At 31.9% G+C, this 72,089-nt stretch overlaps 5 protein-coding genes, 1 long non-coding RNA gene and 1 other non-coding gene across 14 annotated transcripts; 6 read left to right on the forward strand and 1 right to left on the reverse strand.

The window, feature by feature from the left end:
* Window positions 1-2,887: 2,887 nt before the first annotated feature.
* On the forward strand, window positions 2,888-6,401 carry LOC123264617 (nucleoporin GLE1). 2 transcript variants are annotated; one of them, XM_044727994.1, is made up of 5 exons: window positions 2,888-3,159; window positions 3,264-4,595; window positions 4,673-5,048; window positions 5,124-5,379; window positions 6,268-6,401. In XM_044727994.1, exons 1-5 carry the CDS (start codon window positions 2,923-2,925, stop codon window positions 6,323-6,325), a joined length of 2,259 nt encoding a protein of 752 aa, XP_044583929.1. In that variant the 5' UTR covers window positions 2,888-2,922; the 3' UTR covers window positions 6,326-6,401. The 2 variants fall into 2 exon arrangements, with proteins under 2 accessions (XP_044583929.1, XP_044583930.1); XM_044727995.1 differs by lacking the exon at window positions 6,268-6,401 and having other exon boundaries at window positions 2,889-3,159; window positions 5,124-5,488.
* Window positions 6,402-11,945: 5,544 nt separating this feature from the next.
* On the forward strand, window positions 11,946-13,510 carry LOC123265569. The gene is made up of 3 exons (XR_006509604.1): window positions 11,946-12,110; window positions 12,258-12,772; window positions 12,841-13,510. It is a non-coding gene; the product is annotated as an uncharacterized LOC123265569 (long non-coding RNA).
* Window positions 13,511-21,207: 7,697 nt separating this feature from the next.
* LOC123264669 (zinc finger HIT domain-containing protein 3) lies at window positions 21,208-23,643 on the forward strand. Of its 3 annotated transcripts, XM_044728088.1 has the most exons (5): window positions 21,208-21,282; window positions 21,357-21,443; window positions 21,699-22,008; window positions 22,186-22,315; window positions 22,410-23,643. In XM_044728088.1, the coding sequence occupies exons 2-4, from the start codon at window positions 21,376-21,378 to the stop codon at window positions 22,219-22,221; spliced, it is 414 nt and encodes a 137-aa protein (XP_044584023.1). In that variant the 5' UTR covers window positions 21,208-21,282; window positions 21,357-21,375; the 3' UTR covers window positions 22,222-22,315; window positions 22,410-23,643. The 3 variants fall into 3 exon arrangements, with proteins under 3 accessions (XP_044584023.1, XP_044584022.1, XP_044584024.1); XM_044728087.1 differs by lacking the exon at window positions 21,208-21,282 and having other exon boundaries at window positions 21,293-21,443; window positions 22,405-23,643; XM_044728089.1 differs by lacking the exons at window positions 21,208-21,282; window positions 22,410-23,643 and having other exon boundaries at window positions 21,293-21,443; window positions 21,699-22,025; window positions 22,186-22,275.
* LOC123264621 (beta-glucuronidase-like) lies at window positions 22,170-34,195 on the reverse strand. 5 transcript variants are annotated; one of them, XM_044728005.1, is made up of 9 exons: window positions 34,036-34,195; window positions 33,835-33,928; window positions 26,628-26,805; window positions 26,450-26,545; window positions 26,193-26,369; window positions 25,431-25,663; window positions 24,342-25,347; window positions 22,427-22,565; window positions 22,170-22,355 (listed from the first exon to the last, which is right to left on the reverse strand). In XM_044728005.1, coding segments are annotated over exons 2-9 (2,016 nt in total). In that variant the 5' UTR covers window positions 33,837-33,928; window positions 34,036-34,195; the 3' UTR covers window position 22,170. The 5 variants fall into 5 exon arrangements, with proteins under 5 accessions (XP_044583940.1, XP_044583942.1, XP_044583938.1 ...); XM_044728007.1 differs by lacking the exons at window positions 33,835-33,928; window positions 34,036-34,195 and adding an exon at window positions 28,368-28,505; XM_044728003.1 differs by lacking the exons at window positions 33,835-33,928; window positions 34,036-34,195 and adding an exon at window positions 28,209-28,267.
* Window positions 29,562-29,635, forward strand: Trnai-aau. The gene has a single exon. It is a non-coding gene; the product is annotated as a tRNA-Ile (tRNA).
* On the forward strand, window positions 30,348-31,700 carry LOC123264661. The gene is made up of 2 exons (XM_044728078.1): window positions 30,348-31,248; window positions 31,604-31,700. The coding sequence occupies exons 1-2, from the start codon at window positions 30,656-30,658 to the stop codon at window positions 31,605-31,607; spliced, it is 597 nt and encodes a 198-aa protein (XP_044584013.1). The 5' UTR covers window positions 30,348-30,655; the 3' UTR covers window positions 31,608-31,700.
* Window positions 34,196-46,390: 12,195 nt separating the features above from the next.
* Window positions 46,391-50,020, forward strand: LOC123265409. Its single transcript, XM_044729132.1, has 2 exons — window positions 46,391-46,775; window positions 47,661-50,020. The coding sequence occupies exons 1-2, from the start codon at window positions 46,391-46,393 to the stop codon at window positions 50,018-50,020; spliced, it is 2,745 nt and encodes a 914-aa protein (XP_044585067.1).
* Window positions 50,021-72,089: the final 22,069 nt, after the last annotated feature.

The raw sequence follows: 72,089 nt of genomic DNA on the forward strand, positions 1-72,089 counted from the left end.
AATCAGTCCTTCCCTACCGTCTCGAAGAATCGCTCGTCGAATAATAGTTTCTTTATCACCTGAAAATAAGATATGTGTAATTTTGCACGCCTCATAGCGCGAAGCGCGTGAGGTTGTGCTTTATACTCGACTCGTCAAGATCAAGCAATTTTGTGATCTTTAAATGCCTCTATCGCAACCATATTACACTTATTCAATAATATAAGTAGATGTACACCGAAAAACACTTAAATTAAACCATCTTTTACGTTCTAAAATCATTTCATGTTGCTATTTTGAAAAAAAAAAAACGTTTTGAAAAAAATTTTACGTGGACGTCCGGATGTCACCCCATTTTGGATGTACCAACGATTACTCCCGAACAAATTGATATTTCAAGACCGGACCTTTTTTATTAGTTTAAGAATTCGATGAACTGGGTCCGTATTTCATATCAGTGGCCTAGCTTATGTATTTTTTTTTTAATTGAATTTTTATTAAAATTCACGGATACAAACGTACAAAGCCAAACGAACTTTTCTTATTTGTCACGTGAAAACTATGGCGCCACTTGATCAAGCTAGATTTTTTTAGACTGCGTGCGTATATGACAAGAAAAAAGGGCGCCGATATTTAAAAAAAAAAATAAAAAATACTCTGTAAGAAATTACTTAATTATAATTTTTTTTTTTAATCAATTACACAATTAATTTTTTTCTTAAAAAATGATTGAGCGTTATGAGGCGTGCACTTTTGGATTCTCCAAACTTTTTAATAATTATTTTACTTTTTTGTTACACTATTATTTGCAGCAACAAACCTAAGAGAGGATAGAAATAATAATTTTCGTCTCAGTGGACATCGTCGTAATCATTTAGGCATGGATGGTGTTGGTAATCATCACATATCATTTCACATATACCACATGTAAAAACAACACGTACTTCCTACATTACAATAAAAACCGTTTAGATTCTTTTACTACGTTTATATATCATATTTGTTAATAATAATGGATATTTACCTCAAAACTCATTGTGAATAGTTTTAATATTCACACCGCACTTAATATAATAACTGGCAACTTTGAATAAAATTGTATGTGCTATTTTTAAGTATTTGTTTTTATTTATTTTTACACTCGCTATTTTTTTTTTATATCATCACAAAGTAACAGCTGATTGTTGTTGTTTTATAAAGATCGATTACTATTGATTATCGATATCACTGTTCGAGTTACGCTGACGCTTATTTATTATTTATCACCCGTTAAAAAAGCTAAACTATGTTTAGTTTTTTCGCTACAATTTTTCTTAGATGGCGCAGTGTTAAATTCTCATCACGTGACCAAATTTTACGCTAGAAACTAGCGTCAAGCGTCAGCATGAAAAAGCACCTTAAGTCGGAGCTCGAATACTATTCTGATTCTTCACTAGAATTTACTAAGTCCGACTCACAGCAGTAGAAGTGGCGGGGGCGGCTCTCCCTACCTCTCCATACTCTCCATACTCTCCATACCATCCGAGTATTCCGCTGTACTGGCCTTTTGGCAACGTTGATTGGTCCTTCTCCTTCCTTCTGGGTCCTAGCTGTACTCCTACTCAGGTACTCGTCCTTTCCAGCCGTTGTTGAACTACCTGGGCTCGCCAGCAGAGTTTGTCCGAAGTTTCATCATCCCTGGGAATTTACCGGACTGAGTGGTTGAGCTGGAGTCGTCATAAATGAGGGTCACTAATCGGCTCAGACTATCTTCTCTTATTTTTTTTATACAATATTTTATATTCCTTAAGGGATGAAAATATATTTTCTAATATTTCTATAATTACTTATGTCGAGAGCAATTAGGTAGTAAATTTATATATTTATGGCTTAATCCTCTTTTCTATTTTTTATTATTACTAGTTTATTGTGCTGAATTTTCGGGGAGTAAAAATACATTTTAACAATAACCTTTTTCACTAATAACTAAAGGTCTAGACCTAGGTTGTGGGGTTTTCCCAAAAGTTTTATTATAATTGTAAAAATAAATTTAATGTTGTTTCGCGCTATCAAAGGGGTATCATCAGTGCTCGCGTGGCAGCGCCAGTCGCGATTCAACTAAACCGTGATGACATCACACCGAGGCTAAATTTAAACATTTTGCCATCTTTGGATAAAAGAGATAAAAGATAGAGTTTTGCCATGCGGGATTAATTTAAATATTATTAATAACTTAAATTAGTTGGATTAAAAAATGTATTTTAGCATTAAATAAAATTTTATACCGCATTTAAAAATTGGCCTTTAACCCTTCAGCACTCTCGCAAAATGATTTACTATCATTACTCGCGCGATGAGAAAAACTCTCACGCCTTTTGTGGGAGCGCACGCATGCTTATAGCCCCTTTAATTTAAAAAATCTCAAACAAGATAAATTTTTTAAAACAAAAAAAATTGACTTATTTAAAAATAATAATTAATAATAATACATCCAAACATAAATGCACTCTTACGGAAACCTCCGCTGTACCTATCAGACCCGATTTTTTAAATTCTGACCCCCCTACTTTACTATTGCGATGAGAAAATATCTCACAGAGTTAATAAAATTTATTTTATTTTTTTATAGTATAGAACAATTAAAATAATAATATTGCAGTCTGAAATAATATTAATTTTTTGGCAGATAGAAAAAAAATCATATAGTCATTCCATTTGAAATTTGAAAGAAAATTTGAGTTATTGATGAGCGTGAGAGAAAATCTCATAGCGAGAGTACTGAAGGGTTAATGATTATTAAATTTAATTCGATTATAATCTTTTCACTAATGTTGAATATAATCAGACAATTTTCTTTCTGATTAATATTTAAAATTTGCATTGTTATTTAATTAGCTACGTTCAGGATTATTAAAATTATTAAGTGCCAGTTTTTCTAAGGATATATTTTTTTATATTTCGTCTATGAATCTAAACACTGCCTTAAGATCACGCTTAAGGTGGACTTACATCTACGTCCGGATTATAGTTCACAAAATCTATTGTTGCATTGATAAACATTTACACTACCTACTAATTATACACGTTTTAAGACAAGTTTATAGACGTTTACACTGTATATTTTTAGTTAATTGTGATAAATATTATTTATTTTATAAAATAATTTCAACGATGAGCATTAATAATTCATTTAACAGACATGTAAGTGTTTTATTTTCATTATCAAAATTTCTCAAGGTTATGTTATCACGTTTAATTTTTCTAATGAGATTTATATTTTTTCTCTAACTAAATTTTTTTTTCAGGGTAATAGTATGACAGAAATTTCTAATGCTTTTGAAGCTGTAAAAATATCAGCATTAAAAAAGGCTGTTAAAATCTCCGAATCAGTAAACAATGTGACAATTGGTCCTAATGCTGTTACAGAATCAATACGCAAAGAAAATTTAGAAAACATTTCGAATAACTTTAATAATATTATAAATGATTCAAAATCAACAGAAAAATCGCCTGCTTCAAAATCTTCCCGAAGTGCTATTACGTTTTCCATAAAAAAGATTCTTGTTGAAAATGAATTACAACGGAAAGAGGAAGTACGAAAGGCAGTCGAAAAACGTCAGGAGCAAATGGCAAAAGCTTCCAAGGAGTTTCGGGAGGAAATGGTATTATTACGAGAGCTTCATATGGCCAAAAAAGAACGAGAAAGAGCTGCTAGCTTAGCGAAACTTGAAGCAGACGAAGAGCGGTTGGCACAGCAGGATGAGATAAAAAGAAGACATGCCCAGCAGTTGAATGCTCAAAGATTTAAGGAACGAAAAGAAAGATTTGAACGTGAAGCGCAACACCAAGCTTCTGAAAGAAAAGCGTTGATAAAATCTCTGGATGCCATGCTTAACGAAAAAATACAATCTTTTTGTTTGCTTTTGAATGGGTCCAAAGATCACAATGCCGTTGTTCAAGCTCTCAGTCCTTTCGATCTTAAATTTAAAGAATTGTACAAGCAGATGGAAATGATTAGTGAGAAAGCAAGATCAGCTGAATTGACTACATTCGATGTAACTTGTGCTGAAAGTATTGTACAGTTGGCGGATGAAATTGTTAATTTGTCTAAAATTGAGATTGATAGAATCAATGCCGATTTTGATGAAAAATTAGCAAGACGAAAGGAAGAGATGAGACAAGCTGAAGCCCAAGTTCTTGCGGAAGCTGAAGCAGCTAAAATTCAAGAAATTACTCAAGCCCAAATAAATGAGCAACAAGAACAAACTGGACAAATTCATCATGAAGCTGAACAAACGATACCTGAGACTCCACCGAATGAAATAACGACAAGTGCACCTAATCACTATGAAGATCATGAATCACGTCGACTATTAGATAATTCCATAGCATTTTTACATCAGTATGCTGGAAGTTATCATGAGTTTTTACAATCTCCTGAAACCAAAAGATTCAGATTTGAATGTCAAAAGGCAATAAACATTCCTGTTAACACGATATCTGCTGCTAGTGGATCCGACTTGATGGATAAATATGATAAACTTCGATTACTATTGCAAGGAAACACCACACTTAACATCAATCAGTATCCAGGAAGTAGTAATTTCTGTAAAAATTTGCTTGCTAAGAATATTGTTGTACGTATTATGTTGTATAATTATTTATTTAATGTATTTTCTACTAGTTAAATAATTTAATGAAATTTAATTTTTAGAATCAAGGAGAAACTCTAGTTTCAAGTAAACCAGAAATGGCGTTTGGAATAGCAGCAGTTACAGTGGCGCTGTGCTGTGATTTTCCTGATCTAATGGAACTGTTGCTAGCGCATTTTCGTACTATATGTCCTTATATTTGTCCAGTATACTTATCTCAACGGCCAGGAGAAAATAGAGAAGATTATTATAAATCTATAGGATATAAATATATTGATGACGTTGTTGAAAGACAAGATAAATTTCTCTGTCGGATTTCTGGTATCATGAGGTTGTACGCAGCTATAATTATCACTAAACTAAGACGTGGTGTTAAGTGTCCACATCCTCATAATCTTGAGAACGCATGGAGATGGTTGGCAGCAACTTTAAATTTAGGTAATTTTATTTTTATTTTACAAAATTTTAGCGATATTTTTTTGTATATTTATTAACTCTTATTATACCATTTAGTTCCAAAACCAGAACATGTGGACGCGATAGCTACTTTACTTTATGATATACTTCAAGTGTGTGGAAATTCGATGTTCAGTGCATATCCTACGCAGTTTCCAAAGCTTCTGAGAGCTCTGAATGACCAGTACTATCCACTGTTAGAGGAAAAAGGTGTTATTGGTGGCCCCATTAGTCGACTGGAAGCTTTTCTTAAAAATTCTTTGGCATCAAATAGTATACCGCCACCCGGGGGACAACTTCCTTTGAATATGTGGTAGAATATTCAATTAAAGTATTATTTATCTGATGAAAATGTAAATATGTTTATCATTATTTAACTATTTAAAATAGTATCATGTCCATACGAAAAACGAAAATCTTTTCTTGAATAATTAAAAAATTTTTAAAAATCAAATATTAAATTTTATTATTTTTAGTTTCACTGCAAGATCTAGTTTTAATAAAATACTATTTTTTGCATGTATGTTGTTATAAAAGATGAATAAAATCAAATTTTCTATTACGTTTTGTCGTTCGGGGACGTTTTTTCGTGGTCCAGAGGATCAAGAGAGTCTTCTGTAGGAAACACTGGCTTTTTGTCTTGATAGTATACAAGTTTTTCGTTTTTAACCTTAAGTATTGTTTTATATCGTTTTTATTGTTGTTATTATTATTATTATTTAATTCAATGCACAACAGTTGCTATTTATTACCAGTTGCATTACAAATATTTATATTGACGTTAATGAAAACCTCTTGTCAATATCCAGATTACGAGTTGTTTCTTTACCTAATTCCTGAATATTATAAAGCAACGAGTAATTTCCATTCAAATTCCAATTGTAAATATTTATTAGAAAAACTAAATTTGCTATAAATAATTTATTACATTTTTAACTGAAAAAATGACATAAATTGACTATAAGCTGATGGTAAAGTTAGCAACTTTTACTTTTTGCTCTCCCAAAAAACGCATTGTAGAAATTTCAGTTGTGTTGGTTCATCTTATCGTATTCAAGCAAGCCAGTCGTCATGTAAAAGTGAGAATTAAAATTTATTTTTCTCTATTTTTTTTATTACTATTCATTTTTTTTTTTTTTTTAATTTACAAATGGTTACTATAAAAATAAATTTCATAGTTATATTTACTTTATTGTTACAGTCATCTATCATCAACATCATCAAAGTTTGGCATAGAGTGTCATTCAACAAACCAGTAATTGACAACAGTATCACTGCTGATAAAAATGAAGATATAGCTCATCCAAATCAAAAAATGTTTTTAGTTTGTGATGACAATGACCAACCATTATTATTTTATTAAAAATTATTTTAATAATATAAATCTTCATTGATTACTAGAATTTAACATGCGCGCACCTGAATATAGAATTTGCATATATTTTCATGCTTATGATTTATGATACATTTGACCAATCACATTACGAATAAATTGGCTTTATATACATTTCATCTCAATTTTATGTTGGGACAATCAATTATGTTGTAATTTATCATCATTTATTTCAGTTTCTCTGGTAATGCGTTACTGCACACAAAATATAAATAATTAGTACGGATATTTCTTTGAACTGTAAATGCAAGGGAAGACTATTAGAAAACTTAAGTTTGATATTTGTCTTAATGCGCGACTCTCATGCGACTTACTAACTGCTGCTGTTTTGTACTTATATAAATACAACTATTATTAATTAATTTTGAGACTTACTAATTTTTTATAGCTAGAGAATTAAAAATAAATTTTCAACTTTCATTAATTGAAAATTGATGTAACTATACAATCGGCTGACGCAGTGTATGAAACTTCACACTTGAGAATTATATATAAATATATATATATATATATATATATATATATATATATATATATATATATATATATATTTTTTTTTTTTTTTTTTTTTTTTTTTTTTACTAGTTAGTTAATGTACATACTGTAAAATATCACATTTTTTTTGTCGATTTAACAGTTTAGAATATAATAGAAAAATTGTTTCTAGTCACCTAAAGATTATGAACTTCGTATACGAAGTCTCAAAATTTGGTTAATATAAATTTTCAACAGTTAACAAGAAATAAAAAAAATACTTGTGAAATTAAAATGTAAAAGTTAGAACACAATGCAATAGATGAATCAGGTGTGCAGAGAGTTGCCGTGAAAAAAACCGACACAACATTTTGTATCATTTACATTTTGTATCTGTTATATGCGCTCCACACACTTTTAATTTTTTTTTTTTTTTTACTTCAATATTTATTTTCTGCATTTCAGAATTACGTGTAGAAAATTTTCAATCGAATTTAACTTTATCGAGAATTTTGAGCTCGAAAATAACGGTAAGTTTCAGAGATTGCCTGTACGGTTTATAATTTTTCAAATTTCTTTTTATTAAACCTACATTTTTCATAAAAAAAAAACTTTACTTAAAAGAACCCTCTAATTTGGTCAAGTTTAATTATAATTAATAAGAACAACATCTGACTTATAATTCTTGTAATTTTTATTGAATTGTTAATGTAGTAATATAAGATATCTCTCTGTATACTGACACGAAGGAAAAAAATGATTGAATGTGTGAATCAAAGAGAAATTTAGTCATGATTATGAAGTTTGAGATTCTGAGATATGCAGTTACTATAATAAAGTTTCATTTATTTCCTTGAACTTACCTATATGACTCACATTGATACCCGGATCAAGAATGTGGATCTTTTTAGTTACTACGGAAGTATTGGAATGCTGGAATTTAGTGAGTCACCAATCTCGATTATTTCACTTTTCATTGCGTTGTTTCGCATGCCTTAAGCGCGAAACACGGAGGTAGTGCTCTACTCTCGCCTTAAAACCAGGTTTTCGATTTCGTCATCTTAAATTGTGCTTGAAATTTATAATACTTCTATGGATCATATACAAATATATCATCAATAGAAAGAAAACTGATCAATGAACAATACATTTATATAAAATATCTGTTTGTAATGTAATGATATTTGATGCCAAGTTATTCAGAATTTCTGTGCTTGATTTGAATATAACTTTTCAATAATGTAATTTTCTAACTTTATTCTTTAGTATGATCGATACTTTGATAAGTTACAATTAATACATACTACTCTCAAGAATTAAGATTTAAAATAAAGAATCAAGAATTAAGAATTAAATTTCGAAATTTTTCTGATTTTTGATGGGCTGTGTTCTGGTGAAAAATAGTCGTATTAAAATTGAATGGTTTCAAAAAGTCTGATTTTTTTTTTACTTTAATTTAGTATCTTTGCCAAGTTCGGTTTTCTAACGATTGTTTTTAAATTTTGACTTATAACTAATGAACTCTTTTCAAGATGTTTTTAAAAAAATAGACTAATATTAATCAACAAATAATAAATTTTTTTAAAATAGTTTCATTCATCATTACAACATAGTTTCTAAGATATGATTGATAAATTAAACGTGATTATTCACGCGATTCACCCGTAAAAAAATCCTGATAAATCCACGTCGCCTAAATATAAAGTCCTTTACATTCACGCAGCGTAGATATGAGGATTTTACATCAATAAATATTAAAATTACCGAAGAAAAATGGAAAAAGATTTTATTTTTGAATTCTCAAAACTTTTTTATTTTGCTTACCTAGACATCAAATTATTTAGTGAATTTTTTTAGTAACGTTTCATATTTTCAAACGGTGTTTCAATTAATAGAAGTAACTGCAGTAATCGGAGGTTGACTTAATAGTTAAGAGACTATTAAGAGTCTTGACTTTAGTTCTCCTGGCGCTGTGACTGATAAAATTAAAATATGAGATGCATTTAATTAGTTTTTAATTGAATACAGCAAAATTAGCGGTAATAAAAAAGTAGATATAACTATTAGTAAAACCTGAACTCATTTGATTGTGTTTACAAATAAGTATCAGTCTTGAACTTGGTAAAACATTTTAAGTTATACTTACCGCTTTTGTAGAGCTTGGATTTTACTTGAAATTTCCATCTCAGAACTTTTATAATTTCGGTGAAACATAAAATTATTACTGATATGGTAAGATCATAGTTTTTTTTGAGAAATTTTATCGACTTTAGATGGATCTGTTTCTTCATACGCACCGATGCATTTAATGATATTATTATTATTCTAGAAGCTTTTTTATTTTGATTCCTGTAATTTATCCTTAAAGTCGTTGAATATATTGAGCTTTGCAAACGGACGAAAGTCCCACCGACCACTTTATTACAAGGGGACGGCCGATGAAGACATCGCCCGGGCGCGTAGCTCATTCATTTTATTTCATCAACATTATTTCACTAATTACTTAAAATGTTATCACACTGAAAGAAAAAAATTTATTCAAGAAAATTGTTTTTTTTTTTTTTTTTTAAATATTCATCTCTCTCAATTAAAGACACTAATTATGATTCTTGAGGGAATAGCAAAATTTTTCTCTACTCAAGAATTTAAATTTCAAACTTCATCATTTTTAAACAAAATATATCTATATTTTCGAATTGTTTCAAATTTGCCAATAGAAAAGTCGTGAATTTTTCGGAATAAATTGAAAAATTAATATTGACGTTGTAATTAGCTAATTATCTAACTCTATCATTTCAGGGGTCGGTTCGTTGATATTTTTAAGTAGCAATAGTCCGAATCCATATTATATGGGTAATCTGAACAGAAATATTAAGCATATAGATCATTCCACGTCAAATTGAACGGTTTGAAGAATTTTTTTTTTTATTTTCTCAATTTTGTTAAAATTTTTTCAGTACTTTCTTAAAAATTTGGCACTTGAGTTAAAATCTTTAATAATAAATATCCACGAAATTCTTGAAATTTTTAAATTGTTGCAGAGTATCATCAAAATATTTATTCAAGTCGTGCGATTCTAATTAAATTAAAAAAAGTATAACAGAAATTGAAAATATAATTTAGAAAAATTCTTAACAAAGTACATTGATAAATAAAAGATTCTGATCATGTTGTATATTAACAGACTAAATAATAAATATTGATTTCAAGTCCTTATTAACGGTTGACAAATGTAAGAATAAATTAAAAAAAAAAAAAACTTAAGATTATATATATATATATATATATATATATATATATATATATATATATATATATATATATATATATATATATATATATATAGTGATCAAAACTGGTGTTCATAATGATTTATAAAGAAAATTTTGTAATTAAAAAAGCTGTAATTATGAAAATAATTAATATTCATTTTTAAAGAAAAACATAAATTAAATTGGTCTAATATATCCTGATTTTGGTTATTAAAAAATATTAGAAAATAATTAATTTCGTTTTCTTACATACAAATTTTATATATTAGGTTTTTAAACTGATAATGTTTTGAACATATAAAATACTACTTTAAGTAAAAAATTTTGCGAAAAAATTAAAATATCATATTTATTCTTTGTTGAGGAATTTGTTTATTTTGATTGAAGGTAATGTACTTTTAAATTAAGTCGAAATGTGTATTTATCGGAGATATAACGATTTCAATTCAAGAATTTAGAAACCACAAGAGAATGAATTCTTGATGCAAAACAACCGGTTTTCTTCAAAATAATTTTATTATATCTTTTATATCTTTAGATTGTGCATGAAAATTTCAGAATGAATAAATTTATATGTATATCTACACAAAAAAAAAATGCGAAGTCTCAAGACAAAGTTTATTAAAATTTTATAGTTTAAAATAAACGAGTTATGAAATCAACAATAGCAATAAATTGTCAGTATATTATACATTTGAGTCGAGGATAGGTTCTTCGAAGGAAGTCGAGACACCTTTACCTCGAACTTAAACAAATTGTAATTTTTCATACGCAAGTGATAAAGTGAATTGTTGGAGGTCTCGAGTCTACAATGAAATATCATTCAATTGTTAAACCTACGAATTGTATTTATATAAGTAATACAGTTCAGTAAAATTGAAAGTCGTAATGTTAACAAGTACACTACGAATTTTTTAAAATTTACAAAATTTGTAAGCAATGAGTTTTTAACAATCATGAGACGGCAGTAATGTATCTTATCTAAATATAAACGGATACATTACCGAGAATAGAAGCTTTGAAGCTGTTTGGTTCTCGGGTGGCCGGTTTTGCCAGTTTCCGCGTTCCTGACGAACGCGCGCCAGTTTCTCGATGCGCGCATGACCGAGGAAAACGTCCGCTCTCAGGATATAACGGATGGGGATTCCCCATTAACTTGTCGATATGCACAAATTTCAGAGAGATCGTATTATGTATTATTTCTTTTTAAATTCTAGGCGTCGAGAAAAAATTTACAAAAAAATTTTTAGGCTTTATTAAGATATTCACAATTTTTTTCAACATGTTTTACATTTCATCGGATTAAAGAAAAAAACTGGTTACATTTCCAAAAAAATTAAATTTCATGAAGATTTATGAATTTAAAAAGTCTTCAAATGAAATTTTGACTTTAGATCAACAATTTAAAAGCGATGCATTAACTTTGAAACATAAATATATATTTTTTTCATTTGAAAATAGTTTGACTCCTATTTCTATATAATTATCGAAAATTTGTACAAATTCAAGATTTATCTCAACGTAATTAATTATACTCAAAAATAAAATAAGCTTGTACATAAATTTGTACATTATTCACTTACTCTTATCATTTATTCCCCGTATAGTGTTGATAAATGTATATAAATATGCTTAATAGCTCACAATATTAGGTAACATATTTAAATAATAATAATTATTATTATTAATTACAATAATTATTAGACACTGGCTTTTATATGGTATAGTAAAATTAAAATCACTTGTGAGTGATAATTCGATGTTACAGGTCATTTGAGTATGCGGTCGGGCGTAAGAGAACCGAAACCGGCAAGTAGGTCACTGTCAAGCGGCATTCTTTAGTATTATCACGTCGCGATTACGTCTGCGGTGTCCCGATTATCATCTGGCTCGTTAATCACAATGGTAAAAAATTATCTTCGTTACGTTACATTGTTACATAAAACAAATCAGAATCATCTATCAAGCAAAAATATCAAATTTAATTTATTAATTATCCAGTCAATTTATTATATTTATAATTATAACTATAAAATAAATATATGTATTTAGACAAATAAAGTTATTGGACTTAATCGCGACAACAGACCTGTAAGAACTGATGGGCCACTACTACTTGGCGGGGCCTGACGTGCCACCGCTGAGATTCCACAGCACAGCTCTTTCCTCCTACTCGACCGTTTACGGCAGCCGGCTGCGTGGTTCGATGAGCTTCGTGTCCGCAAGTTATAGAGTGAAAGAAGGCAACAACTCCTTCTACATCGGGACTCGTCGCCTTGTCGAGCCATCATCAACACGTTCATACACCTCGCCATCAGCAGCAGCAGCAGCAGCAGCAGCAGCAGCAGCAGCAGCAGCAGCAGCATCATCATCATCATCATAATCAGCAGCAGCAGCAAGAGCAGGAGTATGACAAAAGCATCAATATCAACGTCAGGATCATTATCATTATCAGCGAAGATAAAAAGCAAACAGCGTTGACATCCGATGATGTCATCAGTCGAATAATTTTTATGAGTTAAGAATCTCGATAGTCTAAAAATTAAATATTGGTATCCTACCAAACCGTAATGCAGTTTTATCATGATTATTTTAAATTTTATGAAATAAAAAGTAACTGCTAAATATTTTTTAGCGCTTCATCATCCTGGGTATGTTTGTCAGTGGTTGACGTCATCATTTTACGCTTATACCATACCACCAACAAATAACACCACCAACACACCATTCTAGGAGTGTCATAAAGATAGATTGTGGATTGCTGTACAAAACTAATATATATTATTTGGTAAGAATAAAACTTATTTGAAATTCAGAGAAGAATATATTTTTCATATTATAATCATAAATGTTTAAGAAACATACTGCTAAAGTAGAGTTCTCAATTTGTTTATATAATTACGAAAGTTTAATAGTTTATGTAAATTGATCAAGATGACTTTACTTAAATTAAGGCAATCTCTCTATCAGCTGTATTCTTCTTATCGGCAGATAAAATTTAGTGTTGTTTAATTAGTGTAAGAATTTGAATTTATAAACAATTATTAATTTAAAAACCAATGTACAATTTTTGGAATTAATTGTTTTCTATTGCACACTGAAAATCAAGCAACTGAAAACCGGTAGGATAAAAGTGCATTTTAATAGACAGCTCATTACTGATGACTGCAAAATGATAAACATCAAAGTTTTAATTATTTAGATTTGTTGATGTATATTTATTATATCTTATATCAAATTACTCTCTACTATATAATGTGCTCATAAATAAATTGATCAATTTTTTTTACTTCATAGGAAAAATTTGACACAAAAAATATAAGATATCACTGTTGAAGTTAAAATTAAACTAATATATTACTAAAAAAAACGGATCACAATCAATTTTCAAATTATCTATATATATATATAAGAGATTTCCACCTATATATTGACTCATCACGATATCTCTGGAAACATAAGGCGTAGAGATTTGAAATTTTGTAGGAATATTCCTTTCGCCGAGTAGAGGTCACAGCTAAGAACGGATTTTACGAAATTCCACCCACAAGGGGGGTTGCGGGGGCGTTGACAATGGGAAATTCCCATTTTTAAACTATAGCTCCTATCGACTCCAAATTTAGTAGGAATCTCCTATATGTGATGTAGAAATGATCTACGAGCGGATTTTATGACAATCTACTCCCAATATGGATTGCGGGGGTGGGCGTTAACAATGAAAATTAAAAGTTTCCAAACTATAGCTCCTACAGACTCAAAATTTTGTAGGAATTTTCTGTAAGTGATGTAAAAATAATTTATAAACGAATTTTAGGATATCTCAACCCACAGGGGGTTGCGGGGGTGGGTATTAACAACGAAAATTTTTAATTTTCAATCTATAGCTCCTACAGACTCCAATTGGGTAGGAATTTTCGCTAAGAGATGTAGAAATAATATACGAACGAATTTTAAGATACCTCACAGGAGTTTGCGGGGGTGGGTGTTAACAATTAAAATTTTTAATTTCCAAGCTATAGCTCCTATAAACTCAAAATTTAGTAGAGGTCTTCTATATGTGATATAAAAATGATCTAATAATGGATTTTACAACGAATCGACTCCAATAATGATCGTGGGGGTGAGTGTTAACCATAAAAAATCTTAATTTCCAAAATATAGCTTCTAAAAACTCTAAATTTGGTAGAAATTTTTTATCTCTTATGTAGAGATCACCTTAAAATGGATTTCAATAAAGTTTACTTCCGATAGGAATTGCGAAGGTGGGTGTTAAAATCTAAAATTTTCATTTCCAAACTGTAACTTCTACAGACTTCAAATTCGGTGAGAATCTTCGTGTATGATGTCTATTTCAGTTAAGGGATTGCGGGGGCATTGATAATGAAAATTTCCCGTTTGTAAAATATAGTTCTTATAGACTCCAAATTTGGTAAAAATCTTCTACATGTGGTGTAGAAATAATCTAAGAGCGGATTTAACGACGAATCACCCCCAATAAGGATTGCGAGGGTGGGTGTTGACAAAAAAAAATCTTAATTTCCAAAATATAGCTTCTAAAAGCTGTAAATTTGGTAAGAATCTTTTATTTGTCATGTAGAGATCATCTCAAAACGGATTTCAATAAATTCTATTTCCAACAGGATTGCGGGGCTGGGTGTTAGAATTTCAAATTTCCATTTTCAAACTGTAACTTTTACAAACTCGAAATTAGGTCGGAATCTTTCATTTGTCATGAGGAGAATCTTTTATTTATAATGTAAAAATCATCTCGAATAGGATCTTACGAAGTTCCTCCCCCACATAGGAGTGCGGGAATGATAATTGTCAAAAAATTCATATTCTTTAAATACAGTTCCTACAAATATAAAATTTGATAGAATCTCAAGAGAAACAGACAAATACCGGGATGGCCTCCAAGGTCAACGGATTTAAATATTTTTCTTACTTAATAGTGATATTTTCTTACAACAATCGTCTCTTTGGCAGCGGCAAAAAAGTCATTGTAACGTTTCCAAAATTTAACATTACATATAGCTATTCAGTCAACGGACTAAGAATTTTACATACATTTTATTTTTGCTGATCACATAATCGATGAATTGTTCTCATTACGGGATTGCGAAAATGTAACAGATTAAAAGCATTGCATTTTCTAAACACATGAGATATAGAAAAGAAATTTGAGATATAGAAAATATGAAAAAAAATAAATAAAAATAAAACATAAAATTTAATTTATTTCCTTTTCAATTCGCCCAGCGAAGCGGGCGGGAAACCGCTAGTGTCCTATAAATAAAATGTATTTACTAATGTTCAAAAAGTCATAAAAAGTGTTTAAATCATGGGGTATCATAACTTTTCTTTTTTTTTTTTTTAATTTGCTTAGTTTTTTTTTGCTTTTTGAGAAAAAAACAGTATGGTGCTAGAAAAGTTCATGTTTAAAAATGTATAAATATACATAGTAGTTCATGTATAAATCCAGCGCGATGAAAAACATAATAAGAAAAAAATTGACTCAGTTAATTTTTTGATTTTTCATGGAAAAAAAAAATTGGACCCCCATTTTATTAGCATTGTTACCGTATTTTTAGATTATAACTGAAACAATATGTTGTTTAATAATTAATTTTTTTGATTTAGTTTCTTTAATTTTTTCAAAGATTTAGTTTCTTAGATAAATTTTTTATAGATAATTTTGAATAATTTTTTTTTGTTTTGAAGCTTCATATGTAAATTGTATAAATAATTTTTACATTTATTTAAATTCTTTAGTGTTTAAATTATTCAATATTAATTCGAAACAAAAAACAATATGCGTTAAATCGTGATATAGAGGGGTCGGGTCATCTACCTTCATCTACCTTCATTTAAGTGTGAGAATATGAGTAAATATTTTTTTCCATGTGAGTTATTAGCGAAAAAAAAAAGGTTGACTTAGGTAGATCGTCGTAATTAGCCTGTATAGAAATAATAAAACTGTGTATTACTTTATTTCTCTTTTAACTTGTAATTTATAATTCTCGCGCAATATCCCGCTAATATGTATATGTGATTTTGAGAACCTTTACATACTTACGTATGAGGCTGAGACTTAAAATATCCTCTCATTGATTCACGTTTTACAAAAGACATGTAGATATTAGTAAAGAATACCCATACATACTTGCTACCTTGCTTATACCGTACTGGGATTATATTAAGGATGTATACGTAGTCTTATTGTAAAAAGAATGGAGTTGAGTTAAGGTGATGGAATGGAATGTAGTTTAAGTTGGTGTGTGTGTGTGTGTGGGTATAAAGTCGATAATTATTTATATTATGATTGTGTCTGCAAATCTCCAGATAACAATAACTGATTTTTACCTTCAATTCCGTTACTAATTATATTTATATTTCTATAAATTCATAAATTTTCCCAAAATTCTTAAAATAATGGATGTTTGCACAAGTTAACCAGTTATTTGATTTGTCGGGCAAATTTATTAAAAAGGTATGTGTTGAGAAATAAATTATCGCTAAATGATGAGGATAGTAAATTATGTTTTTGAATTAATAAAGTTAAGGTAATTATAGGATACGCATGAGAAAGAAAAACAGAATAGAAAGGAAGAATGAATGAATGAAAAAAAATTAGATCATACGCAAACGCACAGAAGAAGAATCAAGTGAATTGAAGACAGTTATAAATTAAATAAATAAATTATGTAATTTATGAAAAATTTTGATTTTCCAATACATTATAAATTTTGATGTAATTAATAAATTTTTGAAATTTTCTTTATAATTAAGAATCATATAATTTCTATTTATACTCGTAATTTAACTACGCTTATATTAACTGTTTACTTTACAAGTTTATTTGTACTAATACTTGCAGTCAAAATAAATTTGTAGCTGAATTGAAATCTGAACATTTTTTTCTATTTTTCCTAAACTTAAGAAGAAATGTACCTCAAGATGATTAGACATTCACGTTTTTTATAAAATATAATATTCTAATGATTTATTATGGTAGATTATCGCGAGCATATCTTTTTTCAATATCTTTAACATTTGTCTATTTGATACATTTTTAAATTCACCAAGCGGCAGTAGAATTTTATAAATATTATTATTCTGATTTAGTTAATAAGATTTCCAATTATTGAAGCTTTATATATTTTTAAATTAAACATATGAGTGTGACGCAGCCTTGACCGACACTGGATCCGGAAGATGTATTACAGATATCGTATCCTGTAGAGTATGTGCATGTGTCATAAACTACACACATTAAAAGCAAGTACATGAATATATGTAGTCGTACATAACTGCGTTCTTTCACTTGTACGTGAGCTTAACGCCTTCGTGGTTCATCTTACTATCTCTTATCTATAAAGTTGTCCCAATACGAGAATGAACTTGAATGGCCTTAAATTCTTAAAGCGGGGGTAAAGAAATTACATGTTAAATGAGTATATGAAGTAGAGGGATTCATTCTCTTACTAAGACAGGTATACTTCAATTATATTTTCAATTACAAACTGCAAATCAGGATTATTGATACATCATTGATTATTTTATTATCTTCTTGTGAGGAAGAAAAGATGATTATTTTTAAATACTTTTTTATTTAATTTATGAATATACATTTGAAACAAATAATTTTAAAAAATCAATAATGAATAATTTTACTGTAAAAAGTTTGTTCAATATTTTAATGGAGATACTCTGAATGAAGAGAAGAGAAAAAATATAGTAAAATAAGAATTCCAGTGTATTTACCAGGTGGTACGTCGGCTCGTCGCCTCGGGACGATTAACCTGACCCAGAAAGCCAGCCGGAACTGTTGAAGGAATCAATGACCTTGGCACGAGTGGATACCCGCTACCTGGTGAACATCGGGGGGACTGCGTTCACGTTCATGTTCACGTTTAGTTAAGTTTCTTACTCCTTTAGTTAATTTTATTCTATTTTGTCCTATTGTCTTACTATTTACGTACCTTTTTTATTTTTTTTAATTTTAATTTTTTTTTCTTGGCTTTAGTTTTACCAGGGAAATTCCGAGTACCGGGTGTCGCCGATTTAAACTTGCCATGCGCACACCCGCCGCGAGGTCGTTTGCCCGTTCTATTAAAATTACGATACCTAATATTATAACTTATAAATCAATTGTGTATGCAACTAACACTATAAATTTTTGTAATTAAATAAATACAGAAAGTTATTATTAACGAAGCCAATAAAACATATTTTCGCTAAAGGAAAATGATTTTGGTTATTTGGCATTTTAATGAAAAATAATTTTTTATGGTCTTATAAAATCAATAATAACATTTATTATTTATTTATTTGTATACATATAATTGAAAAAAGAAGCATCAGAAATTGTGGTAATTGTTTGAAAATAGTAATTATTTTTAATCCAACGTTCATTTATTTTTCTTACTTAAAATTAATATAAAATAGTACTGAATTACTAGACTTCTTTGGACGAATAATATTAATGATTTTCGGTATGCATACTCATTGAATATTGTCTTGATTTGAGAGAAAAAAACATTTTAATCGAGATCATTTCATAGAATGTCAATATCTTGAATCAAGCAGAAAGTTTATTGAATAAAGAAATTTTCCTCGGTTTAAGTAAATATTACTTGATTCAAAAACTTTTCTGTTTCATTAAATACAATGAAATCCTTCAAAATGATTTTCTTAATTCAAAATTTTTTTTCTTAAATCAAGTCAATTTTTTTATGAGTCCAGTTCATGTTTTTTAACATTGAAAGTTTCAAAATTAAGTGAAAAATTTGTTTGACTATTTTCATAATTATCTTTTTAACTGCGTCGCGAAAACGAAAAATTAAAAATAAAATAAATATCGCCAAAAATAGGGTGTTCTCCACTTCCAAACAATTACGGAAATTAAGTTGTAGAGTTTTCTTCACCGATGGTGGCGTAATGTTATCGCAGTATAAAGTTATAAATTGAAATTTTGGTCTAAAATTACAGAAAAAAAAATGAAAATTGCCATTCACAGTTTAGCGATAAAGATTATTTCAAACATAACTTTTTAAGATTTTTTTTTCAGTATATTTACTTGCGAATAGGGTATTCAAAGTACTGCCATACAAAAAAAATGTATAAATTTGAATGTTTTTTTCAAATAAATTATAGAACTAAATCTAATCAATTGATCTATATATGATAAAATATCTTAAATTACTCGAAGAAAAACAAATACATCAGAGTAATTAATTAAACTGTATTGATTAACATGGATCAGAATTGAAGATAAATACTTGAGAGGGAGATTTGAAATTGTGCAAAAATATAATATAACGGCGTTGGAATGTTGAATTTAGGATTTATGTAAATCATATACATACTACATACATAGTTTTAAAGATGAGACACATATATGCGACTCTCGTTCAAGCTGCTTTGTGTCGATTTCACTAGTGTGGCCGGATACGGGCGATCTTATTGGAACGCGTCGAACTTATAAGCGCCCGTATAGAATTTTAAAATGACATCGGCATTCTTTTACCAGACTTTTACCTTTAACAGTTAATGACGCACCTTCGATGCTATAAGTAAGTATTTCAGAGCATTCTTTACATTTTTATACAAAAATAACACATGCGTAAATTCTCTACAAAAATTACAGTCCACTATTTTTTTTATCATTTATGTTTCGTAAATTTATTGTACTGTCGTAATAAGTCGCTTTAAATAAATATTTCGCTCTGACCACGAATCAGACATTAAATATCAATGTGGAAAATATAATTATATTGTAAATACGAAAAATTTGTTTCAAATAAAATATTGAAAATTTTCTCTGACTATTTTTCATGCTTCAAGTATTGTCTTTAACATCTTCAAACATACAAAGTTTGAAAATCCACAGATTCGGTAGAATCTGGCGCCAAGTTCCGTTCAAATCCGTTGTAAACGGAGCGCCAGACTACCGACTGTGTTTACTGTAAGCAGAACGGTATTTCGAGGTTGCAAAATTTTATTTAATTATATGGTTCTCCTTTTTCCAAAATAATATATTATAAAAGTAATTTATACTTTATTTTACTGATATTAATTAATTATAATCAATTATAACACTTAATTCACTTAAAATTATTAAATTTTATCAGCACAAACTATAGTAAGCCCAGAAATTTCGATCCTGACTTTTTTTCGATGGGGAATATCAGCGCCACAGACTAGATAAAATAAAAATGTGTAGTAATCCTTCCTATAGACACGCAACTACAGTAAAAAGTGATTCATAGCTTGCATCTATGGCCGCCAGGGTGCACTGGAATTACATCTACATAAACTGTAGCTTTAAGGGGATAGTTTGCAGTAAAAATGCAGTCAACACGAGATTTAAGTTGTTATCAATTGTAAATTTTCATTATAATTACAAAAATACTAAAATCCGAACAAAAACAGTTTCACTGTAAAAGTCGCACCAAGTCCACGTTCATAAGACTATTAGGAAAAAAATTTTTTCTTTACAAAAGATACAAAATAAAAATTAAAAATCCGAGTAACCGATATGATTGTTTATGATTTTCGGAAATTAAAAAAAATTTTTTTGTAAATTTAAAAATTAAAAATAAATTTTAGAACGTACTTGGTGTGCGTCATTGTGTATTTCAATTTTTTTAAAGTCCTAGTAAATAGATTTTACGAATTTCATTAAAAGTAAAATATTTTGCAACCGCGCACACTAAATACGTTCTAAAATTTTTTTTTTAATTTTTAAATTTACAAAAAAATTTTTTTTAATTTCCGAAAATCATAAACAATCATATCGGTTACTCGGATTTTTTAATTTTTTTATTTTGTATCTTTTTGTAAAGAAAAAAAAAATTTTTTTTCCTAATAGTCTTATGAACGTGGACTTGGTGCGACTTTTTTACAGTGAAACTGTTTTTGTTCGGTTAAATATTCAGCCCTCAATATTTGAAAAATTACCATCAGAGTAAAACTAGTTTCAAAGCAAACCGTTTTGGCGCAACTGTACATTTTCTATTATTTCTCGAGTTTTCGATAGCACTCCCTGTAACCTGAAAATAAAAATTAATCATTGGTGAGTTTTTTTAACGTTACAATAAAATAATAATTGATAAATCATCATAAAAACACTTTTTTTAATTTTAGCAGGACTAAATACATATCAGATATGAAGGATTGTTGTGTTTGCCAAGAAAACAACTCAATTTATAAATGTCCAATCTGTGTTCAATTTTAGTAAGTTTGTTTATTTTTAACAGATTTTTTATTCATGAGTGTGTGTAGCAGACGCCTGACAGTTTAATTTTTTAAAAAAACTTATTTAATGCCAAACTAATAAAAAAAAAAATGCGTTAGAAAATTAGAAAAAAATGCAATTTTTCGGATTTTTTTTACCATTATTCAATTTAAAGCTGTATTAAATTTTAATTATCTGCTAATTTCGCACTCGTTTTTATTAACATGTTTATTAAATTTTTAAATCCATTTTAGTTGTTCAGTGACTTGTTATAAGTCTCACAAGGAAGCTGGCTGCGAAGTTCCACCAGCCAAAGTATCAGCAGAGCTTCATGAATCGGTTAAATATAATTTTCCCACCGAAGACACAGTGCCGCGGGAAAAACTAGAATTGCTTGGTCACAGTAAAGAAGTAAAAAAATGTTTGGAGAATCCTCATGTTCGTGATATTGCTCAAGCTATACTAAACAATCCGAATCCAACAAAAGCAATTGCTTTAGCTATGACTGAGCCCATTTTTGTTGAACTCGCAGACGCTTGTTTGAGAGTCGTTGAACCAATTGATGTAAAAAATACATAAATGTATTTATTATCTGTTTTTTTTTTTTTGTAACTTGTATGTAACTAATGATTATCTTAAATTCTATTTATTAATTTTGATAAATTTATTATGTATCTATATTATTTTTCTATATAAAAACAATTAGTAATTTTAATAATACAATAGTCAATTGGGTTCCAGACAATGAACAGGATTATTAGCAACATAATACTCTAAATCTGCTGGTGGATTTTCGCCATCAACTTCTAAGCCCAGAGCATGGTATCGTTTTCTAACGTGATAAGCTGCCATTTTTGGTTCTCTATTTCTTGTAAATATTCCTTTTTTATTACCACCCACTCTTGTATACGCTGCAAAAATTTCATGTTATTTAATGTTTTACTAATTATTTTTTTTAAGTATAGTAATAATGTGTACGAACTTTGAGCTGTTCGGAAGTCGGCAAAGTTCCAGATGAATTCGCCAATGAACCAGTTCTGTTGCCGTAAATAGTCAAAGGCCAAAAAGTGTCGAGAGAGAAGTGCAGTTTGATATTCTTCACTCCAAACGTATTCAGGAAACTGTAAATTAGTAAATGAAAACAAGTCACTTATGTGTAAATCAGTGGAATCTCAAATAATTTAATGACCGGCCGGAGAGTGATGAATCTATAATTTCTTTTCATTATACTCGAATTTTTGAATAAGTTGCAATCTATTGTTATAAGTTGCAATCAATTTATTCTTTTATCTATCCACAAAAATCATCTTTAAGTGTAACACTGTCTAAAGTATAAATATTTGAATCAAATCGCTAATTATTGATACTAATAACTTCAAGTAGGCTTCGTGTTTCTAATTTTATTATTTTGTATTATTTTTATATTGAAAAGTGTTTGATAAGTTAAGAATTCTAAACAACGATGAAAAACAATGTTACAAGGTACTCTATAAGATCATCAAAGTCCAAATGTAATTATGATCACCTGACGAAGCAAAAATCAAATTTGCAAAACGTTGCGTAAAATAATGAATAATGATATTTATTAATAAAAAAAAAAAAAAAAAAACTAACAAATGAGATAAATATTGATAGAGATAATTGTCAAAAATATTTGGAATTTAAGTTAGGTTGATATCATAACAAATAATATTAATTACTATATAAAAACACAACTTAGTGATGGCTCGTGAAGCGATCAAAAGTGGAAGTTATTATTTATTTATATAGATTAATTTTTCTTAGGAATCATGAATCATGAAGTATGAACATGAATAATTATGCTCGAATTCATGTCTATGAATTTAATTTTTTTGTAGATTGTATTGTAAAATGAGAAATTTTCATTAAGGAAGTCCTTTCGCTCCAATTGAGTCAAAACAATTGTAGTAGTTAATATACGATAAATTAAAATAAAAAACCCATAAAAATTCCTAAAATTAAATAATAAATAGTATATGAGGCATTAATCGTTGAAATTTTGAAAATAAAAAAAAAAATAGTTAAATACAAAAATTAATTTGACTCTTTCAAATCAGCTGCTAGTAACCTGTCCGTAATTTGGCAACGCTGTACTTCGGTTGTTTACATTTTCATTTGCACAATATAACTTTAACCACGTTTAAGTTTTTGCAGTCAGTGTTAATAAATAAATTAGTTTGAATATATTGAATGGTCTGAAGCTCGCGCGCTACGCAATATTGCCAAATGTTTTGACTCCATTTTATTTTAGGTTACTTGAGAATTTTTTGTGATTTTTAAATATTAATTTCTCAATAAATATCTTGGTAACTGATATATTTTATTGCAAAAAAATAAACCTGAATATTTCGAAAATCTAATTTTTAGTTTTTTTTTTTTACTTCATCTAATCCATGACTGATAGTATAATTTGAAAAATACTGCAAACGTGTGACTTTCTCGTAAGACTGAACAAATACTAACATTTAAAAATTTTATTTTTTCAAAAATTTGTCCAGTAAAGTATAATTTAAACCTCACTATTAGATAAATAAGGACGTTAACTATTAGAAAAAAATTAAATTTACTCATAATCTAATATTTTTTATTTTACATTGGCGGCGAAAGGACCTCCTTAATATATTGACTTGCTTCGCTCACTTAATAATTACATCCTATAATTACATTAAGGAAAGGTCTCAGGGCAAATTTCACTCACAAATATGGAGATATTGCATCGAATAATTTAATAAAAAATGAAATTTGGTTTCTTCACAAACTGTATTACTGTTTTTTCCAAAATTATATTAATGTAGCACTAATATAATTTTTATTTGTTATTTTCAAAATAAAATTTATTCATAAAGAGACGATTATAAATAAAAAAATTTTCTTACTTCATGTAGGCCTGGCATAGTGTCAGCACCATATTCAGACATAAGCACAGGTTTATTGTATTTTTTATGCCACGCTTCAGCTTCACTAATAACATTGTCAGTAATCATGTCCAATCTTCCAGTGTTATGATACCAAGAGTTATATCGATTAAAACTAATAATGTCTAAATATTGTCCTACTTTATCCTCACCAACCCCACGTGCTAAAGCCGATGTAATTGGTCGGGTTGGATCTATAGCCTTGGTATGTCTTACTATTTCTCGGAAATACTCATCAGCATCTGGAAGCTGGGTTCTTGGTTCATTAGCAACAGACCAAGCAATTACAGAAGGCCTATTCTTATCTCTACGAATAAGCTCGGAGATAGAGGTTTTGTGTAACGTTAACAAAGCGGGTGAAAAATTTTCTGTGTCTACCGACGGGCACTCGTCAATAATAAGAAACCCTTGTCTATCTGCCATGTCCATAACTTCGTCGCTGTAAGGATAATGGCTTGTTCTATAGGCATTAGCTCCTACCCACTTCAGCAATTCATAATCTCTGGTCATGGTAACAAGATCTAATCCGCGACCTCGTAATACAGAGTCTTCGTGGCGACCAAATCCTCTCAAATAAACTGGCTTATCGTTCAGCAATAAACTTTCATTAGTCCACTTCAAAGTTCTTATTCCTACTGGAAGTCTATAGATATCAGATGTTGTTGAATTTTCGACAGATACTGTCACTTCAAGAGTGTACATATAACCAGTGAGTGAACTCATGCCTCGAGGCCACCACAGTTTTGCATTTTTAATTTTAATCGTTCCTGAAAAACCCTCAATTATTCGATCATTCATTAATGTTCCGTCTTGTTCACGTATCGCTACACTACACTTTAATAGTTTTTGTTCCGTGGCACCTCTAGCTTGAATAATGTAATATATTATCCCTGTATCTCCAGAAGTATCTGTGTTGATAGTAATATCTTCAATGTACACCCGAGGTGTAGTATAAAGTAAAACTGGTCTGTTTTTAAAATTAACGTAGTATTTATAAGTAATTAAACTACTTTATTTAATGAATTATGATGAAGTTATGTTTCAAGTTACCTGTGGATTCCAGCGTAATTGAAAAAGTCAAAAGAATATGATTGTATCCAAGCAGTTCCATTATCAACATGAGTCTCAGTAAGTTTACCTTGCGGTACACTCGTCTGCAGAAGTGTATTATCAACAGCAACAGTGATTCGATTTTTACCACCAAAAATGAGATAAGATGATATTTCAGCTTCAAATGGTAGGTGTCCCATTTCATGGTTCGTTACCAGTTCATCGTTCAGCCACTGGAAATTTATTTTAATATGGATTTATCATAAAAAGCAGAGTAATGTGAAAAACTCAAATTTTCTTGAATATGCGATGAAAATATGTTAGTTTATCTTAATTTGAGAGTCTTTTGATTTCTATAAGTTGCTCATAATTTAAAAAATTTTCCAAGTAGTAATTTTTAGAAGTTTTCGAGTGATTTAAATTAAGGAAATCAAAATATTAACTTAAAACTTTCAATAAATATGTAATTTTTAACATAAACAAAGATACAATAACAATAAAAAGTATTAAGAAGATAAAGATTCAAATTCTGATCATTTTGGAAGTATAAAACGACCCTTGAAATTTTTTTAATCGAGCTGATTTTTGGAAATACATCTCAAAATAGAATAAATTAACGTATTTTTATGGATGACAAAAAAAAATATTCGGTTCTTTGAGCCACTATAATGGATCGTTACATTCATTACATCGTTACAACAATGAATTAATTGAGGACATTAACTTTAAAGGAAAAGCATTAATAAATAATAATATAATTACCATTTGAGCGAGATAATTAACCGAGCCAAATCTAATAAAAACTCGTTGGTTTCTCCATGAGAGTGGGACGAAAAAAGTTCTTTGATACCAGACTGCACCAACATGATCTCGTAATTTTTGGGATGTTGTTATGTCGTTGTAGGATGATGGTACGGGCATTTGCATGGTTTCCATTGTCTATCGAACATTTTATTTATCATATAATATTATTCTTATTACTAACATATTATATTTATAATCTATTAATTCTATTTTACTTGAGATAAGTCTCCTCTGAACCAGTCATCCTTACGTTTTACTAGCTTCTCATTAGATAACACTCCAAAGTCCCATAATCCGTCTAGTGATCTCACCTTAATAAGATAATAATAATGTTTAAAATAAATAATTTTTAATTCAATTGAATCTTTTATGGATATTATTAAGTTTCAATACTTCTCGAGATTCACTTTCACGTGGATATAAAAGCCCAGGTAATACTTCAGGTACTTCAACTGTTGGTGGTTCCATCTTGAATACACCTTCGATGTTAGCTATTTCGATATCAGCGAGTGTTTGATATATGATCAATGCCGTTACGAACGCCGATAATAACTGCATTGTTACTATCGTCCTAGTTAAATTGTTTATTAGTTTATGACATTGTTATGACTGATTAATACAAGTAACATTTATTTGTCACGTTTGATTTTTGAAAAGTGAAATGGTAAATTGCATATATACTTAATTTTAGTAAATTTGATAAGATTATAAAACAAGTAAAATCAAAATAACAGTAGAAAGTGGCAATCCATGATAGAGAGGTAAATCCGATAAGAGCAGAAACTAAAATTTGGACAGTAATTATGTTTTAAAATTAATGCTAAGATAGTCAAAAATGGATTTAACATCAGTGAGAGATTTTTTTTTCCAGAACTTTTTTTTAGAATGATTGATTTTACTATCATTTTCTCGTATTATTTTTAATAATAGAAAAATTATTTTTGCGTTTGTAACTATACTTTAAAAATAGTTTATTTTACCTGAATTGTAGTTTAAAAAATTTTTCTTCGATCAACTTATTTTCACTTTCAGAAAAATTTCATTTGAAATAACTAAAATAAAATCCAAGATTATACCATTTTTTGATTTAGTAATCAGACTTTTTTTTAATTGTAAAATCAAAAAAGCGGATACTTTGAATAAAAAAAATTGACTAAAAAAAATTGAAATTATTTCAATACCTTTGAATATTTAAAATGAAATTAAAAAGAATTGATGAAGATTGAAATTTCAACAATTTCAATTCATTTTAATTTTTGAAACTGGATTAAAGTATTGGAAAAAATTTAACCTTTTAGAATTTGAATTCTTCTCAATTCTAAAAGTAGAATTGAAAAATATTGAAAGGAATTCTTCAAACTTTTATTATTGAATTTAATCAGCAGAATTAAAAAGTATTGAAAAAAATTCAAAACTTAAAAATTTATATCTCTTTACTCCTCAAAATAAATAAAAAAAGAATTTGCGATACTGAATGTCTTAAATAATTATTGACACAAAACAAGTTCTACGGCTTTTTGGTTTTAGGTAAAAAAGTTAAAAAAATTTTCAAATCCATTCATTTAGAAAAAAAAACAATAAAAAAATACTACACAACACCACCACCAACTTATATTTCTGATGTAATTATTTTTAGGAATAAGAGGCTCATAAAATAGACAATAAAAAGTACTTTTATTTTTCGAACTCACAGCACAAGATTATTAGACATTTCTCTTGTTGAAACGATTACTTAAAATGAAATGTATGTTTATGTTAATTATAAATTGGTTTAATTATCATATTATGAAATTTTGAATAAAATGATAATGATAATTAAAGATATGATAATTATCAAATTTTGAATAAAATTTCTTAACTTGCTTCGTTCTTTTGTGGTAAATTTTTTGTCAATAAAAGTAATTATTCATAACATTTTATGAATACATTTAGTTATTATGAAGTTGTGACTAACTTGAAAGATATTTTCTTTACTTTTTATAAATAAATTCGTGCAATATACTTGAATATCTTTTCATGTAAATATACTTTTGCTTTTTGTAATTTTAAAGAATCAATTCATCATTCACATTATCAATCATTTAAAGTAGCAGTAAAAACTATTTAATTAATTTCGAAATATTAAATGCTCACAACAAAACAACAAACTTATTTAAGAACTTTAGTTAACCATTAAAAAACTGAATAAAACTAACAGAACAAAGTCTTTTGGAAACATAAAAAATATATAGCAGATGCAGATAATTTATAATAATCATCACAAACGTGTTACTCATACCGTCCGCATTTCACAAAGATTAGATAAGACAAAAAGACGGATACTAGCTAGAGATTATAAATTTGTTATAATTTTGTCACAACTCCGTGTTCAGAATAAAAAATACAAAGGTGTTTTAAAACAACTTTTTTATTGCAGATAAAGTTTAATGACGTGATAAACAACGTGTTTGTTGAAAAACAGTTATGTTTGTTATTTTACAAATAATTTTTTAGGTTTTTTTTTTAATTTCTGCAACATTAATTTAATAATTAATGGATAGAAAAAAAAAATAGAACAAAAAATTTGTAAACAGTTCTTCCATGGTGAATGACTTTTCTCCTATAAAAAGTTATAGGTACAAAACACTCTACTTCCCTGAATAAAAAAAAGTATTGAGACAAAGAAAAAAGTATTGAAAAGTATTGGATTGACTAGAAAACCAATACTTTTCAATACTTTTTTCTTTGTCTCAATACTTTTTTTTTTATCAGGGTTATGATTTTTAAATGTATCATTTTATGTATATATAGTATAAATTTATACTATATTGTTATTGTAGTATAGTGACTATGAAAATGAAAGAATGAGACAGCGAGAGGAGTTTTGCGGGTTACAGAACCCATTAGAGATATTGTTCTTGGATGCGGGCCAGATGATTTTATTGTTTTAGAACGCTAACGTGCTCGTACATCCAAGGTTTGAAAGTGCGCTTCAATTTTAATGTATCACCGTGAATCGTTTCAAGTTCGCAGTCAATTTGTTTTACGTTGTGAATTTCTCTCTTAAGAAAAAAAAAAAAAAAAAAAAAAAAAAAAAAAAAAAAAAAAAAATGTCAATTTTCAAATATTGATAAGCCAAAAAGTGAGATTGTTTTCGAGTATTTTTCATATTTTTTACTTTAAAATTGATGTATTGCAATTAAAAATTTAATTCTTTAGAATTGTAATCATCAACATTCGAACATCAGAAATAAGAAAAATAATGTCTAGTATAAACTTTATTTATTCTGATTTACAGAAGAGTTGCATACTTTAAATACTTCACTAGTCAACATCGAAATATATAAGGGCTCCATAGCTCAGCTGGTTAGAGCGTCGTGCTAATAACGCGAAGGTCGAGGGTTCGATCCCCCCTGGAGCCACATTTTTTTTTTAATTTTTCACTGAAAATTAAAAATTTTCAAGTATTAGAAGTTATTGGTTTGTCAGATTTACGAAAGTTGAGTTTTCATCATCAAATCTCCAAGTTTTGAAGTCCTAGGAAGATATTTTAACTATTTCTAGGTGGACGTTCAGTCGTGTGTTTGCCTTTGCATAGGCTGCAGTTTGTATTCTCCAAATAGCTTTGAAACTATTCGAAATTGATTGTCTATGAACTCTTATCATGTATATGTGTAATTAAACGCCGAATCGACCACTTTTAAACCCGAACCTTTAGGATTTAGCTGAAATTTCGTTTTATTTTTGTACCCATTGAAAACATTTTTCAGGAAATTTGTAATTTTTTTACCTAACTCAAAAAAAGTTATCACTTTCTCAAAAAAATTTCTTTTTATTTTTTCAATGAGCTATAACTTTCTCAAAAATTGACTTAAAAAAATTAATGAAAGTTCTATTGAATATGTTAAAAGGAAGCTTTAATGATGGAAAAAATGTCGTGATTGTTTTCAGAATGTTTCGTAAAGCAACTAAACTAATCGATACTCATCTTAACGAACATGAACTATTTATTTTAAGGGGTTAGGGGTAGTCAGAATTTTCAAAAAATCAATTATTTTTTTTTTGCATTTTCGTTATGTGTAATATCTTAAAAATATTCTCTGAAAATTTCAAGTCGATCCGATAATCAGTTTTTGAGTTATTCGACAAATAACAAAGAGAGCTCGGGTACTTCAAAGCGCTCGGGAGCAGATAGCTAGCGGCAGCTTCAAGAAACCCCCTTTTAGGGTTCTATTGTCATCCATGAACTAAGACTTTGGTGTATGTAGTAGTACCTAAATTTATAAATACCTAAATATATATAATTACAATTTCTAAAACTAAATTACAAAACTAAACAAAAAGGTCTTGGTGGTAGAGGTAGGCTTACAGGAAAAGTAATAGACAAATTAACTGTGTACTATGGTTTATCAATACGTCGTCATTGCGATTCTATTGAAGATATGAAATCTGCTATTATGGCAACTTTTTACCACTACGGTTCGACTGATGAAAATCCGAATCATGATATGTGTCCCAAAGGCGAAGATTCTTGGTGCTCTTACCAGCGCGCTGAAGCAAGTGGAGAGCTTGATACTTATACTCTAGATTATTCTCCCTTACCTCCTGATGTTTTAAAAGCTATTAAACCGATTTACGACGATCTCAGTAATGATAATTTACTTTCAAGATGTGTAGGTGGATTCAATCAGAATAATAATGAGAGCTTCAACCAACTAGTCTGGAAAATATGCCCAAAAACCGTGAATACTAGTTCTACTATCGTACAAATTGCTGCATACATAGCTACTTGTATATTTAATGAAGGTACAAATTCATTATTAATGATTATGGATACCCTAGGACTTAATTGTGGGTCTAATTCCCATCGGTATGCTGAAAAATTGGATGCTGCACGTGTGAAAGTGGCAGATCAGCGCGCCAACGACAACACTCGGGAAGGCAGAATGCTTCGTAGGCAACAGCAAATTGATGTTTTGGAAACTTCCACAATGGCTGAAGAACTATTATATGGCCCAGGAATAGATGACTCGATGTAAGTAATTTAATAATTCGTATTTCTGTACGTGAATCTAGTGTGAAACTTTAAACGCGTTTTTCTCAAAACTATGTTTTTTGAACTGGTGACAACTGTAACTCGAAAACCGCTCAGTAGATTTTAATAAAATTTATACAGCTTTTAGAATACATAATAAACTCGGGCCTGATCGAAGGATTTTTTTCAAAAATTTCGATTTTTAAGACCACTAACTGTTGATTTTTTCCCAAAAATCTAGACAAAAATTTCCTGAGGTCGCCATTTTGTTAATTTTTGAAAAAAAAAAAATCCTTCGATCAGGCCCAGGATTATCTATTTATAAAACTAATTTTTTTCATCCGATTGATTTTAGATGAATCTCCAAGGACTTATGATTGTCACCGCAAGGACCTTTTTTTAGAACTGGGTCAACACAGACAGCTATAACTTTGGAAATAAAATTTTTTTTTTTTTTAAATTTTCGTGACTTCAAGTCAAAACATTGTATAATAATGCCATATTATTACTTTTGTAAAATAACATGATTTAATAGCAAAAAAAAAATACTGAAAATTCTCATTTTTTCGTGCCTCTGACTACCCCTAACCCCTTAAGCAAGAAAAAAGAAATTCTCTATCGCAGAATTAATTCCCTTATTTCGGAATATAGTTTTGTTCCAGAACAACTTCAGTGTCCCCTAAAAATTTTCTTGGTTTGGGTAAAATTTTCTCTCTGTATAATGCACTTAGTTTGAAAAACTAAAAGTGATAAGAACGAATTATACAAAGAAATAAGAAATTTTTAGTTAAAATATTATCCGTACTTCAAGAAAATATTTATGACAATAAAAATGATTTAACACAAAGCAAGAATTTTCTTAAGTTACGAAGTTTAAAATTACTAACTCTAAAGCTACTTTGGTCTTCAAAAATATTTTTGAATTAAAAGTCACTGATTTTTTCCAGTTATACTTATTTTAAATAAGATACAAGCAACAGCGTTAGCAAAGTTTGTAATTGTCAAAAGTAGGAGATTATTGATTAACGTCCGTTTTAAAGAAGTATAGTTTCCTGACGTCCAGTCTCATACTTAGTGAAACCTGGATAAATAAGAAACCTCTATACTAGGACAGACGTTTTTTTAACATATTCAATAACTTGCTTAATAATTAAAAGCATTGATTTTATCATTGACAATATCCTTTTTGTATAAGCTAACCGTTGTGAGAAAATAGGTATGGTAATTTTTAACATGTATGACACAGATTGTATATGATGGTAGTTCTTAAATTGAAGCGATCTCATGAAAGATTAATAAATTTTTTAGAATTTAAAATGACTATCCTTCTATAAATGATAGACCCGAGTGATTGAGAAACCTCTATTAGTGAGAAAAAATCTTATTCCATTCGAGTCTCACTTATCCAGGTTTTATTGAATACGCTTTGTTGTGGATAAAAAACTGCATCGAATGCTGTTTAACCCTTCAGCACTCTCGCTATGAGATTTTCTCTCACGCTCATCAATAACTCAAATTTTCTTTCAAATTTCAAATGGAATGACTATATGATTTTTTTTCTATCTGCCAAAAAATTAATATTATTTCAGACTGCAATATTATTATTTTAATTGTTCTATACTATAAAAAAATAAAATAAATTTTATTAACTCTGTGAGATATTTTCTCATCGCAATAGTAAAGTAGGGGGGTCAGAATTTAAAAAATCGGGTCTGATAGGTACAGCGGAGGTTTCCGTAAGAGTGCATTTATGTTTGGATGTATTATTATTAATTATTATTTTTAAATAAGTCAATTTTTTTTGTTTTAAAAAATTTATCTTGTTTGAGATTTTTTAAATTAAAGGGGCTATAAGCATGCGTGCGCTCCCACAAAAGGCGTGAGAGTTTTTCTCATCGCGCGAGTAATGATAGTAAATCATTTTGCGAGAGTGCTGAAGGGTTAAAAATATTTCAGTTTAAAAATTCAATAAAAATGTTGTTCTTTAAGGATTCTTAGATTTTTGAGCTCGAAAATTAAAAAATCAAATAATTGGTAACTTTCAAGCGTTTTTGATTCGAACATTGTAGAAAATTCCAGGGATGGCCTAAAAGATCAACTGCTTTTTAAATTCTTTTCTCGTTGCTATACAAAGTATCAGATGTTTTTTTTAAAACTTGGTAGGGCTAAATTGCCTTTATTTTTTTTATTCAATTTTGTCTTTGATCTTTACCGAAATAATTATTGCCTTCATAAATATTTTCTTGAGCCATGAAAACTGTTGAAAATTGACTCAGTTAATTTATAAAAATGTATTTTTATGAATAATTTCAATAAATTTATGTTTAGTTAAGTACTAATAATTATTGTTCATGCATTCAATTTGAAAAAATAAATATGATTGCATGATATTTATATTATACATTAATATCAAATCATCATATCTAATATATTTACATGTTTATTGGTGTAAGCTTTTCAAATTCACACTCTCTAAACTTAACACGGTATTTAGTGGAACTTTTACATTGCCCGTGTTATATCCGAATCAATATAATTTTTAACTGTTTTATAATTAAAACATAATGATAATAATAAACAACTTACATTTTGAAGGTTTTGATGAATTGACGAAAAAGTAACTGATGATTCTAACTGACTGGTAGAGTTTTAAAGAATCCACGACTTCGTTGAATTATAACTAAAAATAATAAATAAATGTATAGAAAAATGAACCTTATGATGTCTAAAAGATGTTTGACTGGACTAAAATACATTTACAGTGTGGCGGGAGGTTTGTGAACTTACTACCGGTTTGAAGAAGTGGTTGTGTAATTCAGACGGTCTATGATTGTATTATGGATGATGATGATGATGATGATGATGAGAACGAGTTGGGTTGAGATGTACTCATATCAAGGGACGTTGCACGACTACTAGATTGTCGAGTTACCTATTTTATCTTGTTCAGGCCGGTCTCTACACGCTACTCTTAAACTCGTGCTACAATAGAGTCTCTCGTGTTTAGTTGTTCATATTTATCTTCAGGTCTTTTGCATATTGTTGAATGACTGCCAATGTAAACATAAAAGGTCTACTAGCGATGAGTTGCTGGTTAATTGTGTCAGTGACCTATTTGATTTTGTACGTCATCTTAATGGATTTTTTTTTTTATTAGTTATTATTTAGAGTCGGTTTTAACTGCTGTGGTCATATCGCCGACTTTAATTGTTGGGAGTGGTACGTTGGGGTATTTTTGGGTTGTGTAAATCTTAACCTACGTGACAAGGGCCGAATATCAACCAAGTTGGTTTCTAAGACCAGCTTGGGATTCGAACCCACGCCTGGCCGGTTGCAGCAACAGGATTTTCCTGCAGCTGCAACATGACTGCCCCTGTTGCACCAACAGGAAAAAATCCTGTTACAGCAACAGGATTTTCCTGTAGCTGCTACAGGAGGCAGCCATGTTGCAGCAATAAGATAAAGTCCTGTTGCAGCAACTGGACTACTGCTATTATTGCGACTTAACAGTAAAATATAATTGGGTCATTCCATGTCAAATTGACCTACAGTTGGAATTGACCCCTTTTGATTTGGATAAATTTTGATCAGAATTTTTCTTTTATCATGTAACGAACTTCTGCCAGACAAAAAAACAAGAAAAAATTTTATTCAAAAGATATGCAAATTCAAAATTTCGCTATTTTTTCAGTTTTGTTTTTGGAATATCTCGAACGTTATTATAGATACGGGAATGGCCTTTCGTTTGTTTGAAAGGGAACACTTGGGGCTATTGAAAAAAAAAATATTTTGGAAAAAAATTTTGAAAAATGCCAAATTTGTCAAATTTTAAATTCTTGAAAATCGTCAAAAATCTCGATTGACATTAAATTTTGGCTCAATTTTTTTTGTATAGTACCTTTACTGATCTTAAAAGATCCTGAAATTTTTAGAACTGTGTGTTTTTTTTAAAACATGAATTTTTGAATTAAAAAAAAATTTTTTTTCTTGTTTTTTGCAACTTTTTAAATAAGGTAAAGTTATGCAGATATATAGTATTGTAATTTTGAGCATTAAAAAATTAAATGCACGACGTGGAAATGTTAAATAATAAAATAATTTTAACTTTTTTTTATTTTTTTGAAGTAATCTTAATGTCAGGCTTAACGCATGATATAATTATTATTCGTCGTTTTTTTACTTCATTTAAATTTTCCGACGCCATTTATCGTCTTTTTAAGATGGAAATGATTTGAAATTTGAGATTGAGCAACATTAATGTGCAGAAATTTGTGAGTAAACAAGTATTCGAAAAAACAAAACAAAATTGATATTCTCATCACATGATTTCTGATTTTTATTGGAAATTTATATCTGTTTGAGTTATTTGGCGTTAAAAACTGTTATTGAAGTGAAGAAACGGACAAAATATATCATGCGTTAAAAAAAATAAGAAACTATATCATGTGTTGAGCCTGACTTTAAGATTACTCCAAAAAAATAAAAAAAAAATTGAAATTAATTTATTATTTAATATTTCCACATCGTGCATTTAATTTTTTAATGCTTAAAATTACAATACTATGTACCTGCATAACTTTATCTTATTTAAAAGTTGTAAAAAACAAGAAAAAATTTTTTTTTGAAATTCAAAAATTCATGTTTAAAAAAAACACACACACAGTTCTAAAAATTTCAGGGTCTTTTAAGATCAGTACAAGGTACTATACAAAAAAATGTAGTTTCCGCTATTAGCTTTCTTTCTTCAAGGTAGTTGTCGATTAGTGCCAAATTCTCTGGCTTTGCGTCAAATTTGTGTTCCAGAGCGTCTAGGATATCTCCCCAATTCGCGCTGTTAAATGCGTTTTTGACATCTAGCGTGAGAAGAATGCATACTTTACGAGCTTTGAGGCTACCAGTCCATGCTTCTCTCGCTGTCCCTACGACTGTCTGGATCGCGCCGACTGTTGAACGTCCTTTCCGGAAGCCATGTTGGATTGCGGCAAAGCCTCCAGCACGATCGATGTCGTTTCGTAGTCTTCCCTGTATAAGATTTTCGAGCAATTTCCCAGCAATGTCCAGCATGCAAAGTGGTCTGAACGACGAGGGTGTTACAGGGCCACCTTTGCCTTTATCTAGCAGAGCCAATCTCTGCCGCTTCCAGACCGCGGGAAACGTGCCAGTTGCCAAGCATGCGTTGTAGGTGTTCAGGAGTATGTCTGGGTATTCCAGGGCTACAGTCTTGATCATCGATGCTGGGATGCCATCAGGGCCGGGTGCCTTTCCTGTTTTGAGTGACTTGGCCGCGTCTTGTAGTTCCTTAGTTGTGAAGGGTGTTACTTCGCTGTTTTTAGTGTAGTGTTTCTTCTCCCGCGGCGGGTGTTTGGGGAAAAGCTCCGCTACAATGCTGTCCATTAAGGCTGGAGACTTCGGCGTCTCTGGTGGAGCCTTTCCAAGTCGTTTGGTGACAATTTGGTAGGCTTTACCCTAGATATCTTTATCAAGGTCGTTACAGATCTCTTGCCACAATTTCGCTTTCGTTGCTTTGATTGCCCGGTTTAGGTTCTTTTTGGCCTGCTTATACTCGCTTAAATGTAGATCTTGATTGGGGGAGCGTTTCGCAGCTCTCGTCGCTAGCCGACGTAATCTGTGGCATTTTTTCCGGAGTTCTGCTATGTCTGTTGACCACCAGAACGCCGGCTTAGGGAAACTCTGATTTTTCAGCCGTAGCATAGAGGCGTCACATGCGGCAGCAATTTCCTTCATCGTATTTAGCACTGCCTTTTCCGTCTTGCTGCAGGTATCCGGAGTCGGGTTGTTCTGAAGGATAGACCAGCTTCGTGCAAGTGAAGCTTGCAATGCCTCTGAATCAAGCCTCTTGGCATTCCACTTCCGCTTAGAAAAGTCGCGTTGTGAAACCGAAGCAGATGCCAATCCAACGTTGAATGTCACGAACTGGAGATCACTGCCGCTGTATTCTTCGGATACAGTCCAGTCTTCGATCATGTTGGCAGTTCTTGGAGTCGCCAACGAGATGTCGAGGATGGATTCTTGGTACCCTGGTCTTCTAAAGGTCGTGGTGCTCCCGGTGTTCAGTACTATAAGGTCGAGTCTAGCCGCGACGTCAGCGACCTCGTTACCTCTGGTGTCGGAAAAAGCAGCGCCCCACTCAGCCGATTTAGCGTTGAAGTCTCCGACTACGATGACTTCGCCGTCGAATTTAGTGACCGCATTTTCTATATTTGCCAGTTTCTGTCGGAACACACTAATCCCTTCGTTAGGTGAGAGATAGACGCTCATGAAGTAGGTTGTGGGGGTTTGAATCCAGACAAAACCTGCTCCACTTCCGCTGTTGTTGACGGTAACGTTCTTTGTGTTCACAATCCAAATTGCTGCCATGTCAGTTTCGTCTGCGAACCATGTTTTACCTTCGATGTTTAGATATTGCTCGCAGATAAAGCAGACGTCGATTTTATCTTCAAAGACACGCTGGCGCAGCAGGTTTTGCGCCAAGGCGCACCTATTCAGGTTGCCTTGTAGCATGCGTGTCATTTCTGCCCTCTCGTTGCTTCTACAAGTGCTGTGCGGAATGCCTTGCAAGCTCCAGTGCCAGAAATATGGCATAGACCATCCTGGGCATTTTTGTCCGGAGCACAAAGGAAGCATTTTGGCTTCTCCGTGCAGTTTACGGCCTTGTGGTTCTCTCCACCACATTTGTAGCAGCATTTGCTTCTGTCTGGTCCCGCATTCTGACGTGTTTGGTGTCCAAAACCAAGACATTTAAAACAGCGTGTTACTTTTGCAACTGGGCGTATACGACAGTTCACCCAACCGATCATTATACGGGCCTTGTCAAGGGCCTTAATCGCACTGGCCTCGTCTACTTCGCAGAAGGCTGCCCGATTGCCTCGTGGTGTGGGTTTTGTCAAATTTACCCGTTTGACCTCCAGGCTGTCAGTGAATTCACGTTTAAGTGCTTCACGGACTTCGCTCTCGGTAGAGATTTCATCCAAGTCGAGGATCTCGATCCTTGTTGTTGGTGTTAGCGTCTTGACTGTGCCGACGTTTGCAGTGGCTGCCTTTACTGCATCGGTGAAAGCCGTCTTTTTTCTTCGGTCTTTCGAGCCATTTCAAGGAGAACGCCTTCGTGTTTCGTCTTTTTAATAGACTTTATGTCTACGCCCGTCTCGACAGGGCTTACCTTGGCCTTGATTTCTTTAAGGAGATCGGCGTATGTTCGCCCTTCAGCTGGTTGGACAAGCACAGCTTTAGTTCTTGTCTTCTTCCTCCTCGGTTTCTTGGAACCACCGTTGTTTGGCTGGTTTTGGGCCGTAGCAGATTGAGCCGCTGGCTCCTGTTATTTCTTTTTCTTGTTTTGCCGAGTCACTTTGGTCCAGGTATCATCCCGGGCTGTCTTTTGCTGTGCTGGCTTGTCAATTTCTGCGGAAGGACTGGGCGTGGACAGCGGCCTCTTCTTGTTGTTGCCCTCTCCTTGCTGTGATAATTTCTTAGGAGTGACCAGAGGTGGCTGTGATTCTTTGCTCAGACTCGGAGATGTTTGAGTCGTTGACGCCGACGTCGTTGGTGATTTGTTGGCCAGCCTATATGCCGTACTAATAGACGTAACCAATTTTCTGATCTCATGATGGAGATTCTTCTTGTCTTTTATGAAGTCAGGTAACTCTTCGATCTTGCTGCCGAGCCTTTCCATTGGTGACTGTTGGCCTGTAACGGTCGGTACAGAGTTGATTCTTTCTCGGTAGGTTTGATTAGTGACAGGAGCAAAAGGTCCTCCACTTTTTGGAGGAATGTTGCTCAGCTGTCCGTTCTCTGCCATCAGGGCTGATTTCGTACTCCCTGTAACCTTGCTAGCATTGCTAGACAGCAGAGCCATGGGGTCTACTCCGCTGTTCAAACGGTCGCTTGATAACGACGAGTTTAGGCCCGTTTGCACGCCTTCCCTCGCCGGCACTGAGGTATCCCCCCTCTGCACCGTAGACGATGTTTGAAATTGATCTGTCATTTTCATATCATCTTTTGCTAGATTATGGTCCACCCCGAGTATTCTATTTCCTCGGTACCCGGCGCATCTGACGTGCAGATATGCCGGGCATTCCCCTATCCGCCAGCTGGGGAGGCGCCCGATGCGGGACCCAGCAAGCTCGACACGAGGTGTGTGCCTGTGTGTGTGTGTGTGTGTGTGTGTATGTGTGTGGCCGTATGTAAACTGCTAATAACTTTTGAACCGCTTGACCGATTGGAACCAAACTAGTGGTGTTTTAAAGAGTTACATCAAACTTAGATTTCCTGTGATTTTGGACTGGTAGATTCCGAGAAATCCCATCAAACGGCTTTACCGATCGATTCCAAAAACTAGTCAGCTCTTATCATAAAAAAACCACGTCGATCGCCGCCAGGTCGGTCAAAATCGGTTGATTTGTTGGTGAGATATCGTTGGCGAAAGAAAATCGAAAAAAGTGATGAAATTTTATATCTGATCAAATGCATGTTCTTGGCTCTGTTATAGAATATAAAAACCCGCCTCGATCACTGCCGAGTCGGTCAAAGTCGGTTGATTCGTTCGTGAAATATGGTTGTCGATAAAATTTGGAAAAAGTGATTTTTTCCAATTTCTCCAAAACTTCCGGTCTGATCAACATGGGTTCAAAAGTGTACCATAGGATTAAAAAAACTGTGTCGAATGCTACCAATCGCGTGAAAATCGGTTTATTCATTCAAAAGTAATTGCAGATTAAAAATTTAAAGAGTAGTGTTTTATTGAACCTCTGTCGGACTTTTGAGCTCATAGAGCTCAAAAACGTCATAAGTGCAATTTTAAGCGCTTCGGTATGGAGTTAGCGGGAAGTTGCCGGGTTGGCCTTTAGGGTCAACCGATTTCCGAATTTTCTTGCATGTTATAGATAAATTTTCTTATTTTGATGGTGAATTTCGAGTATTAATATATATCTCGCCGTGTGACGTGAAATTTGGCCTTATCGAAACATTTTTTTACAGTTATTTCTAATGTTTGATCGCTTCGTTTCTTGTATAAATTATTGTTGAGATTTATGCATCCACGCCAATCGTTGCCCTTAAAGTCTTTATAAGCAGATCTAGACAAAATGCAGGTCCGACTACGCTTTCTTTAAAAGTAGTTGGCTTTCAGCAGTTATGTACAGTTAACTTAACATCAAGTTTGCGGTGATTTTTTACTGAATAACAGTTGTAAACAAATTGACGAAAATCTAAGGCCGCATAAAGTTTTCGCTCCAGAAAAAACTTATTCTCACCCGGGAAAAAATGATCAGACCTGATCATGCCTGTTAATGTATGATCAGGCCTGAAATTAGACATGATCATGCCTGTCCATGCCTGCTCATGTCTGAAGCGTCAAATACGCTCAGGCCTGAACAGGCCTGTTCATGTCTGATCAGACCTGTTCATGTCTGAAGGATTAAATACGCTTAGGTCTGATCAGGCCTGTTCATGTCTGAAGGGTTAAATACGCTCATGCCTGATCAGGCCTGTCCATGCCTGTTCATGTCTGAAGCGGGAAATACGCTCAGGCCTGTTCATGTTTGAAGCATTCAATATGCTCAGGCCTGTTCATGCCTAGAAAAGTTAATTAAATTTACCCTACGGTAGGTTTTTAATGATAATCAAAATACTTTTACTTATTGAATAATAAAATATACCGTTTATTGATAATTTATAAATTTATTAATCGAAATTAATGTAAAAACACATATATACACACAGTACACACTGAACATATTCAAAAATTTTTTCTTAGCATATTTGGTCCTTAGCATGAATAGGCATGGACAGGTATGATCGGGCCTGAGCGTATTTAACGCTTGAGACATGAACAGACATGGACAGGCATGAACAGGTATGATCAGGCCTGAGCGTATTTAACACTTCAGACATGAACAGGCATGGACAAGCATGACCATGTCTAATTTCAGGCCTGATCATACATGAGCAAGTCTAATTTCAGGCCTGATCATACATGAACAGGCATGGTCAGGTCTGATCATTTTTTTCGGGGTAGATCTGATCAGACTTGCATAGTCAGAGATGTGATAAAAATTTTTTTTTTGACGAAAAAAATTTTTTTGGTCATCACAAAATGTGAAAAATTATATTTCTCATTACGTTTAAATAATTTTGAAAAATTTGTTACATTTCCTATGGAATGTTTTAGTCTGCTCTGCTCCTGCCTAGTATTAAAATCATTACTTATTTTATTATTTAAATAAATGTGATGTTATAATGAGATTCGGTTAAATAAATAAATTAGGACTATCAAAATATATTATAAAATCAATTTTTATATTATGTTTATGATAAACTTATTCGATACGTTATGTACTTCATAGAATTGTTGTCACATAAGATAGCAGCACAGCAGGCGGGAACTTCAAGGCGCACGAATATCACCAAAGTTAAACAGCATCGAGCGTGGTTAGTAGTTGGATGGGTGACTGCTGGTGTTACAGTCGTATAATTATATGTAATCATTTTTTTTTTATTTTAATTCATTATAGAGAGTTGCGTATGTCTCTACCAAATACTATATCCATAAAATTAAGCGAAATAATGAATTAAAAGTAACAATGGGCTTTCAGACCTGATCATGTCTGATCAGGCATGGTCATTTTTCATGTCTGATCAGGCCTGAAGACTCATAGCTGTTCATGTCTGATCAGGCCTGATCATTTTTTCCCGGGCAGGCAAAAAAAACAGTTTATTTATATTAAGAAACGTATATTGGATATAAAAAAACTTGGATAAAACCCTGATTTAAATGCATCGGATTTGGATACTATATAGATATATATACAATTAACATAAAGGTAATCATTTCAAATCATCTTTATGAATCAGGGAAATATTTTGTATTTTTGGTGGAAAAAAAACTTTTTTTTCTGTGTATTCATAATTTATCTTAATTTCTTTCGAAATTATTTTCTTTTCCTTACCAAACTCGCTCGGGACTTAAAATATTTTTGCATACTCTTCATACTGATAATTTTATTATAACTTACAGTAATATTAATCCTAATAATAATATAATGATAATAACCACAATAATATAATAATGAATGTTTATTAGACTGATTCAAAAAAATCGACTATTTTTTTTCTCTTAAATATATCAAAAATATTGTTGGAAATGATGAAAAAAAAATCCTGTGAAAGTTACAGTCCTTAATATTAATATTAAGATGTCCCGCATGGTAAATTTCAATTTCCCGTATGATTAACATGGGAAAGCTTGTTTTTTTGAGTTTAGAATTTTATAACTAGTTCAGTGCAGCCAGATCGTGGGTAGAAGTTACCCTTTCCCTAGACCTCTACCCACACGCCACACAATGATACACTACTGTATCCGTGAGCGAGCAGCGTCGATGTTGCTCGGAAGGAGCCGAGAACGACCGAAGTCCGTTGCCCCTCGCGCGCCAAAGTTCCACCACCAAACCGCCAGCATTTACTCCAATACATGGAAGCTGAGCACGTTCGTGAGTCGGCAAGCCAAAAGTGAGGCTTGGAAAAAAATGAAGTCAGCGCGAGGATCCTCGCGTGTGACGTCATGCGTCAAATTTTTTATGTTTTCAGGTTCTTCTTTTATAAATTATAATAATAATAATAATAATAATAATAATAATAATAATAATTATTATTATTATTATTATTATTGTTATTATAATTGTTATTACGGTTAATGCTTACTCGGAATTCCTAAATGCAAGTTAAATATAAATTACCACTGTATCCCTGTAAGATGCCTTGATAGGCGCGCGGCAAATTTTTTGGCTCGGGTGCCTAAAGTACCGGGTTCGAGAACTCGGCAATTCTTTTATTTTTATTTTTTTTTAAACAAAAATATTTTTATTTTGTTTTTTTAATACAAATTATTGTTATTACTTGTTAATTTTTTTTTTTTTGCTTATAATTAAATTTTTACACAAGCAAACGTATAAAATTTATTATTAAAATTGTAATTATTGTTTTATTGTTATTCTTACTATTATTATTATTATTGTTATCATTATCATTATTATTATTGTTAATATTATGGTTAATAGTTAATGATAACTTGAAATTCCTAAACGCAATTTAAATATAAGTTACTACTCATTCTCAATAAGCTGCCTTGATAGGCGCGCGGTAAATCTTTTGGCTCGGGTGCCTAAAGTACCGGGTTCGAGAACTCGGCAATGTTTTTTTTTTTTTTTTTATCCGAAATTGATGTTGGTCATGATTGCAACGAATATTTAAAAAATAAACTTTCTGAAGGGACTCCACAAGCAGAAATCGACACATTCCGTCAAAAATACCTTCAGTTCTACGTTACTGCGGCACAGCAAATCGTCAAAAGACTTCCGTTCGATGACCCGTTTTTAAAAAGTTTGACGGTATTCGAGAGATATCCCGCGTTATTTTATTCGGATCGCAGCAAGACACTCGCTTTCGTGATTAACGTTTGTCGCCATTTGCGTGTTACCGACGAAGAAAGTGTTACTCGCGAGTGGCAATCCTTATATCACGAAAATGACCTTCAGAAGGAAGAATGGGGCAAATTGTCATTTGATGAAATGTGGATGGCAATTTGCTCTGTTACCAATTCTGATGGTGGTTTTCGGTACGATAATTTGCGTTTATTGCTGGGTATAGTGAGGGCATTACCTCATTCAAATGCTGCGGCTGAAAGAGCGTTCTCACTCATCCCAGACGTAAAAACAAAAAAAAGGAATGGTCTTGACGCGAGTACACTCAATTCACTTTGCGTCGTGAAAACAGCTATGAGGACTAGGGGGGACAGTGCGACCACTGCAAATATAGGAAGGGAACATCTTTCGAAAATGGACGCGAATAATTTATATAATAAGGAAGACACAAAATCAAAAGAAAAACTTCGCTTGCAAGCTTACAACCCAGATGAAAACTGGGACGTTTACGAATTTATCGAATAGGTTAAATGTAGAATTAATTTTTTTCTAAAATATTTATGCAATATTTTGGCTGTGATTAGAATATATTTATTATACCAAATGGTTAGCTTTAATTATTTATGTGCAATCTTTAAAATACTTGGATTTGAAGGTTTCTTTTGATTTTGTCGTGGATTAGACCTACTGGGGATACCACGTTAAAAAAAGTGCGTACCATTTTATCTTACCCCATGGGTGACGTGGAAAGAGATAAAAAAAAAAAATTATAAAAATGAAAAAAAAAAAAAAAAAAAAAAACATTGCCGAGTTCTCGAACCCGGTACTTTAGGCACCCGAGCCAAAAGATTTACCGCGCGCCTATCGAGGCAGCTTACTGAGAATGAGTAGTAACTTATATTTAAATTGCGTTTAGGAATTTCAAGTTATCATTAACTATTAACCATAATATTAACAATAATAATAATGATAATGATAACAATAATAATAATAATAGTAAGAATAACAATAAAACAATAATTACAATTTTAATAATAAATTTTATACGTTTGCTTGTGTAAAAATTTAATTATAAGCAAAAAAAAAAATTAACAAGTAATAACAATAATTTGTATTAAAAAAACAAAATAAAAAATATTTTTGTTTAAAAAAAAATAAAAAAAAAAAAATTGCCGAGTTCTCGAACCCGGTACTTTAGGCACCCGAGCCAAAAAATTTGCCGCGCGCCTATCAAGGCATCTTACAGGGATAAAGTGGTAATTTCTATTTAACTTGCATTTAGGAATTCCGAGTAAGCATTAACCGTAATAACAATTATTAATAATAAATAATAATAATAATAATAATAATAATAATAATAATAATAATAATAATAATAATTATTATTATTATTATTATTATTATTATTATTATTATTATAATTTATAATTTATAAAAGAAGAACCTGAAAACATAAAAAATTTGACGCATGACGTCACACGCGAGGATCCTCGCGCTGACTTCATTTTTTTCCAAGCCTCACTTTTGGCTTGCCGACTCACGAACGTGCTCAGCTTCCATGTATTGGAGTAAATGCTGGCGGTTTGGTGGTGGAACTTTGGCGCGCGAGGGGCAACGGACTTCGGTCGCTCTCGGCTCCTTCCGAGCAACATCGACGCTGCTCGCTCACGGATACAGTAGTGTATCATTGTGTGGCGTGTGGGTAGAGGTCTAGGGAAAGGGTAACTTCTACCCACGATCTGGCTGCACTGAACTAGTTAAAGTCACGTAAGTCATACAAATACATATATTTTATCGCTCTCGTTTTGGAACATTTTTCTGCTTTTTGTGCCCTCGGGCTTTTTTCTGTTACAGATACTGTTGGAAGCGCAATTTTGCAATCTTTCAAGGTTGCAGAAAAGCTCTGATATTTCTTTATTGGAAACAGAGATATAAATTTTAATATATCTGCTCTACTCCAATTGAGGTTATTGTATCTTATCAAGACGTGAACATAGGCGGATAGTATCAAGGCGGGACTACAGCCAAGTCACCAAAGTCCACCACCACTCTCACACTGTGCAGTTTAAATTATCGAAATAGTTCTAACAGTGCTCAACAGGTGTCACCACTTATTCAAAACAAAACAAATGGTGCTGTTTACAATTTTGACAGCTCCGTTATTTAGATATTGTGTCAAATAAGTCTCAAGTTGTGTATTTTGTTATGGACTGCGCTAGATGCAAAAGAACAGTTTTAAAACCTGTCATTTGTAAAACGTGCAAATTATCTTACCATCCTAGCTGTGCTTAAGAAGTTGTGAAAACGAAATTACCAAACAATTGTTGTGTCAAAGCAATTACCGCACCCTTATCACCTCTCAGTATACTGCCCAGCATTTCAGATCAAACCTCATCCAGGGCTAGCATCCTACGACCGTCTAGTTTATCAAGTTCGAATCGACTTAAATCTTCACAATCTAGCTTTAAATCAGCAAATTCATCACCACTAACCCAGCCTGTGATAAGTACTGAAGACGACTGTCTTTCCGTCGCCAAGCACTGGAAATCTTCCGAAAATGGCAAATTGTGTTGCTGAAAAGCCAGATTGGTCAAATTACAATTTGGAGGAAAAGGTAAATCTTTTATTAAATATGTCATATGACAATAAAAAATGTCTTCGAAAATCTAACTAAACATAGTGAAGACATTAAAAATCTGGTGGGAAATATGGACACAAATAACAACAAAATTAAGCAACTAGCAGAAAATTTACAAGCTGTAAATGAATCTCTAACGGAGGTAACCAAAGTCCAAGCATCATCTTCAGAAGAAATCAAGATTATTACCCAACAACTTCAGCATCATTCCAAACAATGTGATGAAAACACAGCGCAAATTGTGCTACTAAAGTCAACATTGGACTGTCTTGGTGATATACAAAACACTTCTTCAACTACAGAATGTCGCATGTCTTCTCAACTGCTGATTACTGGAGTTCCACATAGCATAAATGTTGATTTGACACCAAACCAAATAGTCCACCAAATATTCGACAAGCTTGGCATCGCAAATCTTACAAATGATGTGCTGCTAACCATTCGTGAGTTCAAAGGTAAAAAGAATCAAAGCAACACAAATTCTCAGCAAATCTCACACTCATTCATCCTTAATCTGAAGTCATCGCAAGTCTGTGAACACATCATAGATACTAAACGTCGTACACCAAAACTCTTTGCAAAAAACATTTTCAATAGTAATGCTGATATTGCTCCAGAAAAATTAATATTTATTAATGAATTTCTTCATGGGGACCTGTACAATTTTCTGCAGCGTATCAAATCTAAAGCTGTTAAAATGAAAATAAAATATGTCTGGGTCTATAAAGGAAATATCTTTGTCAAAAAGGATGAAAATTCGCCTAAAATTCAAATATTTACAGAGAATGATCTAAATAAATGTCAATAACAATTACCGAAGCAGCAAGTTGTTATAAATTCCTCAATAAATATTCTAAATCTAAATATAAACAGTTATCTAGCTCATTTAGCCCAATTCGAATTGTTAGTAAATGAATATAAACCACACATTATCACAATAGTTGAATCATGGTTAAACCCAGACATACAGATCTCTCTTAAAGACTATTCGATTATAAGACGCGATCGAGGATTACTAAATACAAATGGTAATTACATCAGAGGTGGAGGTATAATTTGTTTCATCCATAATTGTTTAAAAGCAAAATTACTTTATTCATCGGAATCTCAAGACATAAACAATCCAGAGTTTATAATAGTTGATGTTATTCTACCGTCTGGATCTCATATTCTTCTCTCATCCATCTATAGAAGGCCACAGGGCAAACTACTTGATAGCTTCTACACTGAATTTGGCAAATTTTATCCATCTTACAAAAATATACTCATAATGGGCGACCTAAATTGTAATCTTCTGAAATCAGATCGATAATCAAATCATCTGAAATCTTTCATCTCAGAATCTGGTCTGTATTGTATACCTTACGGTCCCACATTTCACACAACTGAAACAGAATCATGGTTGGATGTCATTATTATTGATAATGAAGATAAATTAGGAAGATATTCAAAGTCTTCACTTCCATTCATTGGTGGGCATGATTACCTTCTTTGTGAATACAGATTAGAATCACCAATTAAATATGATAAAAAAGTTAAATTTCGAGACTTCAGAAATTGCAATCATGCAGCTCTAGCAAATGATCTAAATAGTAAACTTAATCAAATAAATATAAACTTCGAAGAAGCTGACCCAAATGATCTAACTTCATACTTCAATGAATCAATCATAGCTTCTTTAAATAACTTTCCACCACTTACAGAGAAAAAATTAAAACGTCCAAATAATCCTTGGTTACTAAATGCATTAAGACGTGAATTCCGTGAGCATGATACACTATATAAACGCGCACGTCGCACAGGTGATCAAAATCTACTCAGGCTCTACAAAATGAAGAGAAAAGATCTAAAAAATAAGCTAAATATCGCCAGAGATATTTATTTCAAAACTATTCTAGAAAACTCATCGCACAAATCAAATGTATGGACAGATCTAAAACGTGTGGGTATTATCAAGCCTAAGAAATCATCGCCATTAGATCATTTTGATGCAAAAAATTTGAATATTTTTTATGAAAATATTCTAAAGAAACACCCCTCATGTTCCAGAGATTTTATTTTTGAGTTATCTGCTTATACTTCTAGAAAAGTAACCAGCTTATTAAATTGGAAACAAATAGATATTGTTGATGTCACTAAAAATCTCCAACTGACTCTACAAAAGTCCAAAGGAAAAAGTCCTGATGGTCTAGACATTAAATGGCTGAAAGATCATTTACAACAAGTATCTATCTTTTTAATGAACATCCTAAATCGTTCTCTCGAAACAAGCATATTTCCTGAAGCTTGGAAATCGGTATTTATTGTTCCATTAAACAAGATAAATTCAGCAAAATCCATGTCAGACACAAGACCGATAGCAAATTTGTCTCATTTTGCTAAGGTATTTGAACGCATCATTGCAAATCAATTGATCGAGTACCTTGAATTAAACAATCTCCTTGATGACTATCAGTCAGGATTCAGAAAATTTCACAGCACCCAAGGGGCTCTGCTACTCTTAACCGAGGAAATCAGAAGAGCTATTGATAGAGAAGATCTTACCTACCTCATCTTATTTGATTTCTCGAAAGCTTTTGATTACGTAAACCCAAAAATTCTATATATTACTATGTACGAAATGGGTTTTTCGATTAAAGTAATCTGCTGGTTTCAATCTTACCTAACACGTCGATCACAATCAGTTCTTGATCTGAGCTCTGTACCATCAAGTCCAATGAGTACTACCTCTGGAGTTCCGCAAGGATCAATTCTAGGTCCTATTCTCTTCCTAATCGTTATAAACGGTGTGGCAAAACGACTAAAATACACCAAACATGGTCTCTTCGCTGACGACAAATATACATATCTCCACTTCAAACTCTATGAATTGAATAGAGCAGCCTATAAATTGAATGTTGATGCACAAGCAGTAGCTGACTGGGCCAGAGAAAATGGAATTGAGATTAATCTTCAAAAAACTAAAGTCATGATCTTAGGAAGTAATAGCAAATTGAAGTTACTCGAAGGCTATGATCTTCCCCAGATAACCATTGACGGAAAGGTTATTCCATACGTAAATTCAACTAAACATCTGGGAATTTACTTAACAAACAATCTCTCCTGGGACATCCATGTTGCACATATTACTCGAAAGGTTTATGGAGCACTAAATAGCCTTAAACATAGGAAGAATATACTCTCCACATACACTCGCAAATTATTAATAACTGCCACAATTCTTCCGATAATCGAATACTGCTCATTAGTGTTGCTGGATTCCTCCAAACGATTGGATTATAAATTGCAAAGATTAATAAATAATTCAATTAGATTCATATTGGATTTGAAACGAGATGAACATATTACTCCTCATAGACTTTCTCTAAAGTGGCTAAACATTAAGACAAAGAGATTGTATTGCTTGGCGTGCTATTTCTATAAACTGTTATCCACTGGTGAACCAAAATTCTTACGGAATTTATTCATAGAAGAGGACCAAGACATTAGACGATCAGAAAGAATAGCAGAAAAATACAATAACGTCATGTTTAAAATACCACACTTTACTACAAAATCATATGAACATTCATTTGTGGTGTCAGCGATACGGCTTTGGAGAGAACTGCCCATTGAAATAATCGAATCTCATAGTTTGGAAACATTTAAAACAAAAGCTTTTGAATTTTTCATGAAATTAGAAACTGACGGTAAATTGTAAATTGTAAATCTCAGAAAAATCTTGACAAATCTCTGGAATTTACATATCTACATGCATATTATATTATATCACTACACTATTATACTAATAAATCCAATTAAATCCTATCATCATCATTTACTAAAATTATTATTGCGATAAAATGTATTAAAATGTATCATAAGTATTCATTTGCATAATGTATTATTTATCATGGTAGTACTTGCTATAACTGTACGTGTACTTATTCTTATCTTTATATTTAAATATTTGTAAATTTTGCCATTCGGATTGCTGCCTTGACATTTAAACCAAATAAATAAAAAAAAAAAAAAAAAAAAAAAAAAACTCTTTAATCGTTTATCAAAAAAGCTAGACTAAATCATTTTCTTGTGTAAAATTGAACGCTCTACAAAAAAGCTATCTTAGAATTTTTCGATAAACCAACGCGTTTTGAAGTTATTCAACTTTAAAATATAATTTATAATATTTTTTCAATTTTTTGACGAAACTATCAAGTTTATCAAAAAATTTTGTCAAATTTTACAAATTTTTTCTATTTTATATTTCTTTTGATTTAACAGATCCTTTTATTTAACTGTCAAATTTCTAATACTATCGTATCTTAATTTTTCAATAAATTCAAATTATTTTTATTTTCAATTAAAAATTATTTTTATTTTTTTTTCCTTAACCTTGTGACATTAGAGTAGTTTTATTACAATCTGGAAATTTTTTTCCTATATTCACTGATAACAAGTAATAAGTATTGCAATTGTTCTTCATTTTTTGTAAAACACTTATTGTAATGTTCGATCAACGCTACCCCACGTTCCGCTACATCGTTAACCACAGTCAATTTATCAAAAAACCACACATTCATTATAACTTTCATCAAGAGGCCAAAAATTCACATCTCTTTCCATAAAATCATACGGTAAATCAAACGCTGTAAAAATGAACATAGAATCTTTTGATACAAAATCACTCATATCTTTCTGCAAAAATCCTTCAATGTCTTCTTGTCTCATCTCCAATTTTTTGGCTTTCGTATTAAAACCATCTCGATTCTTTAAATTAACAATAATTTGTTCTTTCACTTCATTTTTTACACATCCATCAAATAAAGATATAACGGCTAATTTTTCAGATAAATAACATAGGTGATTCTTCATTTTTTCAGTAGTTGCAGTTGATATTGCTAAATTTACTGCTTTGTATCGAATTAATTTCTGCATGAAAATTAAATCATGTTGTGCAGCCAAAGTCGCTGAAGTCGAAGTAAACCACGCTGTTATATAATTTGTGATGATAAACTTGCATATTTCTCGGAGGCTATTTATCTCATAAGTTGTGAGTTTGAATTCTTCTCGAAAAATTAATATTTTTAAACAATATATTGCTTTGGACATCCAACGAGCATGACTCATAGCTCCTGGACTTTTGAACGAAAAATTTTCTTTTGGAACAACTCCTAAGAAAACTGATGACAGCTCCAAAAATTCTCTGTAGTCACTCCTTGGATGATATTTCTGCAAAGAAGTTAAAATTCAAAATATTGATTCATAAACTATTATTTTCCATTCGTCGAAAAGAAAAGAAATAATGAATGAATTTGAACCAAAATACAAACAATTTTTGAACCGATAAAGTTGATAAGCTTTATTTCTTTTCAACGATTTTTTAAGATATGCAACAAAACTTAATCACTTAACACAGATCTTACCTGCAAATATTCTCCAATGAATGCTAATATTTCATCAGTGATGTCTGACAAAGCTTGATCAACAGCGGTATCTTCTATACCCGCTTTGAATTTTGATTTATCAATTTTGTTCCAAAAACCTTTGAATCGATTGAAGATTGGCACGTTCGGGCCTGTTTGTTCAGGCCAATATAATTCAAAAACGCTTTTTAAAATAATTTCAAACATGTGGTTACGACATGGTAACCAAATAAGTTCCCGACCTAAAGCTTTCTCTAATTCAACATCTGCGCCGTGATAAATACCTAAAAAATAAAATTCAAGTAAGATATTGGAATAATGCAAATTGTATTTTAAACTTGTTGTTGCTCACAAAAACTTAAGAAACAAAAAAAATTTTCAGTTTTATGTTAATGATCTTAAAGTATTTTAAGCGAAATTGTGTAAATCTTACAAATTTATTTCAACGTCATGAGAAAAATTTTGTAATGTTACCTGTGTTAGTAACTGCAGTATCAAAGCACACTGCTTTAACATATCGACTAACACCCCACTGATCTAGAATCTAATGTACAGCTGTTGCTTGTTCTATTCCAGTCCCAGAATTTATTTTTGGAACTCCTAATAATTGTTCTTCACCAGATGATAATAAAACAATAGGCAGCCTATCAACGGTATCAGACCCAACTATATCACTTAAAAGTTTCCCGTCCCAATGAACAACGTAATTATCATCCAATTTCAATTTTTCCTTTAGTTCTCTAGCTATACTTTCTCTTAGAGATATACGTGCCCGTCGAATAGTACTGTCGCTTAAATTAACATCATTAAGATCAAATCCAACAATCTTGAAAGTTGCAGCTATGATATAAGTAGCATTTCTACTGCTTACATTTCCGCGATCTAATGCAGCAACAAGTTCAGGTGTCATTATAGACATTTTTGAAGTCACTTTTGGCAGAGATAATTCATCTTCGAAATTTGAAACATGACTTATCGTTGATTGTGATGTTGTTAGTGTACCTTGGCTTGAAATAGTGTTACTATCTTGGCTTCGAGTGATGGTACTATTGTCAACCAGTTCATCCGAATCTGTAAATTATTAAAACATCGTACTTTTAAAAATGTTCATAGCTTGATATATTCTTGAAAGCTCATGAAGTAAAAAAACATAAAAATCGCAAAGCTTTTTTCCCGTGATTTTTTTTATACTGCTTTTTGACCGCAGCATCCAAAAACTTTTAACCAAACTTTACTGAAAATCACACTTTTTGCAAAAATTAATGAAGTAAAAATAATATAAAGATTTTGTGTGCTTGCTTGTCTACTTAATGCGAAAAGTAAAAAATCTCCATATTTTACAATTCTTTTTCTATCATTTTAAAGTCAATAAATTAATCAATCAGCAACTAACATGAAATATTTGTGAAAAACTTGAATTAATACATACTTTCTTCATCTACCTCCATCAGTTCTTCATATGTTAGAGGTTTTTGTGGAAAATTATCAATAAATCCACGCCGACCTGATGATCTCTGGGCTAGCAAAAATTCATTTCCCTCTTTACTTAAGGTTTTAGCTGCTTTCATGTGAGCAATATCAAATAACTCCTTCAACTTATTCTTAAAAACAGTTTCATTTTTTATTTGCGTGAATGATTGTCTCCGTTTATAACTACGCTGCAAACTTTGCCACTTTTTGAACATTCTCAATAATTTATTGATGGCATTTAAAGTCTCCCAAGTAGGAATTTGAGCCTTTTCCCATTGTTCTTGAACCTCGGTCACAGTAAATACCCAGTGAACACATGACTTCAATATGACGTCATTTATAAGTCATAGGAATGTCACAATATTTTACATAAATATGATGTAAAATTGACCTGTCTTGTGATCCAATTATGATGTAAAAATATATGATATATTTTTGACATCATACTGATGTAAGTTTATTACTTCTCCATGATGTAACGGAAATGACTTAGATATTACGTACAACTGACATAATATATAAACTACAATATTACGTAACGTTAATGCCATCATTGTATGTCATAACGACGTAAGTTTAACATCATGCGTTTACATTAGTGACAAGTCACGCTCTTACGTAATACCGATACCATCTGTGAGTCATTATTTAACATCAATAATTTGTCACAATTGTACATAATACTGACGTAATTTGAAAGTCATTTTCTAAATCAGTGACAAACGATTATTTTCCATAATATTGATAAAATTTGGGGGATGTATTTTTTTAATATTATCGATTGATCAAAATTTATCAAATATAAAACTTCTTCAACAAGATGTCTAATTTACAATTAATCGCTAAATATTAGTGAAAATTGGTTTAAAATTTAGTAAGAATCAGGAAGAGGTAAACAGCTGATTTAAGCTGGTACCTTGCAAATTTAAGTCCGCTCTTAATAACAAAAATTTATAATTTACAATATTAATGAATATATCTAACATATTAGCAAATAACATACAAAATATTTTTCATTTACGTTTTTAAGAAAAAAACATACAAATTAAATACATGTGGGATATAAACTTTTTATATCTTTGCTTGTATGTTTCCATACACTGCAGAAAAAAAATCTTGACTCAAAGGTAAATTTCTTTGGACTAAGAATATATTAGAGATGACTGAAAATTTCGTGGATGAAGTCAAAATTTCTTGACACTAAAACACTTCTTGCTCCAATATAACTTCGGCCTCCGTCAAAATTTTCTTGGTGCAAGAAATACTTTTCGTTGCATATGTTTCTCACTTATATTTTTTCCATGAATTTAGGTACTTTTATCCATTGTAAAAATATTTTCGACTTCATTCAGTATAAATGATTTGGTGTGAAACTGATAACAAAATACCGAGTTCAATTTATGTGGCATGAACTCTAAATTTTAAACCGTCAAGCGAGTAAACATATAATTTCTTATGATTTCGCGTCAAGAAATTAAATGTCGGTCATTTAAATATTGCACTATTACTTGAAAAATAATTTTCTGACATTAGTGCTGCTACTTATGAAACATTGTATTTGAAATAATTCAAACAGTTCCATGATTGTTATTGACGAGACTAATAGTATTTTACACAGTAAAAAATTTCGCGTCATTGCGTCAAAAACTTTAGTGTTAAAAATTTTTGTGTTAAATATTTAACTTTTTAAGTGTAAATTTAACATTTATTGTGTTAAATCAACATAAAAAATGTTAAATATTTAACATAAAATTTTTAACACAAAAATTTTGACACAATGACGCAAAATTTTTACTGTCTACATCAAGTTTCATAATGTTGTTAGTATGTTAAATTAAAAGAAATTCAAATTTCGAAAAAATTGAAATTAAAAAGAAATATAGATTAAAAATGGTATACTTAAAAGAGTTGAAATTAAAAAAAAATCTAAATTTTGTAAATTGAAATTTTGAAGAAGAAAAATCAAATGAAAAATACTAAATTTTCGGAAAAAATTAAATAAAAAAAAATTCGAGTCTTGAGAAATCAATAAGTATTAAAAAATATTCAAATGACACGGATACATCGTTTACTCTGAAAAAATTTCACTCTGTGAAAGTTCTCTGTGTCCGCAGAGAGTCTAAAGTTCTCTGTGTCCGCTTTTAGACGAAAATTTTTGAAAGTGTAAGATTCAATCAATTCTTATGAAAATTTATAAATTGCCTATTCATTACCACAAGTTTCACTAGAGAGCCTTTTATAAGAGTTTTTACAAAGTTTTATAGAACTTTATAAAATTTCATGAGTTTAATGAAATTTTATAAAATTGTATAAATTATTAGACTTGAATTTTATACAATTCCAGCTCTTAAAATCCATTTAATCTCAGAAAAAATTATGAAATAAGCATTTTTCGTCATGTAAGGCTTATGACATAAGTTATTTACTTCGTGACATGAACCGTTACTTGGACAAGTGAGCAGCGTTCCAGACTTCGATACGTGAGGACCCAAGTTCGAGCCCAGCATATTTCAGGATTTTTTCATCAAGTATCAACATATAACTAGTGTTTCAAACTTTGTAATAAGTCCACAACACTATAATTAATTTCAAAATTGCCATCTTTTTATTTTTGAGAAATTTTTTTTTTAATATTTTTTCTGAGGTACAATTCTTACATCACTTACATCACTTTTACGTCATAATGACATCATTATCATGATATAGACATCACAGGTATGTCATATTGACGTCATAAATGTCATTGAGACATAATACTGACGTCATGACTACGTCATATTTTTACGTCAGAATCTTACGTCAAGAAGTGTGAAATAATGAGTCATATATGACTCATTCGTGACTTGTATCTTACGTAAATCCTGACATAGCCCAATGTCATTTTGACGTCACATTGACGTAAACGTGTTTACTGGGTAAAGCACTTTGTTTAACACCACACTTTTGTACTTTATGATTATAGAAAAATAAAGCTAAAACGTCCTTAAAAATTAGAAGTTTACGTCCAACAATACCAGTTATTGGAAAACCAATTAAATAAATTTCTTTATCCATTTTTTATAATCGATTTTGTCCATTTAAAAAAGGACTCAGTTACGAAATAATTCAAAGAAGAATAAATATCGTTCATCAAATAATTGGACAAATAACCCATAAAAAAGGAATTCTAGGATATGAATTAATTAATTGCAAAAAAATGAATTTAAAATACAAGCCAAAAATATTCACGAAAAACAATGATAAACTATAGCAACAATCAAAGTCCGAATTTGGAGGTTAGAACACCGCGTCACTCACGGTTATCAATTGAACAATGGGTTATTATTACCCAAATCAAAAAAGTTCGATTAAAGCGTCGGGTCGCGGAATAATGAGCGTTGTAGTGCGAGGTGGTCAGATACTAAGGGGGCGTCCTTGAAACTTTTTTGATGGTATGAATAGTAGTGTGATTAATTAAGAACAAATAGTACAACCGATGTCTTCTCTGTTTCGCGCTTCGATGATTTTAACTGTGAAACTAGTTTCGATAAATAAAAAAATTAAATCAGTACATTTTTATTAAAGTAATAAAATTAATTGCATGAATTTGAAATATATAATATTATGAACTTATAAAATCAATTAAATAATAGATGAAAATAAATTTTAATTGAAAATAAAATTAATTTGAATTTATTGAAAAATTAAGATACGACAGTATTAGAAATTTGACAGTTAAATAAAAGAATCTGTTAAACCAAAAAAAATATAGAATACAAAAAATTTGTAAAATTTGACAAAATTTTTTGATAAACTTGATAGTTTCGTCAAAAAATTGGAAAAAAATGGGAAAATATTATAAATTATATAAATTAAAGTTTTAGCAATGTTAATTAAATGAAAGAAATGAAAGAATTCCTGCTTGGCTTGGCAACCAACCCCATTTATTTTTTCAAAGTTTGTCTTTGCTCTCATTTACTTTCTTTCATTTCTTTCATTTAATTAACATCTTTATAACTCGAACAGATACCACAAAAGCTTTCAGCTTCACTAGTATTCAAGTTCGGTGGATCCTCATCGAAATTATGTAAAGAGAGAATATGTCTCTCGACCAATATTGAAGATGGAATGTCCATCCGTTGGCTTGAATTTAGATCTACTAGTCACTTGACCGCTAGGCGCTAAAACTTTAATTCTTCTAATATATAAAATTCTCGTGTCACAGTTTTCGTTGCCATACTCCTCCGAAACGGCTTGAACGATTTTGATGAAATTTTTTATGCTTATCCGGTATATATGAGAATCGGCCAACATCTATTTTTCATCCCCCTAAATGTTAGGGGTAGTCCACCCCTAAATTTTTTTTTTATTTTTTAGACAAAATTTTTAATTTCTATTTTTTTATGATACAACATACAAAAATACATACAATCCTCAATTTTCACCCTTCTACGATCAACCCTTATTTTTTAATAGCCATTTTAGTAATTTAATCATTTTTCCTCTCCGGTCGAAAACTGATCAATCGTCATTTAATTAGTTATCCCCGCCAGATGTCTACAGGTGTCACTTCTGACCCAGTAAACAGCACGGAGTAGGGATGAGAACGAAGCCGGTCTCCTTTCTTTCTCACTCCCTACACAGTTGTCGGCCATCATTATTGTTTATGCATCAAGTGTAGTAGTAACGTTGACAATTATTATTTTGCTACCTCAGTGTAACTCTCATATTAACTTTTAATCATTCCTATTTTATCAATAATAATTAAATTATCAATTTTGAGTGTATTTTGCATGATTAGTTAATCAAGTGATTTTATAACCTCAAAAGTACTCAACACGTGACACGAGCTTCCAATAACAACGGATTTTGTGTTGTAAGTATACTTTTTTTTATTTATATCGAAAATGTTGTTGATCTTATGAAAATGTAATTTTAATTTAATTTTATTAAAAAAATGTAATTGAACAATTAAGATTTTCATAGTTTCCAAAAAATCAATCATTATGAATCTTTATTTTGAAATGTCAATGGAAATATTGGTTGTATGAAAAAATTATAAGAGACAATGTTTTCATAAAATTTAATTTTTCACTTTTGTTTGAAAAATTTTTCCATAAAACTTATATTTTTGTTATAATTTCATAAATTAAAACTAATCATTTCAAAACTGCGGCAAAAATCCTGGCCCTAATAATACTTTTAACATTTTTCATCATTAAATAATTTCATTAATTCTATTTATGTATGTTTTGTACAGTGAGCAATGCCAAGAAAACGCAAAGGAGCTGATTTGAGCCGCAGTACAAGTAAAGCTCGCAACTTGCGAAATAGCAGATCCGAAAGAACAGAAGAACAAATCCAGCAACAAAATACTGATGCACGTGTCAGAATGGCGCAATTGCATCAAGAAGAGCCAGAAGATACACGAGCTGAACGCAATGAAGTCAGAAGATTAGAACAACGACAATCACGCCGTTTCACAGTCAATAGACGAAGAACGAATGACCAACAACGACAACAGGTACATCGAGCATTTATATCTGATTCATTTCTGCGTCTAGCATTCCAGTATGAGCCCGATATTGAATATTATGCTCATTCAAAAGTGGTAATTGGTGCTATGGACAAGGAATGTCCGCATTGTCATGCTCTGAAATTCAAAAATGAGCCAGCTGGGATGTGTTGCGCGTCAGGAAAAGTGCAACTACCTGAAATTGAAACACCACCTGAACCATTGAACGGCTTACTTATCGGCACGGATCCAGATTCTAACGTGTTCCTGAAGTCAATTCGAAGATTCAATTCATGCTTTCAAATGACATCGTTCGGAGCAACAGAAATAGTTCGAAATACTAATGCAAATGGTCAACAATTCAATTCTACATTCAAAATCAGAGGCCAAGTTTATCATAAAATGGGCTCACTGCTGCCAATGCCAAACGAACCACATAAATTCTTACAAATCTACTTTATGGGCGGCGAGGATTCCGGAAGCGCACTTGCCAATCGCGTGAATGCACGTTGTGATTATAATAACCTTGATTCACTTTATGCCAGGCGCATCGTCAGCGAGCTAGATACTCTTTTGAACGAGCACAACGAGTTGTTGAAAATATTCAAATCACATATGCACCAATTACAAAGCGATAATCACGCTATCGTCATTAATCCTGATAAAACACCAGCTGGAGAGCATATTCGTAGATTCAATGCACCCGTTGTTGATGATGTTGCTGGAATCATGGTTGGCGATTGTACAGCTCCACGAGAAATTGTGATTCGTAGAAGAAATAATAATCTTCAGTTCATTGCTGACACACATCGTTCATATGACGCTCTCCAATATCCGCTAATATTCTGGAAGGGACAAGACGGATATTGCATAAACATAAAACAACGAGATCCCGTATCAGGTACTTCATTGATTATTAATTTGATCATTAATCATTTAACAAAACAATTAAATTATTGAACGTAATAAATTTAAATTAATTTTTATGAACAAATATTACAGGAGCTGAAACAAACAAGAACGTTAGCTCAAAGGATTATTATGCGTACCGATTAATGATTAGACGTGGCCTGGACAACGTCATTTTACGATGTCGTGAGCTTTGTCAACAATTCATGGTCGACATGTACGCGAAGATTGAGAGCGAACGACTACGATACTTACGATATAATCAACAAAAGCTGCGCGCGGAAGAGTACATTCATTTGCGAGACGCTATCAACAACAACGCCGACGTCGCCGAAATTGGTAACCATGTCATTTTACCATCATTGTACGTAGGCAGTCCACGTCATATGCAAGAATATATACAGGATGCTCTGACTTTCGTGCGCGAATATGGACAACCATGTTTATTATTATGATTACATTATTATTATTATTATTATGCATTATACATTATTATTATTATTATTATTATTATGATTACATCTTTGCTACTGCCTGGCCAAAATGCAATACATCGCCATGACATTACAGCACGTGTGTTCAGACAAAAGTTGAAGTCTTTAATAAGTTTCATTACTAAATCACATGTATTTGGTCCCACACGTTGCTGGATGTATTCGGTTGAGTGGCAAAAGCGAGGATTACCTCATGCACACATTTTGGTTTGGTTCATCGACAAAATCCGTCCTGAAGAAATCGATAGTATCATTTCTGCGGAAATTCCAGATCCATCCACTGACCAACTGCTGTTTTATATTGTTACAACAAACATGATTCATGGTCCATGTGGTACTCTTAATAGTTCATCGCCTTGCATGGCTGATGGAAAATGTACTAAAAATTTCCCTAAAGATTTTACCAATGATACGGTCACAAATGTCGACGGATACCCAATATATCGTCGAAGAAATCCTGAAAATGGCGGACAATCATTTATTAAAAATATCATCAACACAGACATTGATATTGACAATCGTTGGGTGGTGCCATATTCGCCTCTGCTGAGCAAGACATATAATGCTCATATTAATGTTGAGTTCTGCAGTTCTGTGAAGAGCATCAAATACATTTGCAAGTATGTCCATAAAGGCAGTGATATGGCTGTGTTTAGAGTGGAAAATACTAATGTGAATGCTCCTCCAGTGAATAAAAACGATGAAATAACGCTCTACCAAATTGGTCGGTACATCAGCTCCAATGAAGCTGCTTGGCGTATCTTTGGTTTTCCAATTCATGAACGGGATCCAGCAGTTGTTCAGTTAGCCATCCATCTTGAAAACGATCAGCGTGTATTTTTCACGAACGAGACAGCGATTGATCGTGCAATAAATCCACCTAAATAAAACTACACTCACTGCATTTTTTGAATTGTGTAATCGTGCGGATGATTTTGGTGCCTTTGCACGAACATTACTCTATTCACAAGTACCACGCTATTTCACATGGACTCAAACAAAAACATGGATGCCCCGCAAGCAAGGCTCACCAGTTGCTGCATGTCTCAATTTATTTAAATCAAACGCCTTGGGGCGATTATTTACAGTCAATCCAAGACACACGGAGTGCTTTTATCTTCGACTGTTGTTGGTTAATGTTACTGGCCCATTATCATTTCAAGATATACGTAAAGTGAATGGGCAACAATATCCAACGTATAAAGATGCATGCCTTGCACTCGGCTTGCTGGAAGACGACAACCAGTGGGAATGCATGCTTGCTGAAGCTGCATTGAACTGTACAGCAATACAAATTCGTCTACTATTTGCTATAGTGTTGACTACATGTTTCCCAGCCCGAGCACAGATATTATGGGAAAATCACAAAGATTCAATGACTGATGATATATTGCATCAACATCGTATACGGTGCCACGATCTAACCATAACATTCAGCGACGAAATGTACAATGAAGCATTGATTGCTATTGAGGATCTTTGCATTGTAATTGCCAACTTACCACTTAGTAATTTTGGTATGAATTCGCCAAATCGAACTGTATCTAATTTAATGAATACTGAAATGAATCGTGAACTGCAGTACAGTACTGTAGAAATGACAGCGATTGTTGCCCGCAATGTCCCACTAATGAATGAGGAACAAAGAACCATTTATGATCGCATTATGCTCGCAGTTTCAGCTGGACAAGGTGGGTTCTTCTTTTTGGATGCACCGGGTGGAACTGGCAAAACATTCGTTATTTCGCTAATTCTTGCTGAAATACGATCAAATAATGGCATCGCATTGGCCGTTGCATCATCGGGCATTGCAGCAACTTTATTGGATGGAGGTAGAACAGCTCATTCAGTATTTAAGCTGCCACTAAATATTTAGAATAACCCTGACGCAGTATGCAACATTAAGAAACAATCGTCCATGGCCACTGTGCTGAAACGGTGTAAAATTATTATTTGGGATGAATGTACTATGGCACACAAACATTCACTTGAGGCGTTGAACAGGACATTGAAAGATATTAAAAACAGTGACAAACTATTTGGCGGAACTCTGTAGGTTATAACGAGTGGTTTAATTCCCGTACTTAAGGCCCCTGACAAAAATTAAACAAAACAACTAATTAACAACAAATGACTCTAATGCTGATTCAGGGCGCCACCAGGGTTATTTTCTCGGTTCCTGGAACCGGATGCCAGAGCTGAGCTTATTAATCTACAGGGAAAGAGAGAGAGTGGAGGAAGGTGATCTGTAAATAATTAAATCTTTATTAAACAACGGATCCAAAATTTATTTAACAACAAAATAAAACTAATTCACAACTCGTGCCCTTGCACGTACTCACTTACAACTACTTCACTTACAACTACTGGAGGATTTCGGGCTAAAACCGGCTACTCCGACTTAACGCTAGTCTTCCACTCGGCAAACCATCAACAAGTAGAAAACGTCGCACTAAGATTTGATTACCCTACTCGGCAAACCATCAACAAGTAGGGGTCGTCCAAGAAAATTCTTAATCCCACAGTACCCTCATATGGAGCGACTATACTGCAGTTTCTATCTTACTACCGTTGTACCCCACTTGGCGACTATACAACGGCTTCTAGGACTGTACGAATTGCTCTATTCGGCAAACCATCAACAAGCAGAGAACCCGTACAATCGCACACTCTTAACCCGCACAATCTCCACACACATATCCCACGCGTCTCACACACACTGACTCTACTTTACTTTTATTTTCTGGATTACAAAATTACTCCAAAATTTTACAACGTTAATTTTTCTAAAATAATTCAGTCATTAACTCGTAATAAAATCGTAATTTATTTTCACAATTTAACAAATTTTATTTCTTAAATATTCCGGCTTGAACCGACGCTACTTTTCCTTCCAATTTTAACACGAGCTTATCTCTACGCATTAACTAAATTCTCAGAATATTCTTTTGTAGTTTTAACTAAATTTTACTCGGACTTAATCCACACAATTAAATAGTTTTGTAAATAATTTTTCCGGAACAACAATACTAAATTATGTATAATTTTCACAATTGCTTTTACCGGAATACTGATAACGATAAATTATTGGCGACTTTCATAGGACAATTTTATATAAGACTCCCCTAGCAGAATTTGGCCATTAAATTAGATAATTAATTATTATTTTATTCGACGTAAAGTTTACGTGTCTCTCGTTTTTCTGCGGGTGTTTTAGTCTTATCTGCGACGAAGTTTAATAAATTAATTCTCGGTAATTTATAATACGTAGGATAATTATTTTCCGATAAATTAAATTGTCGACTAGTTAATAAATAATTTATCTCGGTGTAAAGAATATAATTTCAAAATTTTATCCACGGTCTTAAAATTCGAAATGCGTCGCAGTTTCTTAACAAATTGATTTCCAGTAATAAAATTGTTCCAAGTAATAAATTAAGTAATTTTCAATAAATAATCAGATATAAATCAGTAAAATAATTAATTAAGTGGTAATTCAATTTATAAAAATTATAAAAAAATCTAGGTATTTATTTTATAAATTTAGTGCGTCACGAAATTCTTAAGGAATTTGCGCGCTCAAAATGGACGCCGTTACTGCGTAGTTAGCTTGACCTCGGGTACTGATGCTTGACCAAATCGTGAGTTGCTGACTGAATATTTCTCGATGTTCAGAAATTATATTAATAATTTATTAATAAAAAATGAATTTATTAAAACCAATCAAGGTGTTAATTATTATTAACCAGCTGAATTAATATTTTAGATACTCACGACCTAAACCCAGGAGGTCTAGAACATTCCTCGGGTGTAAAATCCCCAGGAGGAATTGTTCACAAGCTAACAAATTAAATTGATTAAAATAATTAATTATTATTAAGCAAAATTATTAAACAATTGAATTATCCAAACTTGAATAAATAAAATGAGAAGTAGTGTGTTTGATGAGCCGGGTATATGGCCCCAAGGCTCATCATTACCAAAGTCCAATACCTGGTGTAAATTTGGTTGAAGAAACTCTATGGTTGATACTCGCTTCCTTCTTTGGACTTCTTGATGTTACTCGTTCCAACACTTTACTACTTCTCCGGACACCACGCATGGCTCGTCTATATAACGACCCCAAAAATACCCCCTCCTGCTCTCTCTCTAGGCCCGAAGATCGATGCGCTCAAATGCTAGTCGAAAAGTTATCGATCTCTGGTGACTTATCGATTAAGGGTAATTTACCCTGTTACAAGGTCCTTTCAGGTGATTTCAGACAAACACTTCCAGTCATTCCACGTTCAACATACGCTGATGAGATCAACGCTTGCTTAAAATCATCTCCATTGTGGCGTAATGTTGAAAAATTACAGCTAAAAATAAATATGCGCGTTCAAATGCTTCAAGATCCATCCACTGAAACATTTTCAAAACAACTCTTAGATATCGGTGATGGAAAAGTTGCTATAGATGAAACTGGATACGTAAAATTACCGATTTCTGCACAATCGCTGATTCGCAAGATACTCTCATTGAACAAATATTTCCCGATGTACACACACAGTACATAAATCATGAGTGGCTTGCAGAAAGAGCAATTTTAGCGGCAAAAAATGTAGACGTTGACAATTTAAATCTGAAGATACAAATGTTGTTGCCAGGGAACTTGGTATCATATAAATCTATTGATACAGTTTGCGACGACAGCGAAGCAGTAAATTTTCCCACAGAGTTTTTGAACTCACTGGATTTGCCAGGCATGCCACCGCATAATTTACAATTAAAGGTTGGATCTCCAATTATCTTGCTTCGTAATTTGAACCCGCCCCGGTTGTGCAACGGTACGCGATTAGTCATTCAAAAATTAATGAAAAACGTGATCGAAGCCAGGATTTTAAATGGCAAGTTCAGAGGTGAAAATATACTCATACCACGGATTCCTATTATACTTACAGATGTGCCAATTCAATTCAAACGTATTCAGTTTCCGATTAGATTGGCATTTGCAATGACTATCAACAAATCCCAAGGTCAAACGATGTCTGTTTGTGGATTAGATTTGAGAACACCATGTTTTTCACACGGACAATTATACGTGGCATGCTCTCGAGTGGGTAAACCATCCAGTTTGTTTGTGTTAGCTAAAGATGGACTAACAAAAAATATTGTTTACGCTATAGCATTAAGAGATTGATATTGTTTAATAGTGTTACTGTCGTAATTGTTTAATTAATGATATATAATTTGAAGGAATAAATTATAATAACTTAAAAAAAATGTTTGCCTTTTGTTATTTTTATATTCCCTCATCGTTCACAGCGCTCCATGCTTATTTCACGCATATACCACATTCTTACATACATACAATATACACATTCTAACATACATACATACTTACAATAAGTAAGCTATTTTTTGTCTACACTAGAAATTACTAGGAAATTATTTATATGGCAAAACAACGTTTGCCGGGTCAGCTAGTTTTTTTATATATTTTGTTATAACTTGATCTCTCAATAGCTTTTTCATCATCTTCCTTAAGTTTTTCTTCATATCTTTCTATCCCTGCATCAATTTTTTCCTCTATTTATTCATTTTCTTCCTTATTGTATATAATTCCTGATATTTCCTCACATACCATCTCTTTTATCGCTGAATGCAAATTTTTATCCCATTTTGTCGGATTCCTGTTTAATATTCCTCTCCTTTCTTCCCGTAGTGCTATTTTTGGCCGCCTGTCTTCCTCCATTGCCAACACCCCATAGAGGAAAGTACCACGGGGACTAGCTTGGCCCAGCCTTGGCTCAACTATGTAAAACTCTGGGCCAAGCTTGTAAGCCAGGCTTAGCCCAGTCCTGGTTGAAGTCTGGGATGATAACGATGGGCCAAGCCTGGTTACCAAGGCTGAGCCATAGTTGATTTTCAAGTCTGGCCTATGCCATTTGATAAAAAATGATAAAAAAGAATTATTGGAATGTTATTTTTTTATTTTATTTTGTAAGTAAAGTAAATTCGAAACTAACTGTTGCTAATTATAGAAATAAAGTGGAAATCGTATCCGTTCTAACCGAGATTCGAACCCGAGCCGCGCGCTTGCCAGACTGATAACTAACCGTTACACCGTACGACCGATAAGTTGATGCACATCTCATTATTCTGATAAGCTAAATCTATATAGTGACGAAGTGTGACGGTTTATTATTTATATAATTTATGTTATTTAATATTGTGTTTCGATGAAAATTAACTATTTTTTACAAATGTTTATTATAGTTAAAAAAAATGAAAGAGTCAAGTTGTTATATTACTTTAAACTTTGTACATCGTTCTGTATATTTTTAATATCTTATGATAAATTTTCATGTTTAAAATTATCAATATTAAAAATTCAACTGTAAATTATTATATTTTAATTTTTTTAAGACTACATCAATTTCGACGATATGCAATTGTCTTGGTTAAATAATAAATTTTAAATTTTAGAATTTGTTAGAAAATATTCGTTAAACAATAAATTTTTACTGTTTAAAATTCTATTACTTAATGATTTATTAAGTTTGAATTTCCCATTGAATGGCTAAGGACAGGTTACCCAATTTTGGCTCAAGTCTTGGTTGCTATTCAACGCCCATGGCTACAAAGAAAAAAAAATTTACTTAAATCAAGTAAATAATTTTTAAGAATTTCATCTTCTTGATTTGAGTAGAAAAATTCTTAAACTAAGAAATTTTTCTCGATTTAAGTAAATTTTACTTAATTAAAGAATTTTCCGTTTTGATTGAAGACAATTAACCTGTTCAAAGTTATTTTCTTGGTTCAAGAATTTTTCTCTTGAATTAAGTTAATTTTTTTTTTCAGTGTAGGTTTCCCAATCTTGGCTAACCCTTGGGTAATCATTGTGGCCGTGACTGGGTGACCCAGTTCTGGCCCAGGCTCGGGTAATAATTGGGCCGACCAAGGCGTGGTTGTCCAGTCTTGGCCCAAGCTTGGGTCACCGATTAATCGCCAAGGCTAGGTTAGCCAGTCTTGGTACAAGCTTGGATAATTATTGGCATGGCCGAGGCTGGGTTAACCAGTTTTGGCCCACGCTTGGGTCGCCAATGAATGGCCAAGGCTGAGTTAGCCAGTCTTGGTCCAAGATTGGGTAATCATTGGCATGGCCGAGGCTGGGTTAAACAGCCTGGCCCACGCATGGGCCAATACATGTACGCCGAAGCTAGGTTTCCCAGTACTGGCCCAAGCCTGGCCCCTTTGTCAACTCTGGGGGTTTCCTGCATGGGAAGCTCATCCTGATGTTACGCTTATCGAGACCTTTCATTTGAATACCCACACGAATTTTTTATATATTTTATATATTTCACAAATATGAAAAATATCATATATATATGAAATGTATGACAAAAATCGTGTGCGTACCCAAATGAAAGGTCTCGATGAGTGTAACTCTAGGATGAGCTTATATCATTGAAAATATTTTTACAAATTTTATTCATTAATATCTAACCGTTCCCATGATAGTAATCGTTGCCAAAGTGGTTGCAATAGCAACGAAAAGCGACAACAATGAAAACGTTACATCAACTTTTTAATAAAGGATTGCCTGCCACATGAAAATCATGTTGACATGTCATTTATACTTTAATTATAGGCCCCAAAAACTATTTTTTCGGTAAATGTAAATCGGTAGAGGCTACCGATTTTTTGGTAGAGGCGACCGATTAAAATCAGTAGCCTTTACTGAAAAAAAATCGGTAACCTCTACCGATTACCAATCGGTAGCCTCTACCGATTTTTTTCCGTGAACATTGATTTGAACCCTCTAGTTCCGAATATTCGACGATTCAGGAGTATCAGGTTGAACTTAAGGTTCATTTTGATGATGAAAAGAAGTCATCCAGTTTCAAAGCAGGTTGATAATTTAGGTCGTCCGGGAACGATTTTCGTTAGTAAATGTCGTTATTTAATTTCTGAATGCAAAATTATCGTGAATTATACATTTACACAGTTGACGGTGTAAAAATATTAAATTCACACCCCCTAAATTTAATATGGTATTTGGTGAAATTTTCACACGAAAATTTTTACGACGACTCATTTACACTACACCGAGTCCAAAAATTTTTTTACAGTGTATAAAACAGAAAAAAATTTTCAGTAAAATTGAAAGGGTTCGGCTTCAAAGTAATCGATTTGACGTGGAATGCCCCATATTCTTCAACTATACAAAAATTTTGTGTATGATTTTCGACGGCACCCCGCATGGAGAAATATATATGTTAAAAATATATGTGGCATATATAATATATATGCCGCATATATTTACGCAAAAAAAAAATATGTCAACATATATTTTTTACATAGATGCTGACATATATGCTAAAATATATGTAGACATGTATGTAAGCATATACTGAAAAAAAAATTTCTCAGTTTGAGAATTTTTTTACTCAAATCAAGAAAGTTAAATTCTTCAAAATTATTTACTTGATTCAAGTTAAATTTTTTTCTGTGTATCTCTAGACATATATATTGCATTTATATGCGCGCATATATGTGAACATTAGGGTGTCCGTTATTTACCAAGTTGATTTTTTTTTCGCTGACGCCCCCTGGATTTTTATTTCTTGACCTAAAAAAAAATATCCTATATAAATAAGCTCTTAATTACCAAATTAAACCTTGCCCCAATCGAGTTACATTTCCTATTTAAATAACACGGGAATTTGCAACTTTTTGTTATTAATTTTTTTTCCACCAAAAAAAATGCCACTCCGACTATTATCGATGCACATTCTGATAGGAAATTGAATGCTTTACAAAAAAGTTCTCTTATAATTTTTCGATAAAATCATTCCTTTAAAAGTTATTCGTAGTTTAAGTTGTGTTTATAGTTATTATCATAGTTTTTCAGTCTTACTACAAAGTTTCATGTGTTATAATCATTTATTTCATCTATAAATGTTCCAAAAATTTGATAAAAAAGATTTATAGTTACCGTAACGCTAACAATACGATGTATTGAATACATTCTTAATAATATAGCCGCATATTTGTATTTTGTCTGTCTCTAATCACATTTATATGTTAATCAATTTTTAGTCGCATTATGATAAGTACTTTTGTTTTCATGAATAATTTGCACTAAATGTTGTTTTTGTTCTATTTTATGACTTAAAATATTGATATATTCTTGAGTTAATTGAAGCGCTCTTTCAATTACATCGTTAAAAACCCATGTAGAAAAGTATGGCGGTACCAGGCTTGGCCCAACTATGGACAACTCTGAGCAAGGCTTGTAAACCCGAGTTGGCCCAGTCTTGGTTTAAGTCTGGAATGATAAGCTGGCCCATGCCTGGTTACCAGGGTTGGGCCACAGTTAATTTTCAAGTCCGGCCCATGCCTGGTAACCAGGTCTGGGCCATAGTTAATTTTCAAGTCTAGCCCATGCCATTTGATAAAAAATGAATTAATTAAGGTTTAATTTTTTTATTTTAATTTTCAAGTAGAGCTAACGCAAATTTAGATAGTTTGACTCTTTATTTAGACCTAAATTCTACTAATTACAGAAATAAAGTGAAAATAACATTTGCCTTAACCGAGATTTGAACCCAAGCCGCACGCTTGCCAGACCGATAACTAACCCCTGCGCCGTACGACCGATGAGTTGATTCACATCTCATCATTTATATAAAATAAATTTATATGATGACGAAGTGTGACGGTTTATATTATTTATATAATTTATGTTATTTAATATTGTATTTTGATGAAAATTAACTGTTTTTTACAAATGTTTATTACTTAAAAAAATGCAAGAGTTAAGTTCTTATATAACTTTAGACTTTGTACATTGTTCTGTATATTTTTTAAATATTTTATTGGAAATTTTAATGTTAAAAATTATCAATACTAAAAATTCCACTGTAAATTATTATATTTTCATTTTTTTAAGACCATATCAATTTTGACGATATGCAATCGTTTTGGTTAAATAATAAATTTTCAAATTTAGCATTTGCTAACAAATATTCGTTAAACAATAAATATTTACTGTTTAAAATTCTTTTACTTAATGATTAATTAACTTTAGATTTTGCATTGAATGGCCAAGGCTAGGTTACCCAATTCTGCCTCAAGTGTGGGTTGCCATTCAACGGCCATGGCTAAGCTTCCCAGCTTTGGCCTAATGCTGGGGTTCTTTTGCCTCGGCCATTCTATGGCGAACCAGTCTTGTCTCAGGCTTAGGTAATCATTGGTTTGGCCAAGGTATAGTTGCCCAGTCTTGGCCCAAGGCTGGGTTCTTTTGCCTCGGCCATTATATGGCGAACCAGTCTTGGCCCAAGGCTAGGTTCTCTTGCTTCGGCCATTCTATGGCGAACCAGTCTTGGCCCAACGCTCGGTTCTCATGCCTCGGCCATTCTATGGTGAACCAGTGTTGGCCCAGGCTCGGATAATCATTGGGCCGGCCAAGGCTGATTACCCAGTCTTGACCCAAGCATGGGCCAATATCAGTGAGCCAAGCTTGGTTGCCCAGTATTGGGCCAGACAAGGCCCCGTCATTCAATTATGGCAGTTCCTACATGGGTACAGACAACTTAAGCCACGAATAACTCTTGAAGGAATGATTTTATCGAAAAATTATAAGAGAACTTTTTTGTAAAGCATTCAATTTCCTATCAGAATATACATCGATAATAGTCGTAGTGGCATTTTTTTGGTGAAAAAAAATTAATAACACAAAGTTGCAAATTCCCATGTTATTTAAATGGGAAATGTAACTCGATTGGGGCAAGGTTTAATTTGGGAAATAAGAGCTTATTCATATAGGATATTATTTTTTAGGTCAAGAACTGAAAATCCAGGGGGTGTCAGCGAAAAAAAAATCAACTTGGTAAATAACGGACATCCTAGTCAACATATATGCACGCATATATGTGAACATATATGCGGACATATATTTAGCGCAAAAAAAATATATGTGAAAATATATATTTGCATATATTTTTCTCATATATATTTTTCCATGCGGGGCTGTCACTATTAAGTTCATGGATTTTTTTCACACTGATAACTTAAATAGTATTCGTGTTTTTGTGGATCTTGTGAATCGTCAACCTAATTTATTTTTCCTATGATCACAATCTCTTGAAGCCCTCAGTTCGCAGTACGATGTCAATTGGAACGAACTAAATTTTTCAGTGTTTCAAAGACGAGGCAATTTTGCATAGCAAATGAATAATATTTAATATTTTCATATTTGAGATGAATAATGTTACCATTTGGTCGTAAGCAATATTTTCTCCCTCGGTTGTTAAAAAATCATGTTCCCAGAATATAATTAGGACCACTAATCGATACAATAAGCCCATCCATACTGTATAATAATAATTTATATTTATTTTTCGTTGGTGGTCATTAAACTGTATTAAAAATATGCGTATGATATATATTCTAGGCCAATGACCAGCTGCCTCCTTATTATCATACGATAAGCGCAACCGAGATAACCCAGGATGGATTCATCCTGCCAAAGAACTAGTGGGCGCTGCATGTCGGAAGTCTCGATATCCGGATGTTGAGCGATATTGGCTCTTTTCTGTCTAGAGTAAATATATACATAGAGATTCTATTCATAGAAATAAATGAGAATAAATTACTTCCAACGCAACGATTCTTTTGTTACTTTTTTTTATCTAACAGTATTGTCTCTCATCTTACGACATCTAATGTCTCTATTAATTTTCTCTGCTTCTTATTGTCATGTATACAGCTGAATTACTAAATGAAGATGAACACTCATCTTAAAAAAATTATATGTTTATCATGTATGCTCTTATCAAAGTTGTATTCAAAGCTTGAGTCATTATTGTTATAAAAAAAAAATACAATTTAAAAAAATTAAATAAAATGTTACATAGAAACAAAGAATCAAGTAAAAAAATAATATAAAATTGAATGAATAATTGTATTAATAACACAGAGAAGTATCAAAATGATTCAGAGGCACATGTC

This window comes from Cotesia glomerata, linkage group LG5 (genome assembly GCF_020080835.1).
Source record: "Cotesia glomerata isolate CgM1 linkage group LG5, MPM_Cglom_v2.3, whole genome shotgun sequence".
Lineage (NCBI taxonomy): Eukaryota > Metazoa > Arthropoda > Insecta > Hymenoptera > Braconidae > Cotesia > Cotesia glomerata.

Excerpts from the sequence above, each read along its gene's own strand:
- LOC123264621 (XM_044728003.1), bottom strand. The coding sequence starts at position 28,252 with ATGAAAAGATATTCAAGTATATTGCACGAATTTATTTATAAAAA. Across the intron at positions 25,348-25,430 it reads AATTACGCTGGAATCCACAG|ACCAGTTTTACTTTATACTA; the intron begins GTAACTTGAAAC and ends TTTTAAAAACAG. Across the intron at positions 22,356-22,426 it reads CGACTTCCGAACAGCTCAAA|CGTATACAAGAGTGGGTGGT; the intron begins GTTCGTACACAT and ends AAATTTTTGCAG.
- LOC123264661 (XM_044728078.1), top strand. The coding sequence starts at position 30,656 with ATGAAATCTGCTATTATGGCAACTTTTTACCACTACGGTTCGACTGAT.
- LOC123264669 (XM_044728088.1), top strand. The coding sequence starts at position 21,376 with ATGAAGGATTGTTGTGTTTGCCAAGAAAACAACTCAATTTATAAATGT. Across the intron at positions 21,444-21,698 it reads CCAATCTGTGTTCAATTTTA|TTGTTCAGTGACTTGTTATA; the intron begins GTAAGTTTGTTT and ends AATCCATTTTAG. Across the intron at positions 22,009-22,185 it reads GAGTCGTTGAACCAATTGAT|ACAATGAACAGGATTATTAG; the intron begins GTAAAAAATACA and ends ATTGGGTTCCAG.
- LOC123264617 (XM_044727994.1), top strand. The coding sequence starts at position 2,923 with ATGAATCTAAACACTGCCTTAAGATCACGCTTAAGGTGGACTTACATC. Across the intron at positions 3,160-3,263 it reads ATAATTCATTTAACAGACAT|GGTAATAGTATGACAGAAAT; the intron begins GTAAGTGTTTTA and ends TTTTTTTTTCAG. Across the intron at positions 5,380-6,267 it reads CAACTTCCTTTGAATATGTG|TCATCTATCATCAACATCAT; the intron begins GTAGAATATTCA and ends TTATTGTTACAG.
- LOC123265409 (XM_044729132.1), top strand. The coding sequence starts at position 46,391 with ATGGACACAAATAACAACAAAATTAAGCAACTAGCAGAAAATTTACAA. Across the intron at positions 46,776-47,660 it reads AACCATTCGTGAGTTCAAAG|AATCTGGTCTGTATTGTATA; the intron begins GTAAAAAGAATC and ends CTTTCATCTCAG.